The sequence below is a fragment of the Ovis canadensis genome, chromosome 1 (assembly GCF_042477335.2).
Source record: "Ovis canadensis isolate MfBH-ARS-UI-01 breed Bighorn chromosome 1, ARS-UI_OviCan_v2, whole genome shotgun sequence".
NCBI lineage: Eukaryota > Metazoa > Chordata > Mammalia > Artiodactyla > Bovidae > Ovis > Ovis canadensis.
The window spans coordinates 237,963,362-238,035,450 of record NC_091245.1 but is presented as its reverse complement, the minus strand read 5'-3'; positions in this window follow the sequence as shown (position 1 = coordinate 238,035,450).

Below are 72,089 nucleotides of genomic sequence, written 5' to 3'. Positions count from 1 at the left end.
GGAAATTTCCCACAGGAAAATATGAGCTGTCATAGCTCCCCTCCTGATTGGTACTAGCCTAGCAGCAGCCCTAGGCACTGGGATTGGGGGCATCTCGACCTCGGCCCATTTTTACTACAAGCTGTCCCAAGAACTTAATGAAGACACGGAGCAGGTAGTGGAGTCCTTCGTTTCAGTCCAAGACAAACTAACTCATTAGCTTCTGTGACCCTACAAAATAGGCGAGCCCTGGACTTTTCACCGTGAAAAGGGGAGGGACCTGCGTTTTCCTAGGAGAGGACTGCTGCTATTTTGTTAATGAAAAGGGCATAGTCCAGGGCAGAGTCAAAGAACTTAGAATTGAACACTACAGAAAAGAGTTACAAAACCTTTACAGTCCCCAAAACCTGTTGCAACAGGCCCTCCCTTGGTTGCTCCCTTTCCTGGGACCATTGGTACTTATCATTTTATTCCTCTTATTTGGACCCTGTCTATTCAATCTCTTTCAAAGGTTTCTCCAAAAACTGACTCGGGCCATCTCTTGAGACCAGGTCAAGACCATTCTTCTTCTCAAGAGCCTCATCCCAAGCTCAGGAAAAGGAGACCCTGGGCCCTAGGACGATCCTCCACTCCAGACCTAAAACTGTCACCCCTATCGAGCAGGTAGTAGCCAGAGAGATACGGCGCCCTTTCTCCCATTTTTTATGATTTCAGGGTCTGGAATGAAGGAGTCTTTGGGCCTAGAAAAGAAAACAACAGTGTCAAAGGCCCTTGCTGAATCATCTAACTTCAGGGAAAACAAAACCGAACTTTAGGTCTCGCTCTGATGCTCCAGGCCGGTTGTATCTAACTGAGACTTATCACCCCCTCCCCAGGGGACTTATCATCCCCTGCCCAACTACAAATGCCAACTCAACTAAAGAATACTCAAAACACCCCACCTGACTAACATTTTCCTTATCGCTTCCACAAACCTCCCTTTAAATAATGAAGCCTCCCTGATCCCTCTTGCACTCAGCCTGGTCATTAGGCTGACTGTCACTCCTCCTTGCCTGAATAAAGGTAACCTACTTCCATTGAGGTCGTCTCTCCTTCTTTTCTGCCTCGGCCTGAACTACGCCTTACAAGCAGTTGGGTAATTTGGCCCAAGGGCCATAGTTTGCTGACCACTGACCTAGATCGCATAAAACTACCAAGTCTTGGTGCCCATGTAGAGTGTACTGTTGTTTTCTTCTTTCAGATTACTTATTGTCTCTTATAAGTATTACTGCCTCCCTCTCTTCCATTCTAAACACAGTGTGGAACTTGGCCAGGTTATATCCTGTGGGATCCTAGAAAAAGTGAGAAGGGGAAAGTAGAAGTATTGAAAAGCCGGAATCCCCCTGACACATTTTTGTTTTTGTTTTTTCCTGGAGGACCCAAAGTATGGGGGTAGGCTTCACATCATCTGGTTCTCTGGCGTTGTTTCCCTTTCATTTTCTACTGGCCTCCAGTAAACTCATTTTGAGCTTTTCACCTGAGTCAAGAAAAAAATCATGCAATATTTTATCCTTGCTTAGACCAGGTTGAGCAACAGCCCTCTGATGGCAGTGGCAGTGTGAATCAAGTACACAAAATGCTGTGGAAGCATTTTAAGATGCGTCAATTGATGCATAATTCACTTATTTACTTAAAACAGGTAAAATAGATAATACACGTCCAAAAATTGTTTCTGAATTTTTTGTAGAAAGCTTACAATATATTCTCCATGATTTGCTACATTACACAGAAACTCTCAGCTAACTCCACCTTGCTATTGTTTTGTTCATCTTTGCTTTTATGGCATATTCAAAGATAACTATGTGCAGTCAAGAAAAACCTTCAAATACATGTTGTGCTAATGGAAAAATACAGTTCACGTTAGAGAAATTCTGTAAGTTCTTGTTTCCTGTCTTAACTGTATTGCTAGAATTAAGGTTAGAAGTGGAAAATCCCAAATTCAGATCAAAAGATTAATGGTAGAATTCCAGTTTCTCCATTATTTAAGTGAAAAACAGCCTTTCAGCATCTATATTTTTGACATTGTGTATATAGCATATTGGGATGAGAGTTAAATGCACTCACCTTTCCTTTGGATGTTTGGGATTGGATAGATGCTGTCAACATTAATCTTGAGGCAGAAGGTATATGCTTTGAAATACAGCTGCTGAGACAATTACTCTCACTTTATCTTAGCTGATCTATGGCACACAACCTATCACACAACATAATCACGAGAAATAATTATCTTTTACTGAATAATAGTTGCTTGGGTAAAATATCTTATGTTTTTGTAAGTAATGGTAATTGCAGTTAATTGCTATAGCTAATGACTAACTTCTCAACACCATCACAGTTTCCTCTTCATATTAATTCTCTTCCCTTTGCTGTCAAGTCCATTTTGCTTTTCTGACTAATGTACACTGCCACTGAGGTTTGGGAGGTCTGCATTTCAATCCTGATTCTACTAGAGGTTATTCAGTTTGCCTCTCTTGTGGTTTTTTGCACCTGCATCCTTCCTTTTGAATTCAGGATATCTCAAGGAGGATCAAGGATTAACTCATTAAAAATTCCCTAACTGAAGGACTTTCAATGGCTTTTTAGTAATTACAGCCTTGGGAAGTGTACAAATTACAAGCATTTAACCTTTTTAAACAAGTAACTCACTGAACAAAATCAGCATTTATATATTCAGTCATACAGAGTGAGGTCTGTTAGAACACTTGCCTTATGTTCAGGAATCCACTGTGTAAAACTTCAAAATTCTGGGTTAGTACCCATCCTTTTATGGTACATTATTTTTTCCCTGAAATCTTGGTTGTCAAAAGTACCTTGTCTTCGTTTGTGACAAAGACTTAATTATCTTTTGAAAGACAGAAAGATCTTTATCTCTTCCTGTCTCTATTCATGAAGTTGGACAAATACATAGAACTTTATCTTACCATCTGAGTTCTGTTTTCCCTTTTAAATTTCACAGCTGGTTCTTTCCTTCTACCACCAATTACACTAACAAAATCTAAATGGTCAATAGAAAAATTCTTGTGAAAGAGAATCACTCCAAGGATCTTGGAATCTATTAAGATGAAAGAAATTCTCATGATTCTCTGTGATATTTGAAACAACAGGATTGATAGGTTACAACTCTTACGAGGCTTTCTGCTTCAATGAAACACAACCACAGTTTGTATCATGTATGAAAGTCCATAGAAAAAAAATTTAGAAAAATCCCACACAAATTTCTGATAACATTTCATACACAGCAAAGTCACTGTCATACTATCATAAACATCTAAGATGTTCGCAAACAGTGTGAAATTGAAACCTTTAGGAACTTTTCTAGTAGTAGTCTTTCTGGGGAATCATGTTAAACCAATAGGGCTAAGAAAGTGCACAATATTCCAATACTGTAAGAAACAAATTAGACTACATCAGTCATAGCCCCAACTCTTGGCTTTTTACTTCAAATTTCATATCCGCTATTCTTGACTTTGGCACCTTTTTGGACTTCATTCCTCACATTTTGGATATTGGTCCTCCTGCTGGTGATGACTTCCTTGTCTCCCCCATCTATCTCATCTCCATAGACCAGCCATTGATTTTTCTGTGAAAATAAAGAAAGGATTTGGAAAATTTCTCTAGTGCTTCATGGAAATTTCCAAATAAATGTCTCAAAAGAAGCTTAAATTCAACATATTCAAAACTACACTTATTTTTTTCCCTTTGAAACAAATCCAATCCTTTTCCAGACTTCTGCATTTCTGACAATATTCTCCCATTCTGACACCATTCTCCCAGTTATGACACCATTCTCCTAGTTATTCAACCTTTTTTTTCTCTTTCTCCTCAGGATATCAAGTCATAGAGGTTCTAACTTAAATTTCTCACAGCCTTTTCAGCTTTTCCTTTCCCAAGCTCCACAACCTCACGGCCAGTTTTCTGACCATCAGCTCTCACTATTGCATTAGTCCTGTGAACCACTTAGAGAACAGGTTGTGCACGCTTGCTGTCTCATCAGTCGTGTCCTAGTCTTTGCAAGCCCATGGACTGGAGCCCTCCAGGCTCCTCTGTCCATGGGATTCTCCAGGCAAGAATACTGGAGTGAGTTGCCATGCCCTCCTCCAGGGGAAGGATCAAACCACCATCTCTTATGCCTCCTGCATTGGCAGGCATGTTCTTTACCACTAGTGCCACTGGGGAAGGCCATCCAATAACATAATTCCTTAACGAGAAATCCTCCATGTTTCTCAATGCATTCCATGTTCATATAAATTCTACTTGTTAGCATTTAACATCATCAAAAATAATCAGGCACTTACTTATCATGTCCTACATAGTAACAAGGACTTTATGCTATCAGCAAGTTCAACACCCTGATCTCTGAACAGACCTGAACTTTGTTTCCTTGCTGCTTTCTCTGTTTTCATAGTCCCTTCTGTCCAGAATGGCTTCCTTTGTAGCTCAGTCAGTAAAGAATCTGCCTGCAGTGCAGGAGATCCGGGTTCAATCCCTGGGTCTGGAAGATCCCCTGGAGAAGGAAATGGCAACCCACTCCAGTATCCTTGCCTGGAAAATCTCATGGACAGAAGAGCCTGGTGGGCTGCAGTCGATGGGGTCACAGAGTCGGGCACGACTGGGTGACTAACACTTACTTACTTACTTCCTCTGTCCAGAATAGCTCTCTTTAATAGAACTTTCTATAAGAATAGAAAAGCTCTATAAGTCTGTGTTGACCAATATGGTAGCCAGAAGCCACACATAGTTATTGAACCCTTGGCATGTGGCTAGTGCAACTGAGGAACTTAATTCTTAATTGTATTTGATGTTAATGAATGGTTACCAGAAAATATGGTTCTGGATTTTGCCACCATCTCTCAGAATTCTCTCCATTCCACGGTGTCCAGGGCAACCATCTATACTCTTATGCCTCTATTGATTTCCATAGTAGGAATAATTCCTTCTTTAACCTGTACAACAATTTAGCTATATCTTTTTGCAAGTTGTATCACTCAATAAGATAATAAGAAAATAAATGATTAAAAGCCTTCTGGATACACACTACCATATACTAGCTGTATAACTTTGGGCATAGCTAGCTTCTCCAACCCTCATTTTCATTATTTGACAGTTGCTTCCTCAGAGTTGTGAAGATTAAATAGGAAAAAAAAAAAGTCATGCTTAGCTTTAAGTTGTCTTTGTACGGGTGACTAACTGATTCTTTAGAAATGTGAATTAAACATCTAGTGAGCATTCACTCACTGCTTAGGATGCCACAACAAACAAAATACAGTCCTTGCTATTCTTGAACTCAAAGACAGCTGTGGGCACATTTCCTGTCTTATCATTCTTTCTGGATTTTGAGCCCTGAGGAGCAGAAATTGTATTTCTTTATCTTTATGGTTGGTTAAGAGCCTTGTACAACATTTGGTATGTGGGAGACTATCTGTAAATATTTAATCAATGAATTTATCTATCCTCTTTCTCCTCCCCACACCTTCCCCCTTTTTAACATGGATAGAATTATTTTTTATTTGATGGCATATTTTACTAGTCTTTATTGTAGTTGCTTATATACATTTTTTATTCTTCCTCCCTCTCTTCCCCAAATACTCAGCAATCAATATACATTTGAGAAGAGCAACTATCTTGCTTGCTTTTCATCTCCCATGCTTACTTTGAGATAATTTCTATGAATTCAAATATCCCCTGGACGGTTGAGAATAAAACAAAGAAAGTGTTAGTTTTCTTTAAAAATAATGTTGTGAACATTGCTAAAACACATGGTATATCATTTTAAATTCCCATGGATCACAGTGCTCTGGCATTAGAGCTACAACTTTAGCTCCTTAAGACTCGAGAAGAGAGCATATTTCATGTGTTTTTTATTTAGTTTTCCTATGTAACTGCTAACAACTGTCTGCTGTTCACCCATATACAACTTACTTGTTGAAAGATTTTTGGTGAAATAGAGTTCTTTGCCTAGCTATGAATTTTGTTTTTCCTTCTAAATTTTTAAAAAATTTTAATTTCTATTATGTAAATGCATAGATCTCATTAGTATTGCCCACATTGAAGTCATCATTTTACTCTTTAAAATACCAAGTGATTCTGAATCATGAAACTGTGTTAAATACTTCCCCCCTAATTTATGATTAAAAATTGTTCCTGGTTTTCCATCTTGGAACAGTACATAAATAAATTATGAAATACAACAACCACCAAATAGTTTGTAACTGATGAACCTCTTTAAATATAAAGAGTAAATGGGATTAACCAGAGGTTTTAAAAAATGAAAATTATGCTTATAGAAATAAAATTAAAAGTCATATTTCTTATGCATAGGTCAGCAAAACAGAAATAGTGTGAGGCTATGAATATGATTGAAGTTATGGATAAACATCACTGGATGAGTTCAATGTTCTGATACTCTCTGCTATGAAAAATACAATTAAACAACAAACAAGAATGTTTAAGAAAAATACACTTAAACCCCCAAACAAGTTTGGGGTTTGGGCAATACTTAAATTCTTAAAATTTTTTATCATCGTTAATTAAATTTTAACCTCAGCAGAATGTAATGAACTTTGATGTTCATCATTACTTTTGTAAAATCCAGTTAGTGGTTAATAGACCTATCTAACTTAGGCTTTGCACTTCTCATACGTATTCTTCACAAAAGGTAATTGTATATGGAGAAAGCCCTATCCATTTATCAGGAGCATTTGAAAGCAAATGGCTATTAGAATGCAAGGCACTTTTGTCATATTTATATGATTTATGTCATGTCATAAATTTCTCAAGCTTATATTTATGCTACTCTTCAATAGATTAGATAGTTTCAGTCTTATCAACTAGGCGACCTTCCAAATCTGTTAGAATCTTCATTATTCCTAAACCCTTACTTGCGTGAAAGTGAAAGTTGCTCAGTCATGTCCAACTCTCTTTGAGCCCATGACTATACAGTCCATGGAATTCTCCAGGCCAGAATACTGGAGCAGGTAGCCTTTCCCTTCTCCAGGGGATCTTCCCAACCCAGGGATCAAACCCAGATCTCCCACATTGCAGGCAGATTCTTTGCCAGCTGAGCCACAAGGGAAACCCCCTTACTTGTGTACCAGCACAAAATTACTAAAAAACTTGTGACTGACTGAGTGATCATTTGGATAAAAACTGATAGAAATTTGTTTTTCAGCTGCTTTTATGATTTTAAAAATGAAAATGTCTTATAGAGTGTATTTTCACTTAGAGAATGTTGAAAGAAAAATTGTTTCCTTAATATGGGAAATTAGAAATATGTAAAAGGTATCTTAAAATATTGAAATAACATTTAGCAGAGAAGTAATTTAAAAGAAAATGGATGTAATTGCATTACACATCGCTAACTCAAAAACTGCAATCTGTTCAAATCAGTTTTTACATTAAGCTGGAAACTTATTTACTTATTGAATTGATTTCTTATTGAATTATGAGTGTCCTATTTAATAATCTGAATAAGGAATAACTATAAAAAGTCAGGTTTACCAAAATAATGAAAATTTAATTTCCTTAAAATCTCTGATGCATACTTTTCTAAGCTTATTTTACTAAAGAGATTTAAAATGATCTCAAAGGCTTATCAAGCTTTAATGCTGAAACAGCTTACCCAGTGCTATTCTCTGCTTTTCTAGAAGATAAAGCAGAGGCCCAAATAAATAAAATAACTGGGTCAAAATATAGACCATGTGTATTACTCCACTTCCTTCCAACTTTTAGAAGGTTTTAGTCCAAGTGTTTTAGCCCTCAGCTGCTGATGGTTCTAAGATTCTGAATAATCTCTCTTTTTAAAAATTTCCTCTATTCTCCTTCTCTCATGAGCTTAGCTTCTGAATATACTTAACTACTACTTTTGTATTTTTTTGTCCTGAGTAACATTACAGTCTTTCATATTTTACATTCATCTTTGACGAGTACTAACATTTTTCACAACATATTGTTTAATTCACTGATTTGCGCCAGTCCAGGTTCAATGCATGATACAGCGTGCTCGGGGCTGGTGCACTGGGATGACCCAGAGGGATGATATGGGGAGGGAGGTGGGAGGGGGGTTCAGGTTGGAGAACACGTGTATACCCATGGCACATTCTTGTTGATGTATGGCAAAACCAATACAATATTGTAAAGTAATTAGCCTCCAATTAAAATAAAAACATTCATATTAAAAAAATAATAATTCACTGATTTGTCTCCAAATTTACAGACAGAAGTTTATCAGTTTGCTACAGCTGCTATATGCTGCATAAGAAAGCACTGAGTCCCAAAACTCAGTGACCTACAGCAACAAGAATGCATTTTCTGCTCACATAACTTCAAGTTGTTAGAATTTTGTTGGTCTGGACTGGGTTCGCTGTGCTGGGTGCCAAATTGTAGGACAGATCCAGATCTACTTTATGGATCTCTCATTTCTCCTGGGCTGGCTACCCAAGCATTTTATTTTTTGTGGCAAATCAAAAGGCTACATCCAATCTCACAAGCACATTTCAAATCTCTGCCAGTCATCTCACCAACATCCAATCAGCCAAAACATGTCACACAGACAAACCCATTACCCATGGTACAGAGAAGACATTCCTCCCAAAGAGGTGGGAGCACTAGGCAGTGAGTGAACATTTGCTGAACAATCATTTAGTTTTCCATACCAGTTCTGGAACTTCTCAAAACTTTCCTGACAGTGCATTCTCTTCATCAGATATATTCAAATAATTTTCAATAAATACTTTTTGGACATAAATAAATATTTGTGTGCCAGCACTCTTCCATCCCTTGTTTCTGGAATTCTCTGTGAAGACTTTGGGATCAAAGAACTCATAACAATTTATTTGGATTTCCTTCTAGATGGATTGGATGTATATAATTGGGTGGAAAATAATGAACACTGGAACAAATCTGAGTTCATTTGGGGGAGAATTTTACAAGTAGGGTTTAAATTAACCATTAGGAAAAACAGAAAGGATTGTTGCATACTCCTTTCCAGAGTAGAGAGTTTAGGTATGAAAGAGGGATGGCCTTGCCCAGGGAAGAATGTAAGCTGGCTCAGCAGTTTACAAGCCTGGAAATATCCACTGTCAATATCCTTTGTGATCAAATGCCTGCCTAAATAGCACCATACTCGGCCTTATAATTTTTTTTCCACTTATTTGAAATGCACATGTAATTGGGTACCCATTCAATGACAGCTGAATATTTCATTTCAGATTCTCACTATAACAAGTAATGATGTGAGGAACATCCTTGTGTCTATATTGTCTGTATTTCAGATGGTTTCTTAGGCTAGCTCAGGGAAAGGATTATTGGATGACAGGATGTAATTTTTATAAGGCATTTGACACATTGCAGGGGAGGCTCTTTATGCAAAGTTTTTTTGTTATGGCTTGGATTTTGCACTGTAGAAAGGGTGTGGCCTGTACAAATTCTCTTTTCTTGTGTGGTCTACTATAGATTTGTTGACCTACTTCTATTTTAACTGACACTGATGCTTATCATCAATCTTTTATAGCATAACTTTCTCAGAAAGTTTTACATTTTAGACATCTTTCAGTTGGCTACACACCTCTTCAAGTAATTTCATTTGCATTAGTATAAGTGAGTGAAATGTTTCTGGAATCTTTGCATATTTCAAAATCTCTCCTGGTACCATATATAAACAAGAACTGTGCTGGGTACAGCCTCTCCCTTCATGATGACGTGGATGCTGCTCTGTCCCTGTTGCCCTTCATTTTTACAAAGAGAAAACCGAAGCAGGATAGTTTCTTTCTTTTGCAGGTAACTTGCATCTTCTGTGTGGCTGCTTTTAAGATTATTTCCCCTTGTGGTTCAAACATTTCTCTGATAGTCTACTAAACGTTTCAGATATGAGTAGTCCTTGCATTCAACTCAAGAAAGTGACATTTAGTTTTGTTTTTGGTTGTTGCTACCATTTCAGTGTTTTTTTTAATTTTTTTCCGCAGGAATAGCTGGACCAGTTTGAAGCTATTCCCAACTCACAACCCACTCACAGTCAAAACACAGTTGTCTATGAAGAGCCTGTAGCCATGGCCCCAGCGGCTCTCCTTTTTCCTCCATTCTGACACGGCTTATGCTGCTCTCCCTTTCCTCACGAACATACCTGGGTTCTGACCCTCTGCTTAGGCCCTTGCAACCCATGCTTCAGTGAAGCAGGCTGCCTACATTCTGCTGGGGTGGGGGTGGGGGGGCGGCCACCTTGTTTGCCATCTTTTTCTTGGTTCCAGCGCCCAAATCTAGCTGAAAGCTGGCCCCCGGGGGGGCAAAGCCAAGTCTACTGCCTCAGAACTTTCTTATTCAGAATAAGAATTCAGACACTCCTAAGAGTCAACTTTCGCGAATATACGGTTTTTATTCTTTTTGCCTTTGTGAAGGAAATAGAATCAATAGTCATTAGCTGTCTTGTGTACATGATTTTCACGGAAATTTCCAAAATGTTTTGAAAAAAATTAAAATTCAGAGAAACAACTGGGTTTTTAAACAAAAATTAGTTGAATTCAAACAACCAGCTTTAGCCACTAAACAGTTGCAAACTTTTATTTCAAATAATTCATCTAAATACTTAATTTTCAAATTGCTTTCAGTGTAAGATCATTGGCAAAAGAACTCCAGCAACTACTGTAACTCAACAGCATATATATTCACTAATTATTCAAAAAAGTCATGTCTCTTCAGTTATCACCAATTCAGTAATTACTTAAGCAGCCTACTAATATATACAACATGGATGAATCTCAAAAATGCTGTGCTAAGAAAAAGAAGCCAGGCTAACCAAATAAGAATCTTAGGTACTTATGTCTCAGTTTTGTTTTACTTTGAAAGCTCTCTAGCCGCTGCACAGCCAAGACAAGAACTGGCTTAGAAGAATATACTAAGCCATGTGCCAGTGAACAACAAGGCCATTAGGCAGGGAGAGGGAGGAGAGTGAAGAGCTGACACTTTAGGCAGATGAAACTGTGTGTGTAAAGGCAGGAGGCATGGAATTGAGGAAAATGCATCGGAGGAACTACAAATTTGGTCAGTGGATTGCACTGAGTTTCTGGAGAAGTCACACTGACAGATGCAGTTGGACCAGACCAGTAGAATTTTGGTACATCCTTGTTCCCATGCTAAGAAGCTTGGCTTTTATCCCTGAGTGTCCACTGCAATATTATAGTCTGGTTGCCGGGAGTTACCAAGTTGAATTTGTATGTGCAAAGGAGCATTTTGTCAGCACCTTGGAGAATGAACTAGAGAGAAAAACAGGCAAGAGTGGTGGCAGAGAGAAGAGTTAGTGTTCCAACTCCCCCTCCCAAAAGATGATGAGGTCATGTTCAGAGGAATAGATCAGAAAGAAGTATGTAGATAATTAGGAGGTTAAACGGACAAGATTTGGAAAGTGGAAGCCATGAAAATGTATTCCTCAGATCTCTAGCAGTGTGTAGAGTATAATGGACCAATGGTCCCAGTGTCTATCCCACCAGGTCCACCACTTTATTCAAGACAAGGTTGTGCTTCCCATGGGCTGCTCCCAACCAATGTATGAGTATGGCTGGGCCACCAGTGCAGACCATTCCTATAGGAGGCAAGACTCCTAGTTCACAGTAACATAGTACTAATTAAATGTAGGGAAATTGGAAGAGGCAGATTCTAAAGGATTCTCAGGTCAATGCTAGAAAAAAAAATAATCAATTCTGATGACAATTATAAAGACTATGATGAGAGTCTGGGAAATACCAGGTCAGTTTTGCAGGATTATATATGTTGTTTTGCAGGATTCTAGGACACTGAGGGACAGATTTCCCACACTCCCACCTGTGTGCTCAGTTGCGTATGGCTATTTGTAACTTCATGGACTGCATCCTTCCAGGCTTCTCTGTCCAGGGGATTCTCTAGGCAAAACTACTGGAGTAGGTTGCCATTTCTTCCTCCAGGGGATCTTCCCGACCCAGAGATTGAACCCACGTCTCTTGCATCTCCTGCATTAGCAGGTGGATTTTTTTTTTTTTTACCACTGGTGCCACCTGGGAAGCCCTGCAGAGAACTGCATATTATGAATCAAGAATTCAGAAGAGAGGTCAGAGACACAGGTATAGATCTGAGAGTTATCACATGTCGGTGGTGGTCTGTTCTGTAGTTATGAATGAGAATAACAAGGATATTGGTTAGTATGAGGAGTAAGTATAAAACTGAGAAAAGTCATGGAGGATACAGTGAAGGAGGCTGAAAAATGGCCAGAAAAATGACAAAAACTCATGCACACACATGAAATTCTCTACATAAAGCAATGGAGGAAAAGTGAATGAAGGTTAGTCAAATATTCCGTAGTAACAAGTGTGTTAGAAAATAAAATGATTCTCCTAGGATCAAGTGTGCTAAGTGAGCTAAACAGAAGTTATTCATTAGAGTGACTGGAAAATGCCCAGGTGTGAAATCCTTAAGAGGGTGTGGGAAGTAAAGATGCTTGACAAGAGCATTTGAAAACTTAGGGTGTGAAGGAATGAGAAGAGGTGGGGTAATAGCTGGAGGATATAGAGAGGCATTTCTGTTGGGTTTCGGGGTTTTTTTTAAGATGCAAGAGACTTAAGAGTCTTAAACAGATTGACAGGCAAACAGTAAGGATCCAGAACTAACACAGAATGAAAGGATGGAAAGAAGTGATCTGGAAATGTTCTACACAGTGTGGATTAGATTAAAAACACAAGTGGCAAGTTTAGTTTGATCAAGATGGTGCCAGGGTCCTTTTCCTCTGAGTCAGGTAGTAGAAAGACAGATACCTAACTGTCAAGGTTCAGTGGAGGGAAAGTAAGGCTATTTCCACATGGTAGTTTTTGTTTCTTCTATGAAGGACGATGCTGAGAAAGCGGGTGGTACTGCAAAGGCAAAGGCTCAAGGCCTTTTGTAAAAGAGGTTTTTAAAGGAGGATGTAGTCTGAGAGTGGTATATTGACACTTAGGATTTCAGAGCACCTCTTGATGACACTGAAGAGGCACACAGTAAAACTGAAGGTGCAGAAAGCAGGAAGCTAGAATGGATGGCTCATTCACATGGACATGCAGTCTGTTGGGATTCTGACAGGAGTCAAGGTGAAGTCACTCAGTCGTGTCCGACTCTTTGCCACCCCGTGGACTGTAACCTACTAGGCTCCTCCATCCATAGGATTCTCCAGGCAAGAATACTGGAGTGGATTGCCATTTCCTCTCCAGGGGATCTTCCTGACCCAGGGATTGAACCCAGGTCTCCCACATTGGAGGCAGACGCTTTAACCTCTGAGCCACCAGGATTCAGGGTGGAGGAAAATGCAGAGGCATCACCAGTCCTCAGCGACAATAGGGTTGTGATTAAGCGACAAAGATGAGGAAAACAGCGTTTGGGTCAATGGTAAGAATCTGAAAACACAAGTTTTCACAGGAAGAAAGAAAAATAATGATCTATCAACAACAGTGGGTAGCTGGGAAAATACAATCATTTTGTCCCCGTGAGGACAGCTGAGGCATTATAGACAACAGGAAGCTTCCCTTTGAGAGAACTGCAAAATAGTGTGTCCTCTGAGCAGAGTCACGTTTCAGTCAATAATTATTGTGATTGTGATTAAAATGTTTATTGACACATTACATTCTAGGCACTGCTCTATGTATTTTTATATTTATTAATTTATTTATGTCTAGTGGGGGGAGGGGATGATCTGTGAAAAAGAAAAAGCTGAGGATGTAAAGGTGTTTGTTTTTGATAAATTAAGCAAATTAAAAATGGCAAAAAGAAAAGAGTGACAGGGTCAGTGGTGAAAGGACAGAAGAACAGGCAGAGCATTGTGATAATTAGAATAGTAGTTGTGATGATAGTCTTGAGCATAAACAGAGTCTCTGAATTCTGTTTTCTCACAGATACCTCTGGTGGATTCCCAAAGATGGTATATACAGATACAAGGATTAAAAAAAAAAAAAACTATTAAAATGACACAATTTATAACTAGTTTAGGTTTTAGCCTTAAAGCTTACGTGGAACATTTATAGTCACTTAGTCATGTCCGACTCTTGAACCCTGGCGGACTGTAGCCCACCAGGCTCCTCTGTCCATGAAATTCTCCAGGCAAGAATACTGGAGTATGTAGCTACTCCCTTCTCCAGGGGATCTTCCTGACCCATGGATCAAACTCAGGTCTCCTGCCTTGGCAGGTAGATTCTTTACCGTCTGAGCCACCAGGGAAGCCCCAGAGTTAGTAAGATATTATGGATACATGAGCCACAATGATTAATTTTTGACTCTGGTTTAAGATACAGACTAAAAGCAAACCAAGGTCATCTACTTAACTCTCCCTCCCTCAGTCCACACTCTCATCTCTTAAACAGAGATTACAAACTGGGAGATTCCTGGACCAAGTTTAGTCATGGTTTTTATCCATAGGATATTGTTCAGATTTGAATTAATTCCCAACATTAGAAGATTTTACATAATGAAGAAAGGAAAATTAGAAAGAAGGAAGTTCGAATATAGTAACAGTTGGCTATGTTGAGTAGAAGCTAGAGTGGCCAACTCATGCCAGTTGCCCAGGAATTTCCAGTTTTAGTACTGAGAAGCCCACATCTTGAAAACACCCTTAATCTATAAAGTCTGTTGGAAACCCTAGAAGGAGCCGCTCTTTTTAGATTGATGCAATGTGGTTTGGGGTTCACCAGAGTCACTACCAGAGCAGCAGTAATTATCTGGCTGGTTCCTGTAAGTCTCTGAGTTTTCTAGGTTTTAGCTCATCAAAAGTTTATGAACAGCTGAAATCCTCCCACTTCTTGGCACTATCTCCCAATAGGAGAGTGGCTGACCTACTTAAAGAATCTTAGAGGAGCATAGAAAGAAAAGTAATCTATGTAGATGAATGCAAATAGAAGATCAATGTCCACAGTATACACCACAACACAGTCTGTCAGTTTCTAGCCCATTCATTCATTATGCACTAAGGTCTAAGCTCAATAAAGGCTTACCTCAAGTCCTTAGCTTCTTGTGGATAGACTTAGTAAGGAGTAAATCTTGAGTTCCCTATTGTGGTTGGAATCAACCTCCAACAGCAGGACTGGTTGAGTTTAAGGGCAGTGAGAAAGAAAGAAATGAGAAATATAGATGCAATTAATTGGGCCAAGTTTTTCCTTAGAACTCTGGACCTAAAGAATCAGTTTGGACACTGGCAATCAAGGGCCACCCTTGGGTGCCAGGTCTGCCATAGTATGAAGTTCAGTGTGTTGTCCTTGTGAAGCTTTGATTGCATAGTATTCTAAAACCTGCCCAAAGAGATGCCAGTCTTTGTTTATGAGTCACAAGAAAACAAAATGAAATAGTTTATTAGGGTTCCAGAATTCTCCAGCTTCAGATAGTCTGAGAGATTTATTAAACCTATAACATCTGCATCTTGACTGGTAAGTATTTCCTCCACCTCCAATCAATTCGACTTTTTGAAATACGAATGCTGTGCTGTGCTGTGCTAAGTCACTTCACTCTTGTCCAGCTTTTTGCAACCCTATGAACCATAGCCCGCCAGGATCCTCTGTCCATGGGATTCTCCAGGCAAGAATATTGGAGTGGGTTGCCATGCCCCGTTCCAGGGATAAATACTGTATAATGATTTATTATATAGTAACTATAAAATTTCTGTATCAGATAGCTGTAAAAATCTAGACTGTTTTTAAATACATTAAAGGTGACTGTATTTCAATTGAACAAGGTTCCCCAATGTTAAGAAATGTGTGGTATTTTAAAGCCACCCTTAGAACTTTCTCATAAATATAATACAAGGGTGGATGCTGCCTCTGAAAAATTAATCTTGTCAATTGTATAAGTAATAATTCAGATTAAGTAATAATTGTTTTAGGTAAAGTTTAAGAGGCTGAGGGGCATGGTAATGAAATAACAATGCATAAATGCTGGTGTGGCTGGGTAATTGTTATGATACACCCTCCAGCTTCCCTAATTCATTGATCTCAAGAGGGAAGGGTTGACTGTGTTTATAACTCACAGATCTTCCAGCTGTCAGGGAGGCTTCCTGATCACATACCTGCCACTTTGGCACCAATGCTATGACACCTGACTTCAGTTTTCTACCAGGAAAGAAACTGAGATCTCATAGTCTATGTAGGCTTGACCAAGGCTGAATGGGCCATTACTCTATTAATGGAACAAATTAGAAAGCGATTCAGAAAAACAATGCAGATAGTAAGATTCAGTCCATAAAAAGGAGTATTTTTCTTGCAGCAGATTAAAACATATTGAGTGGCAGGGTATCTCTCAATATTTGTTGAATTGATATTTACTGAATAAATTATTTGGTCAAGTTGTTTCTATAATCAATAATGGTCTTAATAATTAAACTAATTTGAAAGGTGAACAAGTTAAAGTTGGCAGAGCTATATTATTGGGACAATAATTTTTCCTGCTTTTTGGCATAACAACAAATCTAATCACTTACATCTATTATTCCTACAAGTAATCTGAAGCAAATGCTCTTATCTTTAATATTAATCTTTCAGTTTAATACCTAGAAATAGTTGTGCTCTTTTAAATATTTTCTCATTTTTTACTATGCCAGTGTTGCTGATGAGCAAATAAGACTATGTAAAACAACATAAAAATGAAATTAATTAGTAGAATCATTACAGAATGGAGATTAGACTCAAATGAAATAATTTTAATAGGTTTATTAAAGTATAATTCATATACAAAGAATTATACCAATTTAATGTGCACAGTTTGATAATTTTCACATAGGCAAAGACCCCTGACACCATCACCACAGTCAAGGTAAAGGACATATCCAACACCTCCCAAAGTTTCCTTGTGTTCCTTTGGCTGTGTGTGTGTGATGTGTATATGTGTGTGTGTGTGTGTGTGCTTATGTGTATGTGTCTGTGTATGTGTGTTAAGAACACTTGACATGAGATCTGCCCTCTTAACAAACACTTGGAAATTAAACAACATGGTTCTCAACAATCCATGGGTCAGAAAAGAAATCTCAAAGGAAACTTAAAAACACATAGAACTGAATGAAAGCAAGCATAAAACATAGCAAAATTCATGGGAATGCAGCTAAATCAGAGCTGAGAAGGACATTTACAGCATTAAATCCTTGTATGAGAAAAGAGAAAAACTACCCAGACAAAACAAATATCTAGTCCGTTTGACAGTTATACTTCTAATGATAAACTCATTTGTCTATTTTCCATCAGTCTTCCATTTTACTGTTTCTTTTTTTTTCTCCATTATACTATTTCTAATAAGTTTTACTCAGAGGCATTACATCATGAGTGGTCATCTTGGTTTAATCAATACTTAGCCAGTTTCCTGTTGTAGTCATCTTCAATTTTTCTCTGCCATTATACTATCATGAAAATCATTATAGATATAATTTGAATCAGGAATTTTCCATTTAAATTCTAGATATGAAAAGTTGTTTCTTATTTCAACAAATGCTTTGAAACTCCATAGTCAAAAACCTTATTAATTTTTCATGTGTGTTATTCTTGAGTTTAATAGCTTACCAGTTACCATTATCATGACAATAATACACTTTTATTCATCTCAGAGTAGGAAAGTGAAAGTGTTAGTCACTCAGTCGTGTCCAACTCTTTGTGACCCCATGGACTGCAGCCCACTAGGCTCCTCTGTCCATGGAATTCTCCAGGCAAGAGTACTGTAGCCATTCCCTTCTCCAGGGGATAGTCCCAACCCAGGGATCGACCCTGGGTCTCTCCTGCACTGCAGGCAGATTCTTCTGAGCCACCAGAGAAGCCCATCTTAGAGTATATAAGTAGCAAGACTTCTCAGAGTATAAACTGCAGTTTGGATAAAGGAAACAATTCTTTTCAAAGATAAAAAAAAAAACCTATGAACTTTCACAATACATAATCAGCCCATTGTCTACAATGGCCTCTGGAGATTTTAAGAGATATTCTAGATAATTAACCTTAGCGTACTGAGACATACACTGTAGAGACAGCAGAAGAAAACAGAAAATAATGAGAACATGTCTTTCAATTGCTCTAGCACTTGCAAAATTTCCCCAACATCAAAGAATGTTTTCTTTTTTACTTCAGTAAGTAAACGATATTCAAAGCCATCAGATGAAGGGTATTTATACATGACATCTTCATATAACTTAATAAAAAGTAGATTTTTCTCCCTAAATAATTCAGAAAATTGCCTTGTCTTCCTACTGTGAAAGTTTTCTTACAATGTTCTCTTATCTTTTTTAAAAATGAATTTTCCACATCTGAATTCTATTTACTTAGCAAGAGGGGTTGATTGTTGGAAATGGATCTTCTTCTGGAATTTGCTTTTTTCTTTCTTTTTTTTTTTTTTAGTTTTTTATTTTTTAAATTTTAATATCTTTAATTCTTACATGCGTTCCCAAACATGAACCCCCCTCCCACCTCCCTCCCCATAACATCTGGTCATAGGCCTCCCTGGTGGTCCAGTAGCTGAGAGTCTGCCTGACAATGCAGGGGACATGGGTTGGACCGCTGCTCCAGGATGATCGCACATGCTGTAGAGCAACTAAGCCCACGCAGCACACTCTCAAGCCTGTGCTCTAGAGCTCAGGAGCCACAACTGCTGAGCCCACGTGTGGCAGCTTCTGAAGCCCACAGGCCCTAGAGTCTCTGCTCTGCAAGAAGAGAAGCCACTGCAATGTGAAGCCCACACAGCGCAACAAAGAGTAGCCCACACTCTCTGCGACTAGAGAAAACCCATGTGCAGCAATGAAGACTCAGCATAGCCAAAATATATATATATAAATAAATCTGTAAAAAATTTTTAAGGATAATTTTGTGTTTTAAGAAAAAGCAGTCATATCTTCTGACAAAGAATTGGAGGATTGGGGAAGGTTGATGACATATCAGTGAAACTAAAAAGGCTTAAGGATTGTAAACACATTATTTGAAAGAATCAGTCAGTAATAAACAGTAACTAAAATAGAGCCCAATACTTTAAATTCAAATAGGTGTTAATAAAATCCATCATAACAAAATACAAAAAATAATTTTCTGCATAACCCAGAGAATTTAGGACCCAGCTGGCAAGCGTTTTAAGAAACATTTAATTAGATAATATTTCACTGTAAGTCACAAACATTTACTACATATCAAGCACCATGCTAAAAACTTTACATGTTTTATAACATTTTATTCTCACAATGACCCTGTAGTGTAGGGTCTATTAGGGAAGAGGAAACTAATACTCCAAGAGTTTATGTAACATGCTCAGTATCACATTACTAGTAAAATATTCAGTCAAATCCAGGCAGGCCTTTTCCAGCATTTAAGTTGGTTTCTTCTCTTATAGACCTAATACTCTTGACCTATAAAATAATCTACAGTTTTATTAAATGTTCATCAACTCTTTACTATGTTATTATGTCTTGCTCTAAAGGATAATAATTAAGGGGTTGCAGAAGACTTTTTCAAGGATGAATTAAAGAAATGTTTCAATTTGAGGAAGACAAAAATAGTAATAGAACTGGAAATCAATAAAACATTATTACCAGAATGTTGTACTACTCCCAACAAGAATTTTTAAAAGTAGAATTAATCTGCAGATTGTGGTTTATTTTTATAGTGAGAGAAGGAAAATTTTAAGTATCAAATTTTTACTCACCTTAGTTTTGGAAAATGACTTATAGTTTATGCACCTCAGTGAGACAGGACCCAACTCCCCTGACTCCTGTCCAGGGCTGCCTACATTTTATCATACGACCATTTAGAGTCATATTACAAGATTTCTTAAGATCCTTATATTATGCTCAAATTGTATAAACTGTGATTTGCATAAGTATGCAGGGATACAGTCTCTACCAGCTTTAATAAAGAGGAAGGAAATAATTTCTCTCTCATACACACACATCCTCACATAGCTGTTGAGAGTATGGCATCAGGCTGCTTTGCTATTCCTGTTATCTAGAAATAGCAGAGGGACCTTGGGTGCCCCTGACAGTTCTCTAAGAGGCATGCCCAAGAGCTGAACTCAGCTGCCACACACAGTGATTCAGCAATTTACTAGCAGAATATATGACAGAGAGAAGAAGGAGAATTTTTTCATCCTGGATTTAGGTAGGCAACATTTCTGATTGTGGACAAATACAGAAATATCTAGAGTTGTTAATGTGATCTTTATTACAAAGCTACTAATGTGTATAACTGGTTAATTTCAGACAAGAAGAAAAAGAAAAAACCTTATATGCTTTAACTGAACATTTAGAATGTGGAAACTGATTTTCATAAGTTCATGCCAAAAAGAAAAGAAAATTTAAATTAAGTAGTGATTACAGAAATGTACCTATATTATACGGCTAAAGACATGAGAGATTTTTTTTCTTGGTTATGAGATGTGTGTTATCTTTATTTCTAACAGACATCTGGGAGACAGATTGGTAACTTTGTTAATCCTGTTTTACAGAAGAGGAAGAGGAGGCAACAAAACATTAAAAGAATACTTCTTAAGCCATGTGACAGGAGGTACCACATGTACAGCATTGCTTCCTAAAATCAGACTGTGCCTCTCCAGACAATACCCATTTTATTAAAATGAAATATCAACTCTTTCTCAAACTGTCAAGTTAAAAAAAGCAAACTTTAATGTGAACTCTATTAATCTTTCTATTAAATGATTCATTGTCTATGTGAAATGGCTCCATGAAGGAATGAAAGGTAATGGCCTTTGAAAAACAACTCTTTTTTCCAAGAAAACATTGGCCTTCTAGAAGACAACTGTTTGTGACAGCTTGGGTGTGTGACTTGCTTAAGAGGGAAAAAAAAGTGCAGCTTTCCAAGAGGAAAATGGAAATCAGTAGTGGAGAGAGAAAAAGAAAGACTTTCAAAGCTTGTCTCTAAATTCCGTTTTGAGATTCACATGAGCACTTTAGCTCTAGAACAATGTTTCCAGAAACACAATCTATCAATAATGACATTTATAGGTCAATTACTGTTACCTGGGGAATTTGGTCTACTCTTATTTTACAGCATATCTGCCAAAAAAAAATCATATACGGCATGTTTTGACTTGGCTCTAAGCTTTCTAAAAGCTTTTCTTTCTTCTTCAGCTGAAACTCTGAAACTTACCTGCTACCCTTCTGGCCCAAAGCCAGTTCATCATTAAATCTACACTGTGCTCTACTTCTCTGTATCCCAGCCAGCCTCCTATTTCTGATTTTGGCACAAATGACAAAGTGCTGATAGAGAAGCCACAAAATGTTAAGATGAGGTCATTTGGGAAGAGGCAGGCAGAGGAAAGTATGGAATTTCTTGGTTAAAGCCTGAGAAAGGCCAAATAAGCAAGAACACTCCATTGCCGAAGAACCAACAGACAGATTCCCTTGGAGCCACTGAGATGATGAGCCACTGTCTTCACAGTTGCTAAGACAACTTGATCAATGGATTTAGAAGGACCACTTTTCTGTCTCCTGGGAGAAAGGCAGTTAGGGAATCTTTTTTATTATTCAATCATAGGTTCCCCTAATGTTAAAGAACCTGCCTGTCAATGCAGGAGACATAAGGCTGTGGGTTTGACCCTGAGTCAGGAAGATCCCCTGGAGAAGAGGATGACAACTCATTCCAGTATTCTTGCCTAGAGAATCCCATGGAAGAGAAGCCTGGGAGCTACAGTCCATAGGGTTGCAGAGTCAGACATGGCTGAAACAACTTAGCACCCATTTATTTCTTTATCCAGCCATCCCTTTACTAACTAATTCAACTAGCGATTTAAGATCACCTTTATTTTGAATAGTATACAACAAAGCTTCTAAAAATTTAATGGAAGTGCAAATTACTTGGGAATCTTGTTAAAATACACTCTTGGATTCAGGAATCTGGGGTGGGCTCAAAGTTCTGCATTTCTCCTCAGCTCCCAGGTGATACCTACATTGTTCCTCCAAGGGCAGGAAAGAAATAAAGTCACTTTGACTCTTGAACAGCAAAGGGGTTGCAGGTGCCAACCTTCTGCACAGTAAAAAACCTGTGTGTATAACTTATTCTCAGTCCTTTGTTCATGAGGTTCCTCTGCATCTGTGATTCTGTGGATTTAACCAACCACAAGTTGTATAGTATGGTAGTACTTACTATTGAAAAAATCTCATAGAAGTGGACCCAGTTCAAACATGCTTTGTTTAAGGGTCAAAGTGTCCATTCATTGTACTTTCCATTCCCCTACACCAGTGGTTTTCAAACTTGTGAAAAAATGCAAATTCTTAGGCCCAAGAATCCAAATCTGAGTTTGGATTCAGCAACCTTTCAATTTTTGAGCCCCAAAGTGATTCTGTTGTATGTTCAAGTTTCAGAACCATTGTTCTTAAAACTGGGCTGTGCATTGGAATCACTTGAGGAGCTTGCAGGTTGAATTGTTTCCCACAAAAAAAAAAAAAAGAGAGAGGTTGAGATCCTAGCCCAAGATACTGCTGACTGTGACCTTATTTGGAGATAGTCTTTGCAGATGGAATCAAGTTAAGATGAGGTCAGACTTGATATGTGTAGGTCCCAAATCCCATGGGGGCTTCCCAGGTGGCTCAGTGGTAATAGAATTCACTTGCCAATGTAGGAGACTTAGACATGGGTTCCATCCCTGGGTCAGGAAGATCCCCTGGTGTTGGAATTAGCAACCCAGTCCAGTGTTCCTGCTGGAGAATCCCAAGGACAGAGGAGTCTGGCGGGCTACAGTCCATGGGGTCGCAAAGAGTTGGACACGACTGAGCACACACACATTCACACACAAACAATTCCCATGACCAGTGTCTGTATGAGAAGAGTGGGATTTGGAGACATGGACACAGGAGGGAAGGCTATGCAAGGAAAGAGGCAGAAATTAGAGAGATGAAGCTATCAGCCAGGAAATGTCAACAATAACCTGCAAGCAGCAGAGGCTAGGAGAGAAGCACGCAACAGACTCTCTCCCAGACCCCTCAGAGGTCGCGTGGCCCTGCCAACCCCTTGACTGCACATTTCTAACCTTCCGGACACTGAGAGAGGGGATGTCTGGTATCTGAAGTCACTAAATCTATAGCACTCTGTTATGGCAGCCACAGGAGAGGAATTACAGAGCTTTAGAAAACAAACAAAAATATATTCCCTTATCAGAGGCTTACCAAGTGGCACTAGTGGTGGAGAATCTTCCTGTGAATACAGGAGACGGACACTTAAGAGATGCAGGTTCAGTCCCTGGGTCAGGAAGATCTCCTGGAGGAGGAAATGACAACCCCCTCCAGTATTCTTGCTTGGAGAATGCCATGGCCAGAGGAGCCTGGTGGCCTACAGTCCATGGGGTCACAAAGAGTTGGACATAACTGAGCACACACTAATGATGATGATGAGTTCCTTACCAGTTAAATCAGTCTTGGGATGGGGCCTCTGAATGAAGGCTTTTAAAATCTCCCTCAAGGGATTCCAACATTGTTTATACTTAATTTCACAATAGATTAAAAAAAATACTACAAGCAGTGGAATATCAGTATAAGGTTATATATAAGTTTTTTAAGTATCAAAATCAGTTATATAGCCAGGAAGTATACTAAGCACAGTATTTCTCAGAGTTTGGTTAGGGAAACACTTAGAATCACCTAAAGTCTGAGTCAAGTTGGTTCTGGGCCTCATCTCAAATGTAAGGACTAGATTCTCCCGAGGTAGGGCCTGAGCACAGGCTTCCCTGGTGGCTTGGATGTTAAAAAAAAAAAAAGAAAAAAAAAATCTGCCTGCAATGCAGGAGACCCGGGTTTGATCCCTGGGTCAGGAAGATCCCCTGGAAAAGGGAATAGCTAACCACTCCAGTATTCTTGCCTGGAGAATCCCATGGACAGAGCAGCCTGGAAGTCCATGGGATCACAAAGAGTCAGACTCGACTGAAGTGACCAAGTACACAGGACCTGAGTAGCACAAGTCCTTAAGCTTCCTTGAGGTGATCTCTATGCACACTGAAGTTTGAAAGCCATCTCTGTAGAGGTGATTGAGCTGGCTTGAGTCAATGGGAGCAACCTCCCTAAGGACGAAGAAATCGGAGGAACCTAGGAAGGGAGCAGGAGTGAATACTGTCATCAGAAGGAACTGTTAATAAACTTAGCACCTGGAGCAAAGAAGGGCCATTTCTAGAACCTGATGGACATTAGGTAGAGCTGGTGAGGAAATAGAGAACCTGGAATGCAGGTGATAAAATATGGTTGAAGGAACACCATCAGTGTCCCCTGGTAGCTGAGCTGAAATGCAGAATCATGGGGTCACTGCAGTCTTACTGAATCAGACACAGCATTTTAACAAGATCTCTAGATAATACAAATGTGTGTTTTATGTTGAGAAGCACTGTCCTGGTGGCAGTAAGAAATCCATCAGAAGTTTATGAGCCAGAAAGTGATATGATAAAATTATGCATGAGTAGTCTTAGCTTAGTGGGGATGTTTAGGGTAAACTGGGAAGCTTGCAGAGCTTTCCCATAAAAACTTCTGTAATGATGGAAATGTCCAGCATCTGCACTGTTCAATACATTAGGCATATGTGGCTACTGAGCACTTGAAATGTAGCTGCTGTGACAGAGAAGCCAAATTTTTTATTTTTTATGATTTTAATTAATTTACACTTAAATTGCCACACGTGGTAGCAGCAATTACATTAGATAATACAAGTTTGGAGGCTAAGACTAGTTAGGAGGAATCAGTGACCAGGGGATTCTCTGGTTGCACCTGTGGGTATGAACTGTCATACATCATGTTAGTTCTCATACCATTTTCATATGTGCTCAGGGGGGAAGAAAACAGGCAATCCAATTTTCTGTTGAATAAAGAAATTTGTTAATGATTGTTTAATTGTGCCTACATTCCACTTTCAACTATAAAGGATCTAATTATCCCTTCTAACTCTTATGCCCATTGCTTGCTTTTCTTTCATTTACACTTTGCTATTGACATTCCTTGGCATGTCACTATCACTTGCCAGAGTGTCAACAAAGACAAAATTGTGTTACAAGGGATCTAACTAGTAAAGGAAAAAAGATATTATTTGTCTATCTGAACTTTTTGTTTGGGTTTACAAAGTCAACTACAGATGTCTCTTGCTCCCAAATTCATTGTTTTTTCCTTTCACAAGTAATCTGTTTACACGAGCAACAGGTGAGATGGGAGTGACATACCCTTGATTATAACTAGTAGGGTTTGTATAGCTTCCCAATACTGGATGAAGAGATGGAAGAACACAGTTGTGAGCCCCAGCAGGCTGCAACATTTGCTCTGGCTAATTTAGCCTGGCCTACTGTCCCCTTTCTTATTTCATAACCCTCTCTTGTCTATTCCATGCTCAAGAAGCCACAACCCATCTGAGTTACTCTGAAGCTACACCTGTACTTTAAAAAAAAATTAATTTATTTATTTTAATTGGAGGCTAATTACTTTACAATATTGTAGTGGTTTTGCCATACATTGACATGAATCAGCCATGGGTGTACGTGTTCCCCACCCTGAACTCCCCTCCCACCTCCCTCCCCATCCCATCCCTCAGGGTCATCCCAGTGCACTGGCCCTGAGCACCTTGTCTCATGCATCGAACCTGGACTGGCGATCTATTTCACATATTGTAATATACATGTTTCAATGCTGTTCTCTCAAATCATCCCACCCTCGCCTTCTCCCACAGAGTCCAAAAGTCTATTCTTTACATCTGTGTCTCTTTTGCTATCTCGCATATAGGGTCATCATTACCATCTTTCTAAATTCCATATATATGTATTAATATACTATATTGGTGCTTTTCTTTCTGACTTACTTCACTCTGTATAATAGGCTCCAGTTTAATCCACCTCATTAGAATGAATTCAAATGCATTCTTTTTAATAGCTGAGTACTATTCCATCTTGTATATATACCACGGCTTTCTTATCCATTTATCTGCCGATGGACATCTAGGTTGCTTCAATGTCCTAGCTATTGTAAACAGTGCTGCAACGAATATTGGAGGACATGTGTCTCTTTCAATTCTGGTTTCCTCGGTGTGTATGCCCAGCAGTGGGATTGCTGGGTCGTATGGCAGTTCTAGTTCTAGTTTTTTAAGGAATCTCCACACTGTTCTCCATAGTGGCTGTACTAGTTTACATTCCCACCAACAGTGTGAGAGGGTTCCTTTCTCCACACCCTCTCCAGCATTTATTGTTTGTAGATTTTTTGATAGCAGCCATTCTGACTAGTGTGTAAGATGGTACCTCATTGTGGTTTTGATTTCAATTTCTCTGATAATGAGTGATGTTGAGCATCTTTGCATGTGCTTGTCAGCCATCTGTATGTCTTCTTTGGAGAAATGTCTGTTTAGTTCTTTGGCTCATTTTTTGACTGGGTTGTTTATTTTTCTGGAATTGAGATGCAGGGGCTGCTTGTATATTTTTGAGATTAATTCTTTGTCAGTTGCTTCATTTGCTATTATTTTCTCCATTTCTGAAGGTTGTCTTTTCACTTGTTTATAGTTTCCTTCATTGCGCAAAAGCTTTTAAGTTTAATTAGGTCTCATTTGTTTATTTTTACTTTTATTTCCATTACCCTGGGAGGTGGGTCATAGAGGATCCTGTTGTGATTTTTGTCAGAGAGTGTTTTGCCTATGTTTTCCTCTAGGAGTTTTATAGTTTCTGGTCTTATATTTAGATCTTTAATCCATTTTGAGTTTATTTTTGTGTATGGTATTATAAAGTGTTCTAGTTTCATTCTTTTACAAGTGATTGACCAGTTTTCCCAGCACCACTTTTTAAAGAGATTATCTTTTCTCCATTGTATATTTTTGCCTCCTTTGTCAAAGATACAGTGTCCATAGGTGCACGGATTTATCTCTGGGCTTTCTATTTTGTTCCATTGATCTATATTTCTGTCTTTGTGCCAGTACCATACCCTCTTGATGACTGTAGCTTTGTAGTATAGTCTAAGGTCAGGTAGGTTGATTCCTCCAGTTCCATTCTTCTTTCTTAAGATTGCTTTGGCTGTTTGAGTTTTTTTTTTTTTTTGTATTTCCATACAAATTGTGAAATTATTTGTTCTATTTCTCTGAAAAATACCATTGGTAGCTTGATAGGGATTGCATTGAATCTATAGATTGTACATTTTATGCATCTTCTACCACTTTCAACTCTGTTACATCCAGGTTATTCTCTGCTGCTTTCCTTTTTTGCTCTCTGCTTCTTACATTTTCTTTCTCTTTCTTCTTGAGCCTTCTTCCCACCTTTTAATAGTGTGAGCAGTTATCACTTTCTAGGCATACCCGGGACCCATTTAGAAGATTTCAAGAGTCAAGTCTGTTGGAACTCTCTCAGAAGCATCAATATAATGAATTAGGTCCCTGAAGTTGCTATTTTGAAATATATTTGCTTGAAAGCATGAAACTAACTCTAAAGGTTTCAATAGATTTGTAAATTCACAAATAATTATTGAACATCTAGACATAGTCCCTGCTTGCAAAGAGCTCAAAATTCACTAGGAGGAAACAAAATGGCAAAAAGGAAACAACAAATCATAACAAAAAGCCTTCAGCACCTTCAGTTCAGTTCAGTTGCTCAGTCGTGTCCAACTCTTTGCAACCCCATGAATCGCAGCACACGTGGCCTCGCTGTCCATCACCAAATCCTGGAGTTCACTCAGATTCACATCCATCGAGTCAGTGATGCCATCTAGCCATCTCATTCTCTGTTGTCCCCTTCTTCTCCTGCCCTCAATCCCTCCCAGCATCAGAGTCTTTTCCAATGAGTCAACTCTTCGCATGAGGTGGCCAAAGTACTGGAGTTTCAGCTTTAGCATCCAAAGAAATCCCAGGGCTGATCTCCTTCAGAATGGACTGGTTGGATCTCCTTACAGTCCAAATGACTTTCAAGAGTCTTCTCCAACACCACAGTTCAAAAGCATCAATTCTTTGGCTCTCAGCCTTCTTCACAGTCCAACTCTCACATCCATACATGACCGCTGGAAAAACCATAGCCTTGAGTAGACGGACCTTAGTCGGCAAAGTAATGTCTCTGCTTTTGAATATGCTATCTAGGTTGGTCATAACTTTTCTTCCAAGGAGTAAGTGTCTTTTAATTTCATGGCTGCAGTCACCATCTGCAGTGATTTTGGAGCCCCCAAAAACAAAGTCTGACACTCTTTCCACTGTTTGCCCATCTATTTCCCATGAAGTGATGGGACCAGATGCCATGATCTTTGTTTTCTGAATGTTGAGCTTTAAGCCAACTTTTTCACTCTCCACTCACTTTCATCAAGAGGCTTCTTAGTTCCTCTTCCCTTTCTGCCATAAGGGTGGTGTCATCTGCATATCTGAGGTGACTGATATTTCTCCCAGCAATCTTGATTCCAGCTTGTGTTTCTTCCAGACCAGCGTTTCTCATGATGTACTCTGCATATAAGTTAAATAAGCAGGGTGACAATATACAGCCTTCATGTACTCCTTTTTCTATTTGAAACCAGTCTGTTGTTCCATGTCCAGTTCTAACTGTTGCTTCCTGACCTGCATACAGATTTCTCAAGAGGCAGGTCAGGTGGTCTGGTATTCCCATCTCTTTCAGAATTTTCCACAGTTTCTTGTGATCCACACAGTCAAAGGCTTTGGCATAGTCAATAAAGCAGAAATAGATGTTTTTCAGCACCTTACAAAGAGGAATAATGATATGGGCATAAAATCATTTGGAAAGGACAGGAAAGACTTAGTTAAAGGGGAATTTTGACCAAGTTCTTGAAAGATAAGTAAACGTTCTGTAGGTACTGTGGGGGTGAGTATTGAGGGAAATATGTTCAAACTGGGAGGCATGGAAAAGTGTGGTAGATTTAGGAAAATTCCATATTCTTTGAACTAAGGGTATGAGAAGTTACCCTGATTGCTGAGTACATAGTCAGGAATGCCAAACATGGTACTGAGGAATCCTTATTTTACCTCATTGGTGATAAGGAGCCATGAAAGTGTTAGTTGCTCAGTTGCGTCCAACTCTTTGTGACCCCATGGACTTTAGCCCACCAGGCTCCTCTGTCATGGGATTTTCCAGGCAAGAATATTGGAATGGGTTGCCATGTCCTGTTCCAGGGGATCCTTCCAGCCCAGGGATTGAACACAGGTCTCCTGAACTGCAGGCAGGAGTCATAGAAAGGTATCAATAGGAATTAATAATCAGGTCTCTATGCTTAAAATATTAATATATATAATGTACTGGGGTGGACAAAATAATACTCAGAAAGATAAGTTAAAATAATATTATAGCAATCCAGTTAAGAGTCCTTAACTTGAGAATAGAGCAAAAGAATGGGAGAGAAACCTTTGTGTTTAGTTAGTAGTTGAGAAAATTACCTAAATATCAAGTAAAATGAAATTTTTAGTAATTTTTAAAGAGCCATTTTCTAATAAATTTCTGCACTGACAACATAGGTCATTAGATGGGGTGGATTGAGCATGGAAATCAGAAAAGCCTACACTTGAGACCCACATCCATCACTTCCAAGATGGATTATTCATGGTCAGACACCCGTCTGAATCTCAGTGAACTGGAGGTAATTCCTGCCTTGCAAGACTGTTGGGATGTTTAAATAAATTATGAACAGTATTTGGTGCACATGGATAGCCAATTAGCTTGCTTTCTGCCCTATTTTTCACCTCTAAAATCCATGAGAATTAATTCTTTAAAATAAAAAGACTTCTTTTTTTGAATTGGCAGTTTGAGAGCCTAACTTTAAAAAAAAAAAAAAGCAATTTATATTTCCTGGTAGGATCAAGCCCAGTACACCACTCTATAATGAAATTTCCAAGTGACAGTTACATTGTGTTGCAAAATGGTAATATGCCTAGAGTTGACATATTCCTGTCAACATACCTGTTGGACAAAACATCAGATTCAATAAAGCCATTCAATGCCACTTGCATTGCCATTCAGATTGTAAATGATTTCTGATAATCACTGAAAATCCCCAATGTGAAAACAATTATTCTAAAGCCAAATGCTGTTGAAAAAAGTTGTTTGCCATCTCCTGAGAAGTTTTCAGAAATAGCTTTGAATTAAATCTGTCCCACTGTGTAAGATAAGCAACTATCAAATACACCAATAGGAAAAAGCTAATATCTAAAAGGGAGATTTGGTATTTATGATTGCTTTCATTAGTAAATGTCATTTTGATGAAAACTTTCTACACTAGGCCAAGACACTTTTTATATCTACAGCTGTGCTTACGAGATAATACAAAGAGAAAAATTAGCCTACAAAGAGACCACTGATATTGAATCAGAAATTATCAAACTATATCCAAAATTTTATGGTTTTCCCAAGTAAAGCTTCAAAATCACTGCAGATCATAACTGCAGTCATGAAATTAAAAGATGCTTGCTCCTTAGTAGAAAAGCTATGACAAACATAGACAGCATATTAAAAAGCAGAGACATTACTTTGCCAACAAAGGTCAGTCTAGTCAAAGCTATAGCTTTTCCAGTAGTCATGGATGGATGTGAGAGCTGGACCCAAAGGATTGATGCTTTTGAACTGTGGTGTTGGAGAAAACTCTTGAGAATCCCTTGGACTACAAGGAAATCAAACCAAAAGGAAATCAATCCTGAATATCCATTGGAAGGACAGCTGAAGCTGATGCTCGAACAGTTTGGCCACCTGATGTGAAGAGCTGACTTATTAGAAAATACCCTGATTCTGGGAAAGATTGAAGGCAGAAAGAGAAGGGGAAAACAGAGGATGAGATGATTGGATAACCTCGCCGACTCAATGGACATGATGTTTGAGCAAGCTCTAGGAGGTGGTGAAGGACAGGGAGACCTGGCGTGCTGCAGTCCATGGGGTTCCAAAGAGCTGCACATGTCTGAGCGACTGAACAACAAGATGTGGTGCTAGAGGTAAAGAATCTACCTGCCAATGCAGGAGACGTGGGTTCGATCCCTGGAGGAGGCAATGGCAACCCACTCCAGTATTCTTGCCTGGAAAATGCCATGGACAGAGGAGTTGCCAAAGACTATGTATGACTTGCAGGGACTTCTTGGGACATAAAACTAACATTTTTTTTTTAAATTAACCACTCTGGTTGATACTATGATAATTATTTTAAAAGCAGTATTGCTTACAATACAGAAATCCTATGTGGTAGTAGGAAACACTAAGACTTGGAGAGTTTAGATAACTTGTCCAAACTCACACAGCTAAAAATAAGTTTACATGATTTACACAGAAAAAAAGAAGTTCAAGTAATTTGCTCAAATTCCCACAGTATTTGAACTCATGGCTATCTAATTTGAAATTTCTTCTGCTTTCACTATCTTGAGTATTATCTTTTAAAGGTTCAGTATCCAATCCATGAACATGGTATATTTCTCCATCTATTAGTGTCCTCTTTGATTTCTTTCATCAGTGTTTTATAGTTTTCTATATATAGGTCTTTAGTTTCTTTAGGTAGATATATTCCTAAGTATTTTATTCTTTTCGTTGCAATGGTGAATGGAATTGTTTCCTTAATTTCTTTTTCTACTTTCTCATTATTCGTGTATAGGAATGCAAGGGATTTCTGTGTGTTGATTTTATATCCTGCAACTTTACTATATTCATTGATTAGCTCTAGTAATTTTCTGGTGGAGTCTTTAGGGTTTTCCATGTAGAGGATCATGTCATCTGCAAACAGTGAGAGTTTTACTTCTTCTTTTCCAATTTGGATTCCTTTTATTTCTTTTTCTGCTCTGATTGCTGTGGCCAAAACTTCCAGAACTATGTTGATGAGTATACTACCCAAAGCAATTTACAAATTCAATGCAATCCCTATCAAGCTACCAGCCACATTTTTCACAGAACTAGAACAAATTATTTCAAGATTTGTATGGAAATACAAAAAACCTCGAATAGCCAAAGCAATCTTGAGAAAGAAGAATGGAACTGGAGGAATCAACTTGCCTGACTTCAGGCTCTACTACAAAGCCACAGTCATCAAGACAGTATGGTACTGGCACAAAGACAGACATATAGATCAATGGAACAAAATAGAAAGCCCAGAGATAAATCCACACACATACGGACACCTTATCTTTGACAAAGGAGGCAAGAATATACAATGGAGTAAAGACAACCTCTTTAACAAGTGGTGCTGGGAAAACTGGTCAACCACTTGTAAAAGAATGAAACTAGATCACTTTCTAACACCGCACACAAAAATAAACTCAAAATGGATTAAAGATCTAAATGTAAGATCAGAAACTATAAAACTCCTAGAGGAGAACATAGGCAAAACACTCTCAGACATAAATCACAGCAGGATCCTCTTTGATCCACCTCCCAGAATTCTGGAAATAAAAGCAAAAATAAACAAATGGGATCTAATTAAAATTAAAAGCTTCTGCACAACAAAGGAAAATATAAGCAAGGTGAAAAGACAGCCTTCTGAATGGGAGAAAATAATAGCAAATGAAGCAACTGACAAACAACTAATCTCAAAAATATACAAGCAACTTATGCAGCTCAATTCCAGAAAAATAAACGACCCAATCAAAAAATGGGCCAAAGAACTAAATAGACATTTCTCCAAAGAAGACATACGGATGGCTAACAAACACATGAAAAGATGCTCAACTTCACTCATTATTAGAGAAATGCAAATCAAAACCACAATGAGGTACCACTTCACACCAGTCAGAATGGCTGCGATCCAAAAATCTGCAAGCAATAATTGCTGGAGAGGGCGTGGAGAAAAGGGAACCCTCCTACACTGTTGGTGGGAATGCAAACTAGTACAGCCACTATGGAGAACAGTGTGGAGATTCCTTAAAAAATTGCAAATAGAACTACCTTATGACCCAGCAATCCCACTGCTGGGCATACACACTGAGGAAACCAGAATGGAAAGAGACACATGTACCCCAATGTTCATCGCAGCACTGTTTATAATAGCCAGGACATGGAAACAACCTAGATGTCCATCAGCAGATGAATGGATAAGAAAGCTGTGGCACATATACACAATGGAGTATTACTCAGCCATTAAAAAGAATTCATTTGAATCAGTTCTGATGAGATGGATGAAACTGGAGCCGATTATACAGAGTGAAGTAAGCCAGAAAGAAAAACACCAATACAGTATACTAACACATATATATGGAATTTAGGAAGATGGCAATGACGACCCTGTATGCAAGACAGGGAAAGAGACACAGATGTGTATAACTGACTTTTAGACTCAGAGGGAGAGGGAGAGGGTGGGATGATTTGGGAGAATGACATTCTAACATGTATACTATCATGTGAATTGAATCGCCAGTCTATGTCTGACGCAGGATGCAGCATGCTTGGGGCTGGTGCATGGGGATGACCCAGAAAGATGTTATGGGGAGGGAGGTGGGAGGGGGGTTCATGTTTGGTAATGCATGTAAGAATTAAAGATTTTAAAATTTAAAAAATAAAAAACTAAAAAAAATTAAAATTAAAAAAAATAAAAGAGAATGCAGTTGGCAGGAAAAAAAAAAAAATAAAGGTTCAGTATCATCACCTTCAAAATGGGAATGACACATATTTCCAGATGTATTAGTCAGGATTTCAGCAGGAAACTGATATAGACCCATGTTAAATAATTGAAGATTCCAAAAGGGACGGTTTACTAGAGGGTGAGTTGAACTGTGATGTTGGAGAAGACGTTTGAGAGTCCCTTGGACTGGAAGGAGATCCAACCAGTCCATTCTAAAGGAGATCAGCCCTGGGTGTTCTTTGGAAGGACTGATGCTAAAGCTGAAACTCCAATATTTTGGCCACCTCATGCGAAGAGTTGACTCATTGGAAAAGACTCTGATGCTGAGAGGGATTGGGGGCAGGAGGAGAAGGGGACGACAGAGGATGAGATGCCTGGAAGGCATCACCGACTCGATGGACATGAGTTTGGGTGAACTCTGGGAGTTGGTGATGTACAGGGAGTCCTGGTGTGCTTCAATTCATGGGGTCGCAAAGAGTCGGAGACAACTGAGAGACTGAACTGAACTGAACTGGAGTACATATATAGAAAAAGGGACAGTGCTCTGGCTAAGAATAAGGGAGACCCTTTGGCACCTCATGCCCTTCAAGGGCAGAAAAGACAATGATTAATGGAAGTGGAGAGTGTAGAGAGGGCTTCTGGCCCAGACCTGAGGGTTACCACAGGAAAACACAGCCAACATCAACTCGATATCATGGGGGGAGGTTTCTGAGGGGGACTGATATTCTACCATCATTCTCCTTTTACCCTATGATGTCCTCTGATTGCCTTTCAACTGGGCACTATTCTCACATAGCCCATAAAGGTCAGCTGCCCAGGCCCAGAGCAGAATGAAGGATGGATCTGGAGGGGCAAACAGAGAATATCCAGCACACTGGTATTAAATGAGAAAATGTTCTGAGAACATGTAACACATACTCTAGTGAAGATACAGCAATAGCAGCAGTTTGCATATTGAGAGCTTATTATATGCCAGGAATCAAAGTATTTTTATATGGTATTTTTTGATGTTTACAGAAATCTTATGAGCTAGGAACTGTTATCTTCATTTCCAAGGTGAAGAAATGAGACTTACAGAGCTGATATCATTTGGTCAAAGTAATAAATACTAAGGCTGGGATAAGAACCAAGTCTCTAGGACCCCAGGTCTCGCACTCTTTATCACTGTTGTATCACAAAGTGTATGTAAGGTTTGAGTAATTATGGCAGATTACTAGCAGTATAAACTTACTCCTTATATTTGACTCTTTTTATTAGTCTACTAACAACCCCATGAAGGATTGTTATTCCCATTTTATAGATAGTGAATATAAGTTTTCAGTTGTTCAATTGGTTGTAAATGATCCAGGCCATGTTATGGCCTAGAACCTTCCCAGATTTCTTATCTTATTACCCTTTGAGCTGTGCTGTCTCCCAAAGAGCAATACAGAAACCATCTGTTTCACAATCATTCAGGCAATATTTATTGGGCACCTGTTACATGTGCTAGACTCTGAAGATATAAAGAAATCATGACCCATGATTTCCATACAGGTAGCACATAGCCAGCCCTGGTCCCAAAGTCCACAGACTCTTCTGAATTACTGTAAGAATCTCAATTGATCTCACTGCTCCTGTCCTTTCCTTCATAGTCCACTAAAAAGCTAGAGAAATTCTTTGAAATCACAAGTCAGATCATATTACTCAGTTGTTCACAGTTCTTCAATGCCTTCCCATCTCAGTCAGAATGCTGGTCAAAATCCTAAATTGGCCTAAAATGCCCCCAATAAATTACACATTAGAATTATCATGAGATCTGTTTAAAAGTATCTGTGCCCACGCCCTCCAAAAAGTGGACCTTAAATCCACCTCCTAACTATTCTAAGATTAAAAGTTTATTAAACCTTGAAAAAAAATGGTAAGGAAACAAGCAACAACAAACATCAATGCCTGGGCTCTACTCCAAGTTATTAAATTTAGGCTCCCTTGGGATGAGACTGGGCTGTCCTACATTTTTTAAAGTTCACCAGTTGTCTCTAATGTACAGCCTTATTGAGGATCATTGTTCTACTTGAACATCCTATGACACTTCTCTAATGCCATCTTCTACTCCTCTCTCCCTCACAGAGTGTATGTACGATAGCCATTCTGCCCTCCTTGCTATTCCCCCAAATGTGCCAGGAATATTTTTGTTTCACAGCTTTTGCTTTTGTATAGTTTCCTCTGCCTCTGCCTAGAACACAGCTTCATTTAAAAACCAGTATTGCTTGCTTTCTTGCTTATTTCAAATCTATGTAAAAAGTAAACAATAAAAAAATACCCTGTCACCTCATTAAAGGGTCTCTCAGGACAATCTTTTTAAAAAATAAACCACTTTGTTTGTAAAAGCAACCACTTTCCTCACCAGAACTAACTTATTCCCTGTTTACCTTACCTTGTTGAGTATTTTTTTTTCACAGCATTTAAGTTGCCTGGCATTTTATTGTATGTTTATGTGTTATTGTTTTTTGTGTCCCCACTAGAAACTAAGTTCCAGGATAGCTGGTAGTTTTTCTGTTCATTGTTTGTCCTCAGTGCCTCAAAGATTGTCACGTGGTTAATACTCATTCAATATTTGTGCAATGCTTGAATGAGTGAATGATTAAAACTGACAAGTAGACAGGATATAGTATCAATACTGCTACGATACACAGAAACATGGGGTCCTTGGGAAAGGGTTTGATGGACACTGAGTGCAGATTGGGGAAGTTCTTGGGCCTTTTAGAAGACATGTTCCTGAGACAAGTCATAAAGGTCAAAAGACTGAGGATAGAGTATCAGACAGAGAAGGCATCATAAACAAAGGCCCAAAATGCCCAGGAAGTGCAAATAGTTCAGTGTGACTGGTGCTTGCAGAAATATAAGTTGGGGTGTGTGGTTCAAGGTGAGGCTCTGGTGGTAGGCAATAAAGGGGCTTGTGGACCACGTGAAGGAATATGGACTTTATCCTGAAGGCAATGACGAACCACCAAAGGATTTCACAACAAATCAGAAGTTATTTTCATAGGAAAAATTTATTATATTTTCTATATTATGAAGTGGTAAAATAATTATTAGTCAAATTATATCTGTATTTTATACTAAAATTTTTGTTAGAAATGAATTTTCAGGATGAATTTATATTACTAAATTTAACTGAGTTTTATTGGCTGAAATTGGGGATTATTTTAGATATTTTCTCTCTGTAAGGTACTGTTTTTGAAGGACTGATGCTGAAGCTGAAGCTCCAGTACTTTGGCCACCTGACGTGAAGAACTGACTCATTAAAAATGACACTGACACTGGGAAAGCCTGAAGGCAGGAGGAGAAGGGGATGGCAGAGGATGAGATGGTTGGATGGCATCACTGACTCAATGGACATGAACTTAGGCCAACTTCTCAAGTTGGTGAGGGACAGGGAAGCCCGGCGTGCTACAGTCCATGGGGTTGCAAAGAATCAGACATGACATGGTGACTGAACAACAACAAGGGTAACATTTAGATGATCCTACAAAATATTTTTTGATAATTTTTATGTCTTCCAAATAAATCTTTTAAGAGATCAAACACTGGAAAAAGACATTGCCTTGAAGCCTTTTCCTGGAAGGCAGAAATTACATTTTATTTCTTATCTGCAAATGCCTTTCCATGTGCCTTGATATGTTTCACACCTTTTTTATAGATATAGTTAACTCTTTGCTTCCATGAAAGATATTTCTGAAAATGGGGGCCTGGAAATCCCCTAAATTCACAGGTATGGAAAAAATGGAAGGTGGATTCTTTACAGCTGAGCCACAAGGGAAGCCTGAAAAATGTTTGGATAAAATTCAAAATGTGATTCAATCATGCTTCCATTACTGTGAGCATGCATTATATAGAGTTTCAGGTTCAACTGTCTCCTTTTCTACTTCATGGCCAGATTTCATAAGTAACAGAGGTTTATTATAAAATAACTTTATTCCAGTTATTGTAAATATGTCCCAGAAGGAAGATGACAAAGGTGCCTTGAGATGTGGATGCTGAGTAGTCAATTGGACTCATCCATTTTGCTCCCTGTTGGCTCAGTGGTAAACAATCTGCCTGCCAATGCAGGAGATGTGTGTTTAATCGCTGGGTCGGGAAGATGCCCTGGAGAAGGAAACGACAACTCATTCCAGGATTCTTGCCTGGGAAATCCCATGGATAGAGAGAGAAGACTGGCGGGCTACAGTCTATGATGTTGCAAAGAGTAAGACACGGCTTAGTGACTAAACAACAGCAAACAATTTGCTCACTAGCTAATCCAATCTTTCTGGCCTTGCTGCATGCTCAAGTGACATTTATGCCTCAGTAGAAGTATAAAACACTGCCAGTCAGGGTCTAAAAATATCACAAAAGACTAGGTAGAACCATGACTGTGAAATCCAAGAAGGCCAAACTGCTTACATGTTGCTCTATACCCCTTATTTACTCTTCAGGGATAAAAGAGACCTGTTCTTTCTCTTCATCCATACACAAATGAGGAGCTGCTTTGATGCATTTCTCATAATTACAGCTCGAGATATAGGGTGTGATTGAGATAACCCTAAAAGACCCTAGCTACCCTGGTGATTTTATTTCTTATTCAGAACAAAGCAGTGTTGTCCTCCATACAACACTGCACTCAGGATGTATGCGAGTGAACTATAAATCCACCTTATATCTAAGTCGGCTAGCCTGGGAGAGAATCAGATCCAGAACAGGTCTCTTTAGTATGTTTAAAACTAGAAAAGAACTCTTACCCTGGAGAATTTAGAGCTGATGTATATGTAAGAACAATTCACATGTTCAGATTCCATATGCCATAAGGAAAAATAGGACTCCTTCAAAGTTTCTCCTCTGAGGGATTATTTCCCAAAGCAGCCTGTACTCTCTGTCATCTAGAGACTAGGACGATTTATCTGAAGTACTTCCCTCAGAAGAATAATGTCATGTTAAATCTTATCCTAATGTTTAGAGTCCCTGAGTTCTTTGTTTGAGCTGGTGAGAGTGAGTCCAGGATTGTGACTGTCATTTAGGCTTTGAGCTAGAATTTACAGTTGTGGTCCTACTCAGTCATCTTGAGTGTAAATATGAACCATCACAAGAACAAGTGGGGATGGCTCCATCACTCATGACCATACTCTAAAAACAACAAAAAGAACAGTCTTCAGAAATGGCTACATTAATAAGCATTTCATCCTATGTGAAATTCACACATTTAGAATAAAGTGAAATACTTTTGGAGAGTTGCCACTTAAAAGATTTGTGACATCTCTAGGTAATGATTTTCTTAATTGAATAAATCTTTGGTAATACTACTAATCACCAACCGAAGAGCCTGTTTTCAAAACCCAGGGTTTTATTTTTAGGAAAATACATATTGTTATTTCCCCAAATCTGGGGTCTCAACATTTTTCGAAGAATTCTTTTTATTTTTCCTAAAGTTTTGACATTACAGCGAAAGAAATGAGGCTGCTATTAGTGAAACTCAATGTGTGGGTGGAAGTGGCATAAGGATGTGTTTGAGTACACAGTTGACCCTTGAACAACACCGGGTGTGAACGGCTTAGATCCACTTATGGGGCTTCCCTGGTGGCTCAGATGGTAAAGAATCTCCCTGCAATGTGGGAGACCTGGGTTTGATCCCTGGGTTGGGAAGATCCCCTGGAGAAGGGATAGGCTACCCACTCCGGTATTCTTCCCACAGTCCATGGGGTTACAGAGTCAACATGACTGAGCGACTTTCAGACACACACATATGCACACACACACACACACACACACACAGATCCACTTATTTACAGATTTTTTCAAGAGTAAACACTGCAGTGCTATGTGATTCATAGTTGCTTGAATCTGTAGATTTGGAGCCTTGGATACAGAGTAACCATGGATATAGAAAGCCAATTGTAAGTTATCCAAGGATTTTCAACTGGGCAGTTCAGGTGCCCTTAACCCATGCATTGTTCAAGGGTCAACTGTAATAGTTTCCACTCTGCATTTGATAACAAAATTGTCATTATCCAGTTGGGGATCCTCTGATTTTGTGTTGAAATAATATATCAACTTTTCTATTAATCTGATAAGAAAGTTATCTGTTTTCCCCTCTCCCCCCAAATTATGCCCACTACATGTCCTATTTATTTGGAACCAATATAATCATAGAGCAAACAGAGTATCAGTCAGTTCAGTCACTCAGTCATGTCCAACTCTTTGCAACCCCATGGACTGCAGCACGCCAAGCTTCCCTGTCCATCACCAACTCCTGGAACTTGCTCAAACTCATGTCCATTGAGTTGGTGATGCCATCTAACCATCTCATCCTCTGTTGTCCCCTTCTCCCCCTGCTCTCAATCTTTCCCAGCGTCAGGGTCTTTTCCAATGAGTCAGTTCTTCGCATAAAGTGGCCAAAGTATTGGAATTTCAGCTTCAGGATCAGTCCTTCCAATGAATATTCAGGAATGATTTCCTTTAGGATGGACTGGTTGGATCTCCTTGCTGTCCATTGGACTCTCAAAGAATCTTCTCCAACACCACAGTTCAAAAGCATAAATTCTTCAGCACTCAGCTTTCTTTATGGTCCAAATTTCACATTCATACATGACTATTGGAAAGACCATAGCTATGACTAGACAGACCTTTGTCGGCAAAGAATGTCTCTGCTTTTTAACACTGTTTAGGTTGGTCATAGCTTTTCTACCAAGGAGCAAGCATCTCTTAATTTCATGGCTGCAGTCACCATCTGCAGTGATTTTGGAGCCCTCCAAAAATAAAGTCTCTCACTGTTCCCATTGTTTCTCCATCTATTTGCCATGAAGTGATGGGACCAGATGCCATGATCTTAGTTTTCTGTATGTTGAGTTTTAAGCCAACTTTTTCACTCTCCTCTTTCACTTTTATCAAGAGGCTGTTTAGCCCTTTGCTTTCTGCCATAAGGGTGGTGCCATCTGCGTATTTGAGGTTTTTGGTATTTCTCCCAGCAGTCTTGATTCCAGCTTGTGCTTCATCCAGCTCAGCATTTCACATGATGTACTCTGCGTAGACATTAAATAAGCAGGGTGACAATATACAGCCTTGACGTACTCCTTTCCCAATTTGGAGCCAGTTTCCATTGTTCCATGTCTGGTTCTAACTGTTTCTTCTTGACCTGTATACAGATTACTCAGGAGGCAGGTAAGGTGGTCTGGTATTCCCATCTCTTGAAGCATTTTCCAGTTTGTTGTGATCCACACAGTCAGAGCAGAAGTAGATGTTTTTCTGGAGCTCTCTATTGCTTTTTCAATGATCCAATGAATGTTGGCAATTTGATCTCTGACAGAATATAGAGCTATAATAAAGTCATAGATCTAGAATGTCAACTTATATCTCATACTTGAAACTTCATTTTCAGCTTGCCACCAAATGAGCATCTAATCCTTCCTTCTGGTGATGGGAAATTTACCCTTCCTACAGTTCACCTCTCCATCTAGACAACTTGGTCTTTTAAAATGTCATCTCTATGTTGAATCAAAATCTCTTTCCCTCTTTTCTCTATTTTCCTGGCCCTCATAAACACAGCGTGGTTGTCACCACTGTCCTCCTCCTCAATGCTATATTTGACATTTATACAACGTGAAAGACATTGTACTAAGCATCATATTTAATTCTTCCCTAAACATTTTGGGGGCAGGTATTGTTATCTCCACTTCACAGATGAGAAACTCCGAGGCTTTCAGAGGTTCAGTAAATTTGACCAATGTCATATACTGAAGGTGACAAAGCTGGATTTGAACACAGGGCTGTCTGACATGGATTGAATTGAGCTGACACATTCTGTTTTCTAATCTCTGAATCTACTTCCTAGATTCTCATATATGTTGAATTAGAAAGTCTCAAAGCCTTTTCATTGATTATATGGCTTTATCTCTCCATAAGCTTCCAACACTGTTGACTACTCCCTGACCTTCAACCATTAGTGATGTGTCAATTATTACCAAGATGATATTTATAAGCAAGAACTCTACTTTCTACTGTAGGCACACTGTCAACGTGCTCTGATTTAGTTACACATCAACAGCCTAAAGTCAAAACTTCCAGAAGTAATTCCTGTTCATCCCTCCCCCTGCAGTCAACACATCTAGAAGTCTCTCTCCCCTTTGATCTTTTTCTCTCCCCTGTGTTCAATCTCATATTCAGTTGGTCTTGAAGATGTGGCCTAGCTTACCTTAGCAAATGGTAGGAGCTCCATAAATGCTTGTTGAATGAATATAGCTGATGATCATAAGCAATAACATTTGGTTCATTTCTCATACTGAAAGTGTTCATCCATACTAGTTTCTAAATATAGATCCTTTATATATCTCTCTAGAGATCCTTCACATGAACTTATTTAATAATTTAAAAATATCTTAGGTGAAATAAAAGCCTTTTTATATAATTTCAATGAGGTTTTTATGATTTCTAACCCTTTTGTATTCTTGTTTTTTACCATTCTTATTGTTATTCTCTTTGCATTTGCAACTGTTTGAATTAATAGATAATTTGAATTTTATTTCTGATTTCAATTTTAATATATAAAAAGGAAAAAAAATGCTTTTAAGAGCAGAGACAAACTCCTGTTCATTTTTGTATCACTCTACTTAGAGGTCATATAATATACTAAGTGTGAGTTGAAGAATAAAAAGTAAAAATAAAAATAATTCAAAATTAAATAGATTGAAATAACCTCTTTTAAACTGAAATGTATTTTGCAGGTTTCATTAATAAAAATGAAAATGATCCAAATATGAAATAAGATGCTAAACAAGTGAGGCAGCCTCTATTGTCTGAAGTTTCAGGCTTTACATTCCCTCATTTTCAGTTATTTAGTCACTCATTCTTAGATAGATATATAGTAATCCCTCGGGACTTTGACCAGCCTCAGTGCACATGATGATGAGAAAACTCAGCATATTCCCTACCTATCTTCAGCTTATAAGTGGGGAGAGCACACAGACAAATATAAAATTTCACAGTGAAAAATGTTACAAAGGAGGGTTTTACTGTCCTCAGAGAGCATATAATAGTGAGATTTGAGCCAGTCAAGGCAAGGTTCCCTGGGGAAGTGAAGAATAATATGGGATCTGAAGAAGGAGTAGGAGGGAAGCCCAGGAAATCCAAGTATCACAGAAGCCGGGAAAACAGTAGACTGGCCAACAAGGTCAAATGATGTTAAGAGGACAAGAAAGGCGAGGACTGAAAACTTTCAATAGATTTAGTAGCATGGTGACCTTAACAAGACAGAGTCTGGTAGGGCTTTGAAACAGAAGCTAGATCAGATAGTCTAAGGAATGAGTGTAGAAAAGGAACTGGAGACAGGGTGTGTATACAATTTTTCATGAAGCTTAACTATAAAAGGGAGGAAAGCTAGAGTAAGCTGGAGAAACTTGTGAGCCTGGGAGTGATTGTTTTGTTTTTCATTCTTGTTAATGGGAGAGGCCTGGATGTGTTTTAAAACCTAGGGAAAGATTAAGATGGGGTATCTTATATACCATAGAAAGCATATATCATAGAAATATATCATAGAAAGCATATATCATAGAAAGCATATATCTTAGAAATATATCATAGAAAGCACTGAGAGTGTAAGATTCATGACAAGCTGGAGGGAGGAGAACAGGATAGAACAGGAGAACATAGGAATTTCTCATATCCCTGAAACTAAATACAGGATCCTATCTCATAGTTTCTATTTTCTATATAAACTATAAGATGGGGTCATCAGCTGAGAGAGGGTATAGTTGGAATTAAACGTGAGGGTCAGAGATTTAAAGATTGTGGACAAAGAACTAAATAGACATTTCTCCAAAGAAGACATGCGGATGGCTAACAAACACATGAAAAGATGTTCAACATCACTCATTATTAGAGAAATGCAAATCAAAACCACAATGAGGTACCACTTCACACCAGTCAGAATGGCTGCGATCCAAAAATCTGCAAGCAATAAATGCTGGAGAGGGCGTGGAGAAAAGGGAACCCTCCTACACTGTTGGTGGGAATGCAAACTAGTGCAACCACTATGGAAAACAGTGTGGAGATTCCTTAAAAAATTGCAAATAGAACTGCCATATGACCCAGCAATCCCACTGCTGGGCATACACACCAAGGAAACCAGAATTGAAAGAGACACATGTACCCCAATGTTCATCGCAGCACTGTTTATAATAGCCAGGACATGGAAACAACCTAGATGTCCATCAGCAGATGAGTGGATAAGAAAGCTGTGGTACATATACACAATGGAGTATTACTCAGCCGTTTAAAAGAATACATTTGAATCAGTTCTGTTGAGATGGATGAAACTGGAGCCGATCATACAGAGTGAAGTAAGCCAGAAAGAAAAACATCAATACAGTATACTAACACATATATATGGAATTTAGAAAGATGGCAATGATGACCCTGTATGCAAGACAGCAAAAAAGACACAGATGTGTATAGCGGACTTTGGGACTCAGAGAGAGAGGGAGAGGGTGGGATGATTTGGGAGAATGGCATTGAAACATGTATACTATCATGTAAGAATCGAATCACCAGTCTATGTCTGAAGCAGGATACAGCATGCTGGGGGATGGTGCATGGGGATGACCCAGAGGGATGTTGTGGGGAGGGAGGTGGGAGGGGGGTTCATGTTTGGGATCACATGTACACCCGTGGTGGATTCATGTTAATGCATGTCGAAACCAATACAGTATTGTAAAGTAAAATAAAGTAAAAATAAAAATTAAAAAAAAAAGATTCTTCCAAAAAAAAAAGCAAACTAGTTCTGAGAAACTTTAAACAGATTTTTTTTCTCCTTAAATTTGTGCTGTCATTCCACTAATCCAAGAAAATTTCCTTCCTTCATGAATCATTTTGTAATAATTTTAACAAATAAAAATACATATACACAATAAATTTTTTAAAATTCAAATGAAAAAATAAATAAATAAATAAAGATTGTGGAGAAGATTTGAAATGATGTCTAAGATGGATGAGGGTGAGTTGATGAAAGAAATGCAAGAGGACTGCCTACAATTGAGGGCTTATTTGAAGTTGGTACTCCTGGATTTCTAATGGGACACATCTTTGTGCTGTGAAATGTTAGTTTTACTTTTTCTCCACTAAAAATATGAATTATATTGTGCAGTATCTGGTTCAAGGCTCTCTCTTCAACCTCAAGCTTCTATGAGTTTCACTCTGAGGTTCTCCTTTCCTCACTGTAGACTACATTTTTCTTAGGAATTTCATTCATGTTTATAATTGGCACTACCATCCACAATAGAGGTATCTGTTGATTTAATGAGGCCAGGCAGCTAATTTGCTTTGGCTCACAAGTTTTTATTTTAATCTTAAACTAAATCAAGATTGGGAAAGCCTACAATAAAATCCAGGTTTCTGGTTTCTCTTTTTGAAAAAGTTGCCAGCTCTGGCCCCCCAGAGTCCCACGCCAATAACCTATTTTACCTGAGTAGCAGCTATCCCCCATAGACAGGGCATGCTCTTTCCAGCTCATGACAATCCCCACGACCCCTTATTATCCACTTTATTCATTTACTTTGTTTACTTAGTAACTATAACCTGTAGACATTTAATTTTTTTATTCACATCCCTGATGCCCAAAGATTTAGCTCAGATATCTCTGCTGTATTCCAGATATCAATAACCAACTGAATGGTTTATGGGTGACTGAAACTCAGGTATGCAGAGGTAAATACTGTCCTAAACTTGCTGTGCCTCCTATTACTTACATCCTGACTTTAGTACCGCCATCTACTAGGTTTAGCAAACAAAATCTAGGAGTCTACTTTCTGAGTACTCCCTCTTTATTCTCTTCGCTTCTTCACCCCTATTGTAATGACTTCAGTTCAGACACTCATCATATTTCACCTGGGCTTAAAAAATAACTCTCAATCAATGACCTTCACTTTCTCATCTCTTCTAATATTTCCTCTGAACAGCCACAACAATGACCCTTCCAAGCACGGCATCTTTGGGGGCACATTTATTTGAATTATAGCAAATTTCTCAGAATTTTCCAACGTGCTGGCATACTTCACATGTGCATCTTGCCAATTGCTGCCATATTGACCTGGAATGCCTCCTGCCTCTGTCTTCTGGGTGAATCCCCATTTATCCTCCAAGACACAGCTCAAATATCTCCTCCTCTGGGAGCCCTCATTGCCACAAAGGTAACTTAGGCAGAGCTTAATGGCATAGGCTTTATCACAGTGTTCTGGAGGTGTCTGCTTGTGTTCACAATCCTCTCCCCAGCCCCACCCCAACTAGGTCATGAGCTTGAGGATAGAGACTATAGATTATATATATAGTTCAGTTATCCACAGTCCCTAGTTCCTGGTAATAATCGGTACTCAATATGAACTTTAATAAAAATATCTCTAAATTCAGAAATACAGTGACATTGCATTTAAAAAAAGCTCTCCTAATTTTAAAAGAAAGAAGATTATCAATCTATTGCAAACATTTTAAACTTCAGATTCACTCTGTAAGAATTAATCCCAGACTCTAATTCAGAGAATGTGACATGTTCCAAAATTATTTGTTTGTGTTTGTTGGCAGTGTGTGTTCCTAACATATGAGAAATGTGGGATCCTTATCTGCTTATTTAACTTATATACAGAGTACATCATGAGAAATGCTGGGTTGGAAGAAACACAAGCTGGAATCAAGATTGCCGGGAGAAATATCAATAACCTCAGATAGGCAGATGACACCACTCTTATGGCAGAAAGTGAAGAGGAACTAAAAAGCCTCTTGATGAAAGTGAAAGTGGAAAGTGAAAAAGTTGGCTTGAAGCTCAACATTCAGAAAACGAAGATCATGGGCATCCAGTCCCCCCACTTCATGGGAAATAGATGGGGAAACAGTGGAAACACTGTCAGATTTTATTTGGGGGGGCTCCAAAATCACTGCAGATGGTGACTGTAGCCATGAAATTAAAAGACGCTTACTCCTTGGAAGAAAAGTTATGACCAACCTAGATAGCATATTCAAAAGCAGAGACATTACCTTGCCGACTAAGGGTCTAGTCAAGGCTATGGTTTTTCCAGTAGTCATGTATGGATGTGAGAGTTGGACTGTGAAGAAGGCTGAGCACCGAAGAATTGATGCTTTTGAACTGTGGTGTTGGAGAGGACTCTTGAGAGTCCCTTGGACTGCAAGGAGATACAACCAGTCCATCCTAAAGGAGACTAGTCCTGGGTGTTCATTGGAAGGACTGATGCTGAGGCTGAAACTCCAATACTTTGGCCACCTCATGTGAAGAGTTGACTCATTGGAAAAGACTCTGATGCTGGGAGGGATTGGGGGCAGGAGGAGAAGGGGACAACAGAGGATGAGATGGCTGGATGGCATCACTGACTCTAAGGACGTGAATCTGAGTGAACTCCGGGAGTTCGTGATGGACAGGGAGGCCTGGTGTGCTGTGATTCATGGGGTAGCAAAGAGTCAGACATGACTGAGCAACTGAACTGAACTGAATGATACAGTTAAAAGAAACTTTCTGAATATGCTTTCTCCCAAAGAAATCTTTTCAGAGCCTCTGATCTCTTTGTAGAAAGGACTGCATATAAGGGAGAAGTATATATTTAGAACAGTTAATTATACAATAAAGTTGAAAAGAATACGAGTGAAATAAATAAATAGGGTAGTAAGCACATATTATAGGTGAAGGATGGGACCCTGAGATAGCCGAGTAGAAATTCAAAGGAGCTAGATCTCCTGTTGTACAGTTCTTCAGGGTAACTTCAGAGCATCACTTTTACCTCAGGGTTTGGATAAAATTTGTTTTTCTTCACACAGTCTGCATTTCTCCTAGCAGAGGTTTTAATCTATAGAGACAGTTTGGAGCCTCAAGGGTCATTGCACTTGGGTATGACTGTTGCTTTTCTCTATGTGGTCTTTGAAAGCATAGATTCCAGGCTAGGATTATGCAAATGAAGGAGGAACAAGAACCCAAAACTATCTAAAATAAATTATAAAGCCTAAGTTGTGGATTTATAAAAAAAATGTATTGCTCAGATTAATCTGTTTGAATCCTTTTGAATATTTTAGAATTCAATCAAGTGCATCATGTCTAACTCACTATAGATATTAAGCCCTGCCCTCCTCATTACAATGTGATGCATACAATATTGGCTTCAGAAGGGCAGGCAAAGTTTTACCGAAAAAAATCTATATGGGAAAGGGTGTAAAGTATGTATCTGCTGTGGTTCTACATGGTGCCCAGTAACTTGGAATATGAAATTATATTTGTTTGTTTGTGGAATATTCTAATCCAGTAGGAATATTCTAAACTTCCTCAAAGTTTCATGGATTGAATAATAGGCAGGTGAGAACTGAAGCATAAAATTGTCATTTACTCTCTTCTCATAAATAGCCATGCTTTTATTCTTAAACTTGAATTTCTACATGTTGAGCATCAAACAATACTGGTTTATCTTATTTTTCAAATTATTCACTAAAAAAGAAAAATGTATTTTTTAGATGTGAGATTTCAGAAATCTGCAACCATTTAGGACCCAGCAGCGAACTTGGAATTAAACAAAAAGTACTTTTGAGTGATGAATGCTATGGCAAAACAGTTATAATAAAGCCAGAGTAGTTTACTCTAAGAGAAAAAGCCTTTAAACTGGGAAATTCCAGTTGTAAAGAAGCCAACAAATTAGAAACAAGGAAACAGGAGAAGAGAAAAAAATGCCAAAAGAATAAGACAAAAAATTTTTCTAAAATCTGATAAAACTACAGAAGTAGAATATGTAGGGTCCATTTGGTTTGAAGAAAATCTTTTAGTCCTTCACATGCTGGTAGAGTCCCAAGTCATTACTAAAGACAAGGCATTATGATGGTTTTGAATCATCGTCTCAGGGAAAGGAGTGATTATTAAATTCAAAATCCTCCATTGGCAGATCAGTGTGTTATGTATTTCAAAAAGTAGTTCTGTTGCTTCTGTTCTCTGGAAATTTGATCTATGCGAACCAGTTTCCTGGTGGTGCTAGATAAGCGGAGCATCATAGAATACAGATTCGCTGAAGAGCTGTGGATTCGACAAAACCCTTCAAGTTATCCATTTAGAATAAATGGCTCATAAGCAGGTAGCTATCCAATTTCCTCTCTTGTCTTAGTTTTGTCATTGCTACAGTTTTAATCTCAGGCTTAGAAGATTCAGTTCTTAAATAAAACCCTCATAGGATCACCCTCAAAACATTTTTCAGGCTTAAAGAATAGCCCTTGAGACTGACTTTGCCTAGAGCTGGAAGATGTATCAAAGCACACACTTTCTCATCAGCTGCAGCAATAACCTGACTTTCAAAAAGTTTTACCTGGTAAATATTAAGAATCTCCTCTAGTTCAGAGAAGATAGACTGGAGTCATGTGTATTTTCAGTTTGTTAGTATAGCTTGCACACAGTTTGATTACTCTTTGATCAAGATATGGACTCACAGAGATTAGGGAAACATGCATTTTGTGTCCTGTCTTCATGACGCAGGAGAATGACTGAAACTAAGGGAAGTGATGAATCAAGCAGGAGCTAATTAAGACTCCTATTACTAAGAATTTTAACTGTTTTGCTGTTTGGTTACATGTTCCTACTGTCTGTCTGTTTCCAGAGTATCATCTGCCTCTATGAGGAAGTATTAATCACTGTGACCATTCCTAAGGCCAACATGGGACATTACCTCTCTCACTCCTGTCCTCCTCTAAGGTTTCCTGTCTTGAAATTGCACCAACCACACTGCTAATCCATTTTTCCTGAACTTGAACAACTGTTTCTAATATTTTAATGAAACATACACTATTGGGTATGGGGTCTGACATACGCACTATGGTCATGGAATACTTTTCAATAGTTTTGCTGATGTTTGAACTAGAGAATTACACAAGAAGTCATTAGCTTGTAATTTCTACTCAAACTCATTACTTGAGTTAAATCTCCTATTGTTTCAGGTGACATTTCCATTACTCAATATAATCATGTTTTCAGTGAGAGTAGCCATGATTCTTTTAATTTTTTTAAAGATTTTTTTATATGTACTATTTTTAAAGTCTTTATTGAATTTGTTACAACAGAGCTTCTGTTTTATGTTTTGGTTTTTTGGCTGTGAGGCATGTGGTATCAGTATCCCAACCAGGGATCGAACATGAACCCCCTGCAATGGAAGGTGAAGTCTTAACCACTGGACCACCAGGGAAGTGCCTGGCCATGACTTTTTACTCTCATTTTATACAACACCTTTCATATTCTTCACTAGAAATGAATTTTTATGCCATTTCTTCAGTGTCTCTTTTCCTGTTACACACCCCAGGAAATTTTAACTCTGATTTATTTTTTTTCAGTTTTAGCTTTTTTCACATTGCCATAAATTGTTTAAATAATAAAATTTACTTCAAATAACATCATACTTTATCAAATTATTTTTACTTAACCAATACCTTGATTGAGTTATCTGTTTGAAAGTTTTGTTTTTCTACTTAGCAACCATTCCCAGGTTCTGTATAACCATAGAGTGTGCTTTTCCAGCTACCTTTAAGTTTTCTTTATACTTTCTATTCTTTGACTTAAATTTAAAGACATTATTCTTGTTGAACAAACTTATTTTCTGGCTCTAGTGCCCACTTTCAAACATCACAGACTAGTGCCCTGCAAAATTTTGCCCAAGTGTTCCATTCATTCACTTTTTTCATTTGCACTGAGATTTATCCAATATCTGGGAACCTACTATGCTGGGCATTGGGCACAGATTATTGAAAATAATAGATATAGACCTTACACCTTACAGTCCACTAAAAAGGACAATTCAGCTAGTTCAGTCGTTCAGTCATGTCAGACTCTTTGTGACCCCATGGACTGCAGCACGCCAGGCTTCCCTGTCCATCACCAACTCCTGGAGCTTGCTCAAACTCATGTCCATTGAGTCGGTGATGCCATCCAACCATTTAATCCTCTGCTGCCCCCTTCTCCTCCTGCCTTCAATCTTTCCCAGAATCAGGGTCCTTTCCAATGAGTCAGTTCTTTGCATCAGGTGGCTGAAGTATTGGAGTTTCAGCTTCAGGATCAGTCCTTCCAATGAATATTCAGGAATGATTTCCTCTAGCATAGACTGGTTGGATCTCCTTGCTGTCCAAGGGACTCTCAAGAGTCTCCTCCACCACCACAGTTCAAAAGCATCAGTTCTTCAGCACTCAGCTTTCTTTATGGTCCAACTCTCACATCCATTACTACTAGAAAAACCATAGCTTTGACTAGACGGAACTTTGTTGGCAAAGTAACATCTCTGCTTTTGAATATGCTATCTAGGTTGGTCATAACTTTTCTTCCAAGGAGTAAGCGTCTTTTAATTCCATGTTTGCAGTCACCATCTGCAGTGATTTTGGGCCCCCCCAAAATAAAGTCTGTCATTGTTTCCATTGTTTCCCCATCTATTTACCATGAAGTGATGGGACCAGATGCCATGATCTTCGTTTTCTGACTGTTGAGTATTAAGCCAACTTTTTCACTCTCCTCTTTCACTTTCATCAAGAGGCTCTTTAGTTCTTCATTTTTTGCCATTAGGGTGGTGTCATCTGCATATCTGAGGTTATTGATATTTCTCCCGGCTTTGATTCCAGCTTGTGCTTGATTCCAGCTTGTGCTTCATCAAGCCTAGCGTTTCTCATGATGTATTCTGAATATAAGCGAAATAAACAGGGTGACAATATACAGCCTTGACATATTCCTTTCCCAATTTGGCACCAGTCTGTTGTTCCATGTCCATTTCTAACTGTTTCTTCTTGACCTGCATACAGATTTCTCAGGAGTTAGATAAGGTGGTCTGGTATTCCCACCTTTTTTTTTTTTTTCTTTTTTACTGGCAAATCTCATTCTTTATTTTATTTTTTTTCTGTTTCCTTTTTTTTTTAACTTTACAATATTGTATTGGTTTTGCCATACATCAACATGAATCCACCATGGGGGTACACGTGTTCCCCTTCCTGAACCCATCTCCCACCTCCCTCCCCGTACCATCTCTCTGGATCATCCATCTCTTGAAGGATTTTCCACAGTTTTTTGTGATCCACACAGTAAAAAGGCTTTGGCATAATCAATAGAACAGAAGTAGATTTTTTTTTTAATTCTCTTGCTTTTTCGATGATCCAACAGATGTTGGCAATTTGATCTCTGGTTCCTCTGCCTTTTCTAAAACCAGCTTGAACATATGGAAGTTCACAGTTCATACTGTTGAAGTCTGGCTTGGAGAATTTTGAGCATTACTTTGCTAGTGTGTGATATGAGTGCAATTGTGTGGTAGTTTGAGCATTTTTTGGCATCGCCTTTCTTTGGGATTGGAATGAAAACTGACCTTTTCCAGTCCTGTGGCCACTGCTGAGTTTTCCAAATTTGCTGGCATCTTGAGCGCAGCACTTTCACAGCATCATCTTTTAGGATTTGAAATAGCTTGACTGGAATTCCATCACTTCCCCTGGCTTTGTTTGTAGTGATGCTTCCTAAGGCCCACTTGACTTCACATTCCAGGATGTCTGGCTCTAGGTGAGTGATCACGCCATCGTGATTATCTGGATCATGAAGAGGACAGGTCAAAAGCAAATACACAGTCATATAAAATTACCGGAGAGGTGATAAAGTCTATAAAGGAAACGAGTATTAACAGCTAGGAAAGATAGAGTAGAAGAGGAGTCAGGAACTATATTTTTGACAGAGTGGCCCAAGACTTCTCTCTCAGGGGAGAAAACTCAAGCTGTGTAAGAACATCATGTGTGAGCAAAGCACAGAGCCATGAATGCAGTTTTTCCACCTTAATTTCTGAGAGTTCAGAGCTGAGTTTTGTAATCAGATACAAAAGGATATGGGATAAATGGGTCCCATGCCTGTCAAGCTTCTTTTCTATAAATATATATGTTTCATGCTTATAAGTTTATTAAGAATTACATAGTCTGGATTTTATTTTTTCTTCATTTTTATTAAAATTTATATATAATGTATGGGCTTCTCAGATGGCACTAGTGGTAAAGAATCTGCCTGCCAAAGCCGGAGATGTAAGAGATGTGAGTTCAATTCCTGGGCGAGGAACATCCCCTGGAGGAGGGAATGGCAAACCATTCCAGTATTCCCATCAGGAAAATCCCATGGACAGAAGACCCTGAAAGGCTATAGTGCATGGGGTCACAAAGAGTTGAATATAACTTAGCACCTGAGCACAAGCAAGCACATCCATAATTATACACATACATCTATAGAACAGAGAGAGAAACTGATTTATCAAAGCTGATCCAGTCAATTAATGGTTAAACTGAGATTTCCACTTAGTCTAGCGTTCATTCCAAGAATACTAGTTAACATTCTTAATACTGAATTATAGTTGAATGGCAAATAACAATCAAAAAGTAGTTATTGATAGGGCCTACATGGAACAAAACACAGGTTTATGGGACACTAGGTGTGGCAAGCTAGAAAAGGGCATTGACCACAGAACCAGGAGATGCTTAGCACCAAAGAAAATCTATTACTATTGGCAATTTTTCCTGAGATTGGTCTGATCATTGCACATTATAATTATTTCCAGTAATGCATTTTACTATTTAGCCATCTTTGCTTGCTCTTTCTTCATGTACCATTTCCTAAGAAGTCTTGATTTTTTGTTTATGTAAATTCATATATAATTACATATATGAGAATATATATTACTGGCTTCTAAAAGCTAAGTCATTCTATTTCCTTTTAAAAAAACTTTTTATTTTGTATTAGGATATATAGCCAATTAACAAACCAATGTTGTGATAGTTTCAGGTAAAAGGCAAAGGGACTCAGCCATATATATATATATATATATTCATATACATTCCCCCTCACCTATTTCCTTTTTTCAAAAGATTTATAATGGGGATTCTAGAAAATAGTAACAATGGTGGGCATAGTCTGTGATACATCCCAAATCCCCATATAAAAACAGAGAAAAGTGATAGCAAAACCAAAGACTGAAACACAATACTTAGAATAACTAGAGACACGTTATCCTCATAAGGTCAAAAATACAAGTGAGCGAAAACAATCCTCCAACATCCCTAAGACCCGCACACTAGGATGCAATGTCAAACAAGCCAGTGTCTCAGAACACAGGAACTCTAAAAGAGCTAACATATTCACAAAGTGCAGTGGGTCAATTCATGAGCCACTGCTAAAACCTCAGTGGGTTCTATCTACTCTAGGCAGGTGGATGTTAGAGCTTGTCCTTGGACTACAAGGGATGGGAGCAATCTAGTTTCTGTGACCTCTGAAACCTGGCCTTATAGGATCTCTTTCCAAAGTGAATCTATACACTGAGTAAAACTGCTGAGAATAGAATCAAAATGAAATGGGACAAAGGACAAGAGAGGCAATGGGAAGAATGTTGTGATAAAAGTGGGAGAGGGGAAAGAGTCAGAGAGCAGAAATATCTTACACAGATAAGTAATGAAATCAGCTCCTTCAGAGAGGAACTGCTGTTGCTTTTGCTTTACTGCTGATGTGACCAACAACCCAAGACAATGTTAGAAACTTAACTTTCAGACTGAGGGTTTTGTGGACCACATAAGTAGTTTCAGTTCTGTCCCCTAATCATAAGTCCATGCCTCTGCCCAGTACCAAGTCTATCACTATTTCCTTTCTCTTTTTTTGGTTTTATTATAATACGGTTTCTGTAGGTTTTAAATATTTTTGAAGTATAGTTAATTAACAATGTTGTGTTAGTTTCAAGTGTTTAGTAGTGATTCAGATTTATATATATATATATATATATATTTTTTTAATTCTTTACGATTATAGCAGGGGTTCCCATCTTCCAGGATCTAATGTCTGATGATCTGAGGTGGAACTGAAGTAATAGTAATAGAAATAAAGTACACAATAAATGTAATGTGACTGAATCATCCCCAAACCACATCACCAACTTCAGTCCATGGAAAAATTGTTTTTCACGAAATTGATGCGTGGTACCAAAAAGGTTGGGGACTGCCTCAGTATAGATTATTAAAGCAATTGAGTATAATTCTGACTGATTATAGGTATACAGTAGTCCTTGTTTATCTATTTTATGTATAGTAGTGTGTATCTATTAATCCCAAACTCCTACTATATCTCCTCACTCCCACCACCCAGCCTATCCCCTAAAGGGGGATATTTCCTTTCCAGGGGTGAGTTGATTTATTCTAATCTGCTGTGGCTTAGTGGTAAAGAATCTGCCTGTCAATCAGAACACATGGGTTCAATCCTTGAACTGGGAAGACCCTCTGGTGGAGGAAATGACAACCCATTCCAGTATTCTTGCTTGGGAAATCCCATGGACAGGGGAGCCTGGCAGGCTACAGTCCTTGGGGTCACAAAAGAACCAGACACGACTTAGTGACTAAACAACAACAAATACACTCTCTAAGAAAGTAATTTCAAGTTTTGTTTTACTAAAGTATGTCATCTGTCCACCATATTCTAGGACCTTGCAACTTGGTTTCCAGTCCTAAATATGTGAGCCCAGTTAAAAGCCAGGCTCTGAGCCCTCAGGAACTGAGAGATGCCCTCTGTCAAAAGAAACTCTAGATTTAGCTTACCACCGTGTAATCATTCTTTATTCTTTATCTGGCTTCTGATTGCTTTCATTACTAGAGCTCAGACTTATTTATTTAAAATTTATTATGTTTTATCTAGATGTTTTGCATTTTAGGTGTTCTATACCAGAAGGAATTTTTATAGATATTTAGTCTTGCAAGTTACTTAAAATAGAAACTTCATTTATCTATTTGCCATTATACATTCAGTCGCACGACTTTATATAGGTTCCCACCCCACCCCCTACAAATGGACCTCTCAGGCAGAATCTCTCTGAGCTCCAGATTCATCTAACTCCTCCCGAACTTACTCTACAGACAGTCTTAATATCTCAGGAAATGACCTCTCAAAACTTGCATTATTCAGTTCAAGTATCTTGTAATAATTCTTTATTCTTTGTCTTCCATCCTTCATTGTCACATATTCAAATCCCTATCGGCTCTACCTTCTAAGCATAACTAGCATTACTTGTTACCACCTCCACTGTTAATACTATGATCCAAATCAGCATTAACTGTCACATGGATTATTGCAGTAACCGATACTCCTATTTCTACCTTTTCCTTCTTACAGTCTCCTCAATAGAGCCAGATCGACACTGTTAAAACACTGAATTAGGTCATACCCCTCTTCTGCTCAAAACTCGCTTAGGGCTTATTTCATGCACATTAAAAATCTAAATCCTTGGTGCAACCACTATGAAAAACAGTGTGGAGTTTCCTCAAAAAAATTAAAAATAGAACTATCATATGATCCAGCAATTCCACTTCTGGGTATCTCTCTGAAGAAAATGAAAAACACTAATTTGAAAAGATATATGCACTGCCATGTTCACTGTAGCACTATTTAAAACAGCCAAAATATGAAAGCCACCTAAATGTCTACTGATGAGTGGATAAAGAATATGTGACTGTATACATATATATTTATATACATATACACACACACACACACATACATACACACAATGCAATATTATTCAGTCATAAAAGAATGAAATCTTGATGTTTGCAACAACATGGATGAATCTAGAGGGCATTATGCTAAGTGAAATAAGTCAGATAAAGACAAATACTGTATGATGCCATTTATGCGGAAAAATTGAAAACAAAACAAAACAAACAAACCCAAACTCAAAAATACAGAGAACAACCTCTGGGTGGTAACCAGAGGCAGAGTGGGGGCATGGAGTGAAGGGTGAAGAGTCAAAAGGGACACATTTCCAGCTATAAAATAAGTCATGGGGACATACTATAGAGCATGTTGACCATAGTTAATAATATTGAATTGCATTATTTGAAAGTTTTTAAAACGGGTGACCTGAAAAATTTTCATCACAAGGAAAAAAATTCTGTAACTATGTATGGTGATGGGTGTTAACTAGAGATACTATGCTGTTCATTTCTTATTATACAGAAATATTGAGTCTTTACATTATACACTTGAAACTAATGTTATTTTTAATTTTTTAATTTCTTAATTTAAGTGCACTTGATTTACAATGTTTCAGGTATATCACAATGGAGAAGGGAATGGCAACCCACTCCAGTGTTCTTGCCTGGAGAATCCCAGGGACGGGGGACCCTGGTGGGCGCCGTCTATGGGGTCGCACAGAGTCGGACACGACTGAAGTGACTTAGCAGCAGCAGGTATATCGCAATGTGATTCAGTTTTATATATGTGTGCATGTCTGAGTACACACACACACACACATATATATATTGCTTTTCAGATTCTTTTCCATTATAAGTTATTACAAGATATTGAAGAAACTAATATAATATGTCAATTATACTTCAATTAAAAAAATCTAAATCCTTACAAGACTCCATTTCACACCTGTCTGTTCTCATCATCTGTTACTGTATCCCTTTTACTCTGCACCAGACACTTAGACTTCCTTCCTGTTCTTCAAACACACTGGGTACATTTCTTCTTCAGAATCTTTGCACTGCTGTTTCCTGTATCTGTAATAATCTTCCATCAGATATCCATGTGGTTCCCTTCCTTACTGTTTTCAGATTTTTGCTGAAGTGTCACTGTCTACCCTATTTAAATGAAACCCCTACTCCAGCAGCTCAATTCTATTTATTGTATGTTTTATAGCACTTATCTTCTGTCAATACTACATACTATACGCTGTGCTAAGTCACTTCAGTCATGTCTAACTCTTTGCCACCTTATGAACTGACTTCTCTGTCCATGGGAGTCTCCAGGCCAAGAATACTGGAGTGGGTTGCCATTTCCTCCTCCAGGGGATCTTCCCAACCCCGGGACAGAACCCACAATCTCTTATGTCTCCTACATTGGCAGGCAGGTTCTTTACCACTAGCACCACCTGGGAAGCCTCACTATATACTATATATAATACAGTTATTTCTCAGGTTTATTTCCTGTTTCCCTGTACCAGAGAATGTAAACTTCATGAGGTCAGGGATAGTGCCCTTAATGCTTTATTCTCTAATGTGTCCATACTAGCTAGAAGAGTGCCTGGCCACATGCAACTCAAAGGGCCATGTCTGCCCACCTGTTATCAGAACCACACTATGTAGTCAAATTCATTTTGAAAGTTTCCCATCAAATAAATAATTTCAAATTATTATTACATGTATATTGTTTCAAGTAAACCTTAAATTTGTTTCTTATCAATTAATATTTATTCTTTCAGAAACTCAAGATGATTTTAACATGAATCTGAGGAAATATTTATTATTATTTGCTCTTTATTTTCCTTCATTCCATCCCAGTTTCCATGGACTGTGACCCTATGGACTGTAGCCCACCAGGCTCTTCTGTCCATGAGATTTCCCAGGCAAGAATACTGGGGTGAGGTGTCATTTCCTTCTCCGGGGGATCTTCCAGAGAGGGGGTCGAACCCGCATCTCTTGCGTTTCCTGCACTGGCAGGCGAATTCTCTACCACTGTGCCACCTGGGAAGCCCCTCTTAACCACTGGACCACCAGGGAACTCCCTAATTTTCCATATTATCTTTATTATTACTTTTTAATTTAATTGCCTAGGTTTAATTGCTACATTTTTAAGCAGATATATTAGAAGCCTTTTTCTGTACAAGGAGTTTCCCTGGTGGCTCAGACAGTAAAGAATCAGCCTGTAATTCAGGAGACCTAGGTATGAATGTGGAGAAGGCAATGGCGCCCCACTCCAGTACTCTTGCCTGAAGAATCCCAAGGACAGGGGAGCCTGGTGAGCTGTTGTCTCTGGGGTTGCAGAGTCGGACACGACTGAAGTGACTTAGCAGCAGCAGCAGGCATGAATGTTGGGTCAGGAAGATCCAACATTGAAGGAAACGGCACCGCACTCCAGTATTCTTCCCTGGATAATTCCATGGACAGAGGAGCCTGGCAGCATGCAGTCCAGGGTTGCAAAGAGTTGGACACGACTGAGCAACTAACACTTTCACTTGTACAAATACAAAATATAGAATACTTTGAACAGCTTATGTGTAAGCTGCACTCTCAATATTAGTTAACAGTATTGCGAGGGTTCTTTGAAATAAACTTCATATTCATGTAGTAAAACATTGCATAACTGACAGTGTTTCTCCTGGCCTCTGCTACTGGGACTTAACAAGGCGTCACATTTCCTCTAGTAGATTTTTCATAGTGCCATTGAACATTACACAGTAAACAGCTGACCCCATCCATCCCTTCTCTAGCATATTAGGAGCCATTTTAAGCCTGTCAGCTTTCAAACTACAATTCAATGCACATGACTGCTGCTTGCCTCTGGGCTGCAATTCTTCATCATCCAACTATATTTGAGCTCACTTGGACACAATGAGACAACTTCAGCTGCAGGGTATGAGAGGAACCAAAGTGTCTGAGCAGTACAGATGAGAAAATACGATTGTGATTCCCTCTGTTTACCTGTTTATGGCCACTAGAGGGGTCTTTATTAATCAGCATGACTTTCTCTTCCAGCACTGCTTAATCCTTAAAATATTAGATCTAGATCTTCCTAAGACTTATTTTCCTCATTCAAGTTACATGATTGCACTTGCATGTTTTATGGATTACTGGATGCAGAATCAGCAAACCCAATCTCCTGTCGCTTAATCAAAAAGACAGTAATTCACCAAAAACAGCTTTGTTTTTTAATACAATTATATATATATTTATATATATATAAATATATTTAATATATATTTAATATATATGCACACATATACATATTCACCTGGTAGCTCAGCTGGTAAAGAATCTACCTGTAATAGAGGAGACCCTGCTTCGATTCCTGGGTCAGGACGATCCCCTAGAGAAGGAACATGCTACCCACTCCGGAATTCTTGGGCTTCCCTGGTGGCTCAGATGGTAAAGAATCTGCCTATAGTGCAGGAGATCTGGGTTGGGAAGATCCCCTGGAGGAGGGCATGGCAATTCACTCCAGTATTCTTGCCTGGAGAATCCCCATGGACAGAGAAGTCTGGTGGGCTACAGTCCATGCGGTCACAAAGAGTCACACATACATGTGATTACATACATATATAATCATAAATATCAAGAAAGATGAGATACTCATCTTTGATGTCATTGATAGCTGTGGGGTCATGATTTTACTTGTCATCATCCTTCTAATGGAGTCACAACTAAGAAGGTAAAAGTCTAAGCTGGGCTTCAATAATAAAGTGATATGCAGCATTAGTGGAGAAGGAAATGGCAACCCACTCCAGTATTCTTGCCTGGAGAATCCCCATGGACAGAAGGAACCCGGTGGGCTACAGTCCACGGGGTCACAAAGAGTTGGACATTACTGAGCAATTGAGCACGTGAAGCACTAGACAGGATTCTTTCCATAGCAAGCCACTTAAACCCCAACAAAACTGGCCTAAACATGTAGGGAAGCCATTGAATGCTGTAATGAGAAGTCCAAGAATAAAGACTAGATGGGCCTTAATTCAAGGACTTCAGTGAATTAACTAGGCCTGATTTTCTACATCTCTGAACTTGGCTTTTTTTTTAATGCATTGTCTTCATTCTGAAGTAAGGTATTCTTGGTTTCTAGATAGCTATTATTGCCTCGGGATTTATACTTTTCCAGCTGCACATCCACAAAATGGAACTTTCCTCTGCTAACAGATAAGCAAGTATTTGGGGCCTGCTCACTGCCCAAATTAACTTGCAAGTAAACGCCCCCCTCCCCCATCAATTACTCTAGTCAAAGGGGTATGAAATGCTGATTGACTTAAACCAACCCCAAACTAATCAGTGAAGCTAAGGGTAAGGAAAACCTCAACCAAACCACACGGCTTGAAATGTAAGATAAGATGATTCCCCAAACAGGTAGGGAGAGATGAATAAGTACTGTACTAGGGCCTGGGACCTGGTAACCACTATAGTTTCTCTTCTTATTTCATTTAGTAAGTTCTCCCCCAGGATGGCAATGGACTGCTTGTGCAGTGGCCAATCTAACACATCATTTATTACAAGGAAGGGTGAAGCCATACAATGAACAGAAAAACCTGGATCTGGTTGCTGACCAGCAACACTGGTTGTTGTCACAAGTGAATTAAAGAATAATGGTTCAGAAAGAGTTGAAGTTTAAATACAAATACTAAGTTCTTTATAGTTACTTGAGCCATCTCCCCTCTTTCCCTTTCAAATTTCTTTTTGGTATCTAAATTGCCATCACACCAAATAAATTATATATATATATACATACTTGAAAGTACATCTCAGTTAAGAATTCTAAAACACCAAGATGACACATTCAGAGACCTGATTTTACCTACTGCAATCAGTTGGTGGTTGAGTTTTTGTGTCTAAACCTGTCTGGATAGAATCTATTATCTGGAAAAGGTATGTTTGTCTAAAAGCCAAAGGCACTCCTTTTTAAATGTGCTATCAGAAATATTTCTGAGAGGAATATTTTCCCCCGTTTTTGTGTATGTATATTTGCCTATCTTTGTGTGTGTATATGTGTAAGGCAGGAAAAAGGAAGGAAAGAAACTGAGGATTCATATTTATGATTTTACTGTTTTAAGAACTGAACAAAAGATGATAGAAATTATACCCAGATAACAGATTTGTGAATTGACAAGATATTGCTTTCACTGTAGGACTATTTATAGTTTTGACCCTCAAAGAAGAGGACTTTGGTGAGCAAATGTGGTTAAGCTCATTTTTTCAGTAGAAATCTATCATTACAGAAAGTCCTAATGGGAGCTACAGGAAGACGTGGTATCTCACATTCTCTTGTGTTATTTAAATCACACCAAGGCAAGGGAAAGCTAGCATCCTACCTAGTCTGGGGGGTATTTCATAAACGTAACGGCCATTGGTTAAAACTGACTCAGCCTTTTTGCCCTGAAGTTGGTGACCTCATTGGTTCAAAATGACTCTTTGTACCTGCCATAACCAAGTGTATTTAGCCATTTGTGCAGTTAACACTTGTGTCTAAAGCTTTTGGGCGGAATCTTATTGCTTAGAAATAGTTCTGCCTGCCTTACAAACTACATCCTCTTTACTGCACACGTGGCACAGCTCCTTACAACTGCCAGAAAGCTCCTCCTGGTGTTCCCGCATGGGGAGACCTGAAACACTGTTCTATGCATTTATAAACATTTTATGAGATCAGAGATAAAATGCCTTCAGAAGATTATCTCTGTCAAAATTTGACTAGGGAAATCCAGAAAATAACATCTTGGGGAAAATAAAGCACATCCCATCTCTCTGCACAGTGGACCGTGTCAGGAAGAAAAATCACTGCAGGTATTTCCCCCAAATCTGATTCTTTATGTAGCAAATCAAGTCTCCGGGCCTGATCCCTGCTGCCTTGCCATCTTCATCTCAAATAATCTCTCCTTCCAGCACTACCCTCCAGCACACTGAACCTCGTACTGATGATCACAATGAGACTTTGCTTTTGACTGTCCCTTCTGGCTGAAACGCCCACCCTCCACAGCTCCATCTCAGCCTTTCACATGGTAACTCCTGTTCCCCAAATAAGACATGACTGAAGAGGCCCTTTCTAGTCAGGGCAGGCACTCCCATCAAACCTAAGCAATGAGCTAGTTATACAAAAAGATTTGCACTTCTTTTTTGTAAGAACAAAGCATCTTCCCTTAGATGGGTGTCAAAATCTCAACCACTGTTTAGGCTTTTTAATGTTAATTTAATATGTTAGTTAATGATTAAAATGGTTACTTGTCTCTAGGACCCGGTTGCCAATGTCTATACATATTTGTTGGATGGGATTTTCCTCTTTTTGATTCTAACTCCCACATCTAACCATCTGGCCAAACTGACTTTCAACAATCTTATCTGTACTGTCTCTTCTCTTCTAAATATTCCCCAAACCACTCCACTTCCAAATCATTCTAATTATGGAAAAAGACTGGTATTTTCTAACATTAAATTATATCACTTCACAACTCATATGAATCAATGATCTACCAACAAAAGGCAGATTTTCAAGCCACTTTAAATTTAACTTATATGTTTCCATTGGCCCCTTGTGCATCTCCATTTCCCACATGCTGGGTATCTTGAACCTAAATCTAAAAAACTGTCCATGTGTATATAAATGGGAGTTTAAAATGGAGTTTGCTGCTGCTGCTGCTAAGTCACTTCAGTCGTGTCCGACTGTGAGACCCCATAGACGGCAGCCCACCAGGCTCCCCCGTTCCTGGGATTCTCCAGGCAACGCTGGAGTGGGTTGCCATTTCCTTCTCCAATGCATGAAAGTGAAAAGTGAAAGTGAAGTCGCTCAGTCATGTCCGACTCTTAGCGACCCCATGGACTACAGCCTACCAGGCTCCTCCGCCCATGGGATTTCCCAGGCAAGAGGAGTGGGGTGCCATTGCCTTCTCCGAAAATGAAGTTCAAAACTCCTTTAAAAGGGAGTTTAAAATAAAACAAACACAGTCATTAGCTTGGGAAATAGAAGGAAATGAATAAACTTATCATTTTGCCAAGTTCAATAAACTCAATTTTGATATGTTAAAAGTACCCTGATGATTCATTTGTAAATAAACAAGCACTCAAAGAACAAATATATGCAAAGGTCATACAGTCTTCCCTCCTTTTTTTTTTTTAAGACAACAGACTGGTAGTCTGAAGACATTTGCACATATGAATGGTATGGATTTTAATAATTATGCTGAGAATATTCAATTGAAGTATACTATGTTCCAGGCCCTGCATTGTGAGGGTACAGAAGCAAAAGAGGAGATGAACACGTGCAAGATGGTGTAAAGCAAATGGCACTGGTGATGCTTCATATTGTTTGTCATCGAGCAGTGTGTCAAGTGCCATGTGTAGGCAAATACAGGGGTACAGAGAAGGCAAGAACTTAATTCTGCTCTGGGGTAGGGAGAAGAGATTCCCAGAAAGCTACTGATTTCAGAATTGACATTGGAGCTATTGTTGCGGGTTGAGTCACAGTTCACCTGAAGTGGAGGAAAGATATTTCCGGCAGAGGAAGCAGCCACACAAAGACTCAGGAAGGGAAGTATTGGAAATGGTGACTGTGGGTGGGGATGGGATGTGGGCATGGAGGGCATTCGGAGTAGCAAGGGCAAAGTTGTAACATTTGGGTAGGGCATAATTGTGAAGCCCCTGTAGACCAGGCTATAAAGAATCTGGCTCTGGAAGTATTATGGAATTGTCAAGAGAAAAATTATGCCGTCTGTTTGGAGATCCTTACAAATAGATCTCCCTTATCAGGTAAGATTTTGTTCTTCACTTTAACACTCACATCCTGGTTTTTGAGCATCTAGCTTATATTTTGAGACCTTCAAACATCTGTAGATTTGGTGTAGTGTTCTCCATGTATTTATCCATCTGGTTTACATAAAAGTATCCAGGGAATTTCTTTTCTTTGGCTCAAGTCAAACACAGTTGGGGTCCCCTATTGTGGTGAGACTGCATTAACCCAAAAATACGTCCCCTTGAAAAATGTTTTATAGTCATTTATGTTCAAGAAGAAACAATTCATGAAAAAAAAAAAAAACCTTGAATAAAATTGAGAAAGAGTGAGCCTAGAAACAGAGAGTAACTTTGGAGGAAAGTAAACAAAAAAACACCTCCGTTTCTGTACTTTGAGTGTCTTATTTCATGGGCCTTTCCAGCTCTATTGATGTTGCTTGATTCTTATAGAAAGTAGGTTCTGAGCAGGAAGAAGAAGCCCCAGTTGTGCAGTCATCTCTGCAATTCTCGTGTTGGAGCAGAAGAACTGGAATTTTGACACATCCCACTTACTTATGAAATCAGAAAATAAAATGTCATGTCTATACTGGTCACAGGCATTATGTCTACATAATGTCAACAGCTATTACAAAACCAATCTGTCATTTTGCCTTTGTTGAAATTAAAACACTTAATTTTTTAATTCTATTTCAGCTATGGGTTTATTTCACCATCACTAATGGATAAATGGTTCAGACCCTGAAGTTGTTTTCATATTATTGCATTGGGAGTAAGGATAACAATACTTGCTAATTCTCACAGAATTAACACTTAAATGTGCCGGAAATTATAGGGTGACTAAGAATGTTATAAACAGAAGAGTTTGTTTCAATCACATATAAATACTCAGAACATTTATCTTTAATTATAGATTCATCAATACAAATACTGTTATCAAATTTGGTCAATACACAGGGCACATGTTGATTTACTACAATTATTTTAGAAAATTTAGAATTCCACTGTAATGATTTTTTTAAGAAGGGATGCTACTGCTTGTTAGAAAGTGTTAGTTGCTCTGTCATGTCTGATTCTTTGCAATTCCATGGACATTGGCCCATCAGGGTCCTCTGTCCATGGGATTTCCCAGGCAAGAATACTGGAGTGGATTGCCATTCCCTTCTCCAGGGGATCTTCCCAACCCAGGGATCAAACCCTTGTCTCCTGCATTGGCAGGTGGATTCTTTACCACTGAGCCACCCAATTATATTATAGAAGATACCATATGATCCACCGTGTACTAAAAGCTGTCTATTTTAACAGGATTCTCTATAAATTCCTACCAGTAGGTGAAAAAATAACATGTCCATAGGCTACAGACCTGTCAGAGAGAACAGTATAGAACTCATATTTACTAGAAGTCAACAAAAGGTCTACCCTTGTGTTTTAAATATCTATCTTATTTTAATCTTTAGCAACGTTAAGAAACATAGTGTTCAGAATGCGAGTATCTCTCTGCTCAATGTTAGGTGGCAGTCTGGATAGGAGAGGAGTTTGTGGCAGAAGGGAAACATGTGAATGCATGGCTGAGTCCCTTCCCTATTCACCTGAAGCTATCACAACATGTTAATCGGCTATGAGTGAAGTTGCTCAGTCGTGTCCAACTCTTTGCGAACCCATGGACTGTAGCCTACCAGACTCCTCCGTCCAGGGGATTTTCCAGGCAAGAATACTGGAGTGGATTGCCATTTCCTTCTCCAGGAGATCTTCCCGACCCAGGGACTGAACCCAGGTCTCCCGCATTGTAGGCAGACACTCTACCATCTAAGCCACCAGGGAAGTCTTGTTAATCGACTATACCCCAAAACAAAAGTAAAAGCTTAAATAAAAGATATTTACCAAAAAAAAAAAGAGTATGTGAGTTTCAGAAAAATTAAGATTTTTACTTATAGGTACATATTTAGGTTGGTTTCCCTTGTGGTTCAGTAGGTAAAGAATTTGCCTGCAATGCAGGAGATGCAAGTTCAATTCCTGGGTCAGGAAGATCCCCTGGAGGGAGGCATGGCAACCCACTACAGCATTCTTGCCTGAAGAATCCTATGGACAGAGCCTGGTGGGCTACAGTCCATAGGGTCTCAAAGAGTCAAACATGACTGAAGCAACCGAGCACGCGTGCAGGCACACATTTAGGCAGTCTACCTGCACTGAACTTACTTGACCTAATCAGAAGCTTTATATTAGGAAAAGAAGTAATCTAGAATGAAAATGTGTTCAGTTCAGTCACTGAGTCATGTCCGACTCTTTGCAACCCCATGAATCGCAGCATGCCAGGCCTCCCTGTCCATCACCAACTCCCAGAGTTCATTCAGACTCACGTCCATCGAGTCAGTGATGCCATCCAGACATCTCATCCTCTGTTATCCGCTTCTTCTCCTGCCCCCAATCCCTCCCAGCATCAGAGTCTTTTCCAATGAGTCAACACTTCGCATGAGGTGGCCAAAGTACTGGAGTTTCAGCTTCAGCAGCATTCCCTCCAAAGAAATCTCAGGGTTGATCTCCTTCAGAATGGACTGGTTGGACTCCTCGCAGTCCAAGGGACTCTCAAGAGTCTTCTCCAACACCACAGTTCAAAAGCATCAATTCTTCGGCGCTCAGCCTTCTTCACAGTCCAACTCTCACATCCATACATGACTACAGGAAAAACTATAGCCTTGACTAGACGGTCCTTAGTCAGCAAAGTAACTCTGCTTTTGAATATGCTATTTAGGTTGGTCATAACTTTTCTTTCAAGGAGTAAGCGTCTTTAATTTCATGGCTGCAATCACCATCTGCAGTGATTTTGGAGTCCAAAAAAATAAAGTCTGACACTGTTTCCACTGTTTCCCCATCTATTTCCCATGAAGTGATGGGACCAGATGCCATGATCTTTGTTTTCTGAATGTTGAGCTTTAAGCCAACTTTTTCACTCTCCACTTTCACTAAAGGCCTCACTTGTTCTCAGGCAGGGGAGGGCAGTAAGGAAATACATAAAATGTCTCAAAAGGTGAGACTGCTGTATACATAACTGAGGATGTTAAAGGATCCTCAGAAACTTCTGAATCCACAAAACCAAAACCAATTGAGTTAGAGAAGTCAAGTGATTTGCCAAAAATCAAAAAGCTGAGAAGTAGCAAAACAGGGAACCAAGTCCAGAGATGACTAGGGTTAGAGAGTAAGATTTGATTAGGCACTTATTGCACACAAAGTGCTGGGCTGGGCTGGGCTGTCGAGACTGAAAAATATATATATATGTAGCACACCCCGAGGAGGTTAAAGCCTGCCTTGGGCTGGGAGTGGCCCTGGTCTGCCTGTAGCTCACCTCACTGCTACTATAAGCACAGCTACAAGTCTGATGATGGTTTCAGGGGCCTTTCACTCTCAACACAGCTGACTTCTTCCAGAGGAGCTGGTCCTGGAGAACTTGCCCATTTGTGGACTAGAGTACTTAAATATTTACTAGGTAAGGAATTTCTACAGCCCTCTAAAGCATGTGGCTTTATCCAGATTACTGACCCTAAATGTATTTTATTCATCTGCTCCTTTGCATAGCATCTTTCCGCAGGACAGGGTTCATTTCAGTGAGTCCCTCTTTTGAATGTGTCTGTGAACATTTCCTACTGTCCTCTAGCGGATGGAATCACAGGCCAGTTTACTAAGTACTAGTTATCATCTCATAGCGAATCCGGGAACAAACCACAGAATATCAGACTTCCGAAGCTTGGGTGAACCTTAGAGAGCATTACAACATCATCACTACCGTCATTATTGCCTTTAGGGACTTTCCAATGTACTTGGCTATCTTTTTAATTTGTGAATTTCTTCCTTTGAAGTTTAGACTTTATGGGTGTGGGAAGTTAGAAACCATCTACAGGAATAAACAAAGTCACCAAGGACCCATCTGATGTCAGAAAACAGGTTATAGCAAAATGTGGATTCAAATTCACATATCCTCTCTCACTGCTCTCTGCCCTCCAACAAGCCTCCCCTCTCTCCAGTCACATCATGATGTCCTTGCAACACAAACCATCTCTCTGCTTTCATCCCAGTGCACCTTTTAAAATTAAACTATTTACAAATTATAAAAACAACACAAAACTGGCTTTCATGTATTCATATGGCATTTAAATCTGTTTAATTCTTCATAGGGGCTTTTGAATGGATATTCAGTTAGGAACATCATTATCCAAATGGGTAGAATAAATGGTTTTCCTAAAGCTACCATAAACTTGCTGCTGCTGCTGCTAAGTCGCTTCAGTCGTGTCTGACTCTGTGCGACCCCATAGACGGCAGCCCACCAGGCTCCCCCGTCCCTGGGATTCTCCAGGCAAGAACACTGGCGTGGGTTGCCATTTCCTTCTCCAATGCATGAAAGTGAAAAGTGGAAATGAAGTTGTTCAGTCGTGTCCGACTCTTCACGACCCCATGGACTGCAGCCTACCAGGCTCCTCCGTTCATGGGATTTTCCTGGCAAGAGTACTGGAGTGGGGTGCCATTGTCTTCTCCAACCATAAACTTATTTCTATTGTTAAAATAATAACCGTATTTTAAACTTTTAACTGCATAGAGATCTTTATAGAGTTTAGGGATATATGGACCCATAAGATATTAAGATATTTAAAAGGTGAGTTATGTTTATTCTACATATTTACTCATGCATACTTTGACAATTTAATGTGTTTTAATTCAAATGTAGTTGATGTAAAATATTATGTTTTTGTCAGTTGAACAACATAGTCACTCGACCTTTATGTACATTACAAGATGATAGCCATGGTAAGTCTAGTAATCTGTCCCCATACAAAGTTATTATACTGTTATTGACCTTGTAATATAAGACCACTGTGGCATCTATATTTTATATCTGCAACTTTGTACCTCTTAATCCCTTGTACCTATTATCCCCAGCCCTTCACGGCCCTCCCCTCTGGCAACCACCCATTTCTTTCTCTGTACCTATGAGTCTGCTTTGTTTGGTTTGTGTTCTAGATATCATATATAAGTGATATTATATGGTATTAGTCTTTCTCTAACTCATTCCACTTAGCATGATAACATACCCTCTAAATCCATCCATATTATTGCAAAAGGCAAGATTTCTTTTTTCTTTATGGCTGAGTAATATTCCATGTATATATATATACACACACATATATGTATATAGAATCTTTATCTATTCATCTATTGATGGGTACTAACATTACTTCCCTAGCTTGGCTATTATAAATAATTCTGCTATGAACTTTGGAGCATATATATCTTTTTGTATTAGTGTTTTTGTTTTCTTCGGGTAAATACCCTAAAATGAAATTCTGGATCATACACTATTTCTATTTTTTTAAAAAAAACCACCATACTTTTCTTCCCAGAAGTATGTACTGATTTACATTCCCAGCAACACTGCACAAGGGTTCCCTTTTCTCCATATCCTTGCCAATATCTGCTATTTGTTGTCATTTTGATGATTGGCATTCTGACAGGAATGAAATACTATCTCATTGTGGTTTTAATCTGCATTTCCCTAATGATTATTGATGTTGAGCATCTTTTCACATGCCTGTTGACTCATCAGAAAAAAAGTTTATTCAGGTCTTCTGCTCATTTTTTAAATGGATTGCTTGTTTCACTGATGTTGAATTACATGAGTTTTCTGCATACTTGTGCTATTAATCCCTTATCAGATAGGTCATTTGCAAATATCTTCTCCCATTCAGTAGGCTGTATTCCATTTTGTTAATGGTTTCCTTCACGGTGAAGTTTTTAGTTTGATGTAGCCTCATTTGTTTATTTTTGTTTTTGTTTCCTTTGTCTGAAGAGATATATAAAAAATATATTGCTGAGACCAATGTCAGAAAATATTTTCTTCTAGAACTAGGTTTTCTTCTAAGACTCTTCTTACATTTAAGTCTTTAATACATTTTGAACTGATTTTTTTGCATGGTATAAGAGAGTTCAGTTCAGTTCAGTCACTCAGTCATGTCCGACTCTTTGCAACCCCATGAATCGCAGCACGCCAGGCCTCCCTGTCCGTCACCATCTCCCGGAGTTCACTCAGACTCATGTCCATCGAGTCAGTGATGCCATCCAGCCATCTCATCCTCTGTCGTCCCCTTCTCCTCCTGCCCCCAATCCCTCCCAGCATCAGAGTCTTTTCCAATGAGTCAGCTCTTCGCATGAGGTGGCCTAAGTACTGGAGAGTGTAAGAGAGTGATCCAGTTTAATTCTTTTGCATGTAGTTGTCCAGTTTTCCCAATAGCATTTATTGTACAGTTTATCTTTTCCCCCATTGTTTATCCTTGCTTCCTTTGTCCTAGATTAATTGCCCATTCAAGTTTGGGTTCATTTCTGAGTTCTCTCATTCTGTTCCATTGATCTGTGTATCTGTTTTGTGCCAATACCATACTGCTTTGATTATTGTAGCTTTGTAGTATAGCCTGGAATCAGTCAGTTTGATACCTCAAGCTTTGTTCTTCTCCCTCAAGATTGCTTTGACTATTCAAGCTTTTTTATGTTTCCATGTAAATTTCATTTAATTTTTTTGGCCATGCCAGACACTATGCAAGATCTTAGTTCCCTGACTAAGGATTGAACCCATGCCCCCTGCATTGGGAGCAGGGAGTCTTAACTACTGGACCACAAGGGAACCCTGTATATAAATTTTAGAATTATTTTTTCTAGTTGTGTGGAATTGCCATTGGTATTTGATAGGGATTACACTGAATATATAAACTGCCTTGGGGAATACAGTAATTTTAATAATATTTCCATTAGTTTATATCATTTTCAACTTTTATCAATATCTTATAGTTTTAAGAGTACAGGTTTTTTACCTTCTTTGTTATATTAGACATTCCTAGGTATATTATTCTTTTGATGTGATTGTAAATGAGATTCCTTTTTAAATTTCTCTTTCCAACAGTTTGTTATTAGGGTATAGAAATGTAACAGATATCTGTGTATTAATTTTGTATCCTGCAACTTTACTGAATTCATTTGTTAGTTCTAATAGCTTTTTAGTGGTGCCTTTAGGAAACTGCATCTGTGCTGGGGTGCAAAGCATGTAAGATTTTGTGCATGCCAAGGAGAGTCTCTGCACAGATACAGAGAACACACTAGTGGTTACCAGAGGGGAGGGGACTGGCTGAGGCGAAAGGTAAGGGGATTCAGAGAAAAAAAACTATTAGGTATAAAATAAATACGTTACAAGGATGGAATATACAGCACAGGAAATATAGTCAATATTTTACAATAACTTTTTTGCAGATTATAATCTATAAAAATATGTAATCACTATTTTGTTCACCTGAAACTAATCAACTATACTTCAATTAAAACAAAAAAAGAGCAGAGTCTGTTTCCTGTAGTCTTGCAGCTCTCTCAATCACAAGTCTGCTGGTTTTTCAAAGCCAGATGTTGGAGGCTTATCTTCCTGGTACAAGTCCCCTGGGCCTGGGAAGCCCAATGTGGGGCTTACAACCTGGCTCCTTGGAGAGCACCTCTACAACTGTGATATTCCTTCCATCTGTGGGTTGCCAACTGGGGGTGTGGGTCTTATCTATAATGTGTCTCTGCCCCTCCAACTTATGTCATTGTGGCTTCTTCTTTATATTTTTAGTTTTGGAAAATATTTTCTGCTAGTTTTCAGGTCATTCTTATAGATAGCTATTCTGTAAATAGTTGTGATTTGGTGTACCTTGGGGAGAAGGTGAGCTCAGGGTCTTCCACACCACCAGCTTGGAGCTTCTTCTGTCTCTAATATTTTTTAAAACACATGTATACATTAGACTTGAAATACTTAGTTGCAGTCCTCAGCAATAACATCTCAATATTTTAATTCTCTGGTTTCTCATGTATAAAGCTGGCCCCTCATATTTTTGTAAAGTTTAATAGAAACGAGGTTTCTGCAGCACCTGTCTCCCTCTATGGTTGTTATTGTTCTTGAGTCACTAAGCTGTGTCCAACTCTTTGTGACCCCATGGACTGCAGTGCTCCTGGCTCTTCTGTCCTCCATTATTTCCCAGAATTTGCTCAAATTCATGTCCATTGAGCCAGCAACATTATTTAACCATCTCATCTTCTGCCTTCCTCCCGAAATGCCTTTACTCTTTCCAGGGTATAGCATAGAAGAAAAAAAATAGTTTCCTTCCACCCGTTAGTCCCAGTACCATCAAAATTTCATTCTAAAATTCAAAGTGATATTTAATTAGCTTGTCATAATTTTCAAGATATTTTGGTAAAAGAAAATCATAAAATGCACTTAATATGTTATCAGCTGCATGTAAGTGTGAAAGCTGCTAAGAAGCTTATGATCTTGGTTATATCCAAACATCAAAAGTACTGTGCATAAAATTTAAGT